Genomic DNA, 72,089 nt, shown 5'->3' on the forward strand with positions numbered 1-72,089 from the left:
TCCTCAGTAGGATTCTAAGTGAAAAAAGAAAAGCACTCTCGATATTACAAAATTTCTCCCAAATTCTGTTATTGAGAGATGTAACAACCAGAATTATGATATTATATTATTTACTTCTATATATGAAAATTCAATCGAAGCCGTCATTAAGAAATAATAGCGCTTCATTCATATTTATAAACTGCAAAAACATTTTCGGCAGTATAAAAGTTTCCACAAAGTCTTTATATAACAGATGTTGCAAACAGAATGATGATATAACATTACATCCCTCTGTTTGTAAGTATGCAGTTGAGATCTCTGGAATTATCAAATTACATATTTAGTAAAATAAGATAACGTTTTGAAACAGAACTGAATGAAAAAGATCAAATATTAATGGCGAAGTCATATTCGTTTTAAAAAAGCAATGATGCAATTTTTTCAATAGTGAAGTAATCCGAAGGAAATGAAGCAAATAACTTAATTTCATAAAAAATATTTCAAATGCTCTAAGAAATTAAAAACGCTTTGTATATCGGAGAATATAAATTTAACGAAATATTCTCTTACAAAAAAGTATCTTGGGCAATAGTATATAGAAACTCGGTTTATATGCGGTTATGTGTAGGATATTTCTACAGAAAGAAGTTCATAAGCTTGTATTTGTATAAAAATTTCTTTAGCAATAATGTATAGCAACTCGATTTATATATAGCATATATGGGACATTACTACAGAAGAAAGAAACTGGTATTTTTCTGTTGTTCTACAAATTAAGTAGAATTTGTCAATAATAGAAACAAGTTATCAGACAAATTCTTACAAACTTCTATTGATTTCGTAGATTTCAATGATTTCATATAATTTTGTATGTATATATAAGGGAATTTTTGTAATTAATGCTTATAATTACAAAAATCTTTGTGTATGGGGGTGTGGGTGAGTTTTATATATGAATGAATTTTCATTTATGAACTAAAATTTATTTTCAAATATTGCATTTCTTGTATGTACCTTCAAACTTCCTCTTCTAGAAATTTTAATGTGGATTCAAAGAAATAAAGAATTATCTTTTATCAACTAAATTATTGTAATAATTGATGGCATTCGATATGCTTTATGAGAGTCGTGCTTTTTTAATGATACTGGCTAATGATATTTATGAACAGTTCACCGTTTTATGTTTAACAGAATTTCTAGGCTATTGAATTTTTCTCAAAAGCTTTACAAAACATGTCAATCATGTTTTGGCACATCAAGCTCTTGATCCAGTAGTATTGATCTAACTTATAGATGCAATACTTTTCCCAGATAATCATGATAAAATGTATTTGGGATACTTTTAGAATGCATACAAATGACATTTTTTCACACCGATACTCCTATGTATCTACATTAAATGCTTCAATATTAATATATAATAATATTGAAGCATTTGTAGTTCCCTTTTATGATTTTATATTTAAATAATTAAGTGTATGATAATATCAAAAACTTAAGTTCAAAATAATCATTGCAGAAGAATTTTCCACTGAAATACAATGTACGGGAATTTTAAGTAGCTGAAATCTTAAGTATTTTGAAACTTAGTCGCGAGCAAATCTCGACTCATGAAAATCTTTTAAAGATTTGAAAGCAAAATTATATTACTGAAAATTACGAAGGATGATAGAAAAGTGTGCGTGTAAGAAAGGTTTTACAGAGTATCAAAATGCAAATATTGCCTTTTTTTAACAAATGTAGTTTACTGAATTCTAAAATCTCAATTGAAAGTAATGTTATAATTTAATTCTGTAAACTCCATCTTTAATTTTAAAGTAACGTGATCAAAATAATATTTCAAATAATTTAAAATTTGCGATTCCATTAAACTGCAAAATCTGCTTAAAAAATCTGTAAAAACAAATCAAAAACACTGATCCAAAAAATGACGTTAGTTAAAGTTATTCTCAGTATCAAATAAATAGCATCATTGACGACAATTCGCAATAAATATGAATTAATCTATGTAAACTCAAATTCTGCGAAGAGAATTAAGCTTACATGACTGCGATTATGGAGAAATTTATTTACCATTAATTATAAATTGTTAAATCACTTAATTCTATTTTTTCTGTTAATCAAATTCGTTACATTTTATTTCACACATCATATAAACGAATAATATGATATAAAATGAACACTTTTGCTGCTCGATTTGATATCATAAACTAGAGATATTAAATTCCCTGATTCCAAAAATGAAAGAAAAGAAAATGAAACTCTGAATAATAAGTAAAGATAGAACATTTAATTCAAAGTACATTTAATAGAAGAAGAACATTTAATTCGAATTTTTGATTCATTTAAAAAAAATTGAAGCACTTCTGAAAAAAAAACTGATATGAAAATTGTTGATCCCATCGCAAATTTAAGCGAAATTACAAATGAAATATTATCGTACCATTTCAACTAAAAAAAAACTGAATAAATTATTGCAAAATTACTAAAACAGTACCATCTAATTTCTAGCATCGCATTCGGCAAACATTTATTCTGTAATTACTAAACCACGGATGGGAGCAAGAAGAAAAAAATTAGGATTCAAAGATTACGTTGACGCTTTCTTAAAATATTCTTCCCGTGAACTTCTAGGATTTAAAAAAAAACGATTTACTTGATGTAGTAGTTTTATTTCAATTATTATTAGCAGCTGAAAATTGAACAATACCCATGTTTTGAAATCTTATTATTATTTTATCAATTTTTTTATATAAACAGCTTTTCTCAGTTTGCAACTACATCTATCGTTTTTTATTGTTCTGCATATTATTTATATGCAAATTTCGTCGAAAAGGATGATTAATTTTCAAAGACAAATATTTCTTTTTCAAAGTTTCTATTTTAATAAAATTCTAAAGATGAAAAGCTTTGAAGTCTATCTAAATTTCCCAGAAACGATCGTCACAGAAACTTTTCATGTTTCAGTTTCTTATTTTTGTGAAATTAACCAACTAATTTTTCTTCTCCTGAAATTAACAATATTAAATATATCTTTTTTTACTTTTCTAAGTCATTTTTTTTTCTATTGAATAATGATTTTATCATTAAGTTATCTTTCGAATTCCCTATCTGTAAATAAAGGCTACTTTAATATTAATAAACTCAAAATTTTTATATCAAAGTATCAATTAATAAGTAAATTCCCTAGCATTCACCCTTCGAAAATTGTAATACGGAGAAAGAGTTGTATATAATAACGCGGTCAGCGAACATCAGTCATTTATTTCCTATTTCAGAACACTAGCGCCATCTATCCGAATTTTCGTAGTTTAAAAATGCAGAATGTAGCAATTTTTATTAGTTTCCGTGAAGGAAAGAAACAGAGAAAAATTTATGAAGATAAAAATTCAATTATTTTTTTAATTAAAGGAAGAAACCATTTTTAAACAAAATTCTCAAATTAAAAAACATTATGAGGAATTTCGAAAGAAAAAAGTTTGCATTTTTTCTATAATAGAATGAAGTAAACTCGAATAAATGCAGAAACGTCAGAATGTGGAAATTTGAGAGCTGAGCTTTAACTCAAGTAAGCGTGATGTCTATATAAACAAGAAGTATTTTTTTCAGCTAAATTTGATGATCTATTCTTGAAACTGCAGAAAAGGAAAAAATAAAAATTGATATCATCATGAATATTAGTAGCAAAAGTGATAAATATGTTATTTAAAGCATAAATATATCTCTTTTTGATTCAAATTCGTAATCGGTTTCATACTTAAATGCATAATCAAAATAATTATACTATCAAATTAAAGCCTATTATATCTTCATCTACATTAAACAGAAAACAAGTATTTTCTGATAATTTATGCTTATTTTCTTCCCATTTTTCTAAGAATTTATTTCATTGAATATGCCCTACACTTTTTCCCAAATAATTATCTTAGAAATAAATTCAAAGAACGCTTTGTAATAAATTTGCAACGCTATATTCGTTTCAAAGAATCTATCATATGGATAAATCATAAATCTGAATTCTTGAGCAAATAGAGGAAGAGAAATATTAAGGAATCGAACGAAATTTCGCCCTGAGGAAGAAAAATAATGTTGGACACATATCGAATGATTCTGAACTACTTCTGCCATCTAGCGGACAATTTAACATTATTTTGTAGCTTTAAAAAATTCTGACATTTCATTATAGTACTCGCTCTCAGCTGAAAGTTTTCTACTAACAATCAGAAGGTCAATATTGTCTATAAAAAATTTTACTGCATGAAAGATGTATTTTTTAAACTGATTCATGTTAAGTTTACTTTAAGATTATTTTAATCCCCTTCTAGAATTTTCCGATTTATTTTAGATTGAAATAGTAATAGAGCATTGAAATCTAATGGGCTGATGAAGCTTAATAGATTAGTTATTATTTGAGTTCAAGAAAAGAAAATTGACATGAAAGAGGTAGAGGCTAAGTAAATGACACGAAGAAATGCAAAGATTACTATTACGCTTATGACAATGATAAGAAAATGTAAATTCTTACATGAGAGATGTCTCCATCCAGATTGAAAGTAAATTTGAAGCCTTAAAACTTTAGGAAAATGCATAGAATAAATGAATAAACCCAAAAAGAACAGAAAATAACGGGGACGTGTTTGTAACAATATTTGAATAATGAAAATAAAAAAATAAAAAATAAAAACTTTAAAAAATATGATAATTACACTTTTGCTGTTATATCTTATCCACGACAAAAAAAATTATTTATATTGGCAAAATCAAAACATTTTTTTTTCTCTTAATGGAGAAAGAAAATTTTGAATTCTGGATTAATAAACCAATTACAACAGTTCAATGCAAAAAGAGACCCAAAATATTTTTTATAAATTTTACAGTTTTTAATTGTTTCAGTTTCATTTCCTCCATCTAATACATATAAAAAATAAAACTTCAGAATACAGTAAAAGAAAAAAATTGTAATGCACTATAAATTTTAGGATTATTGATTATTTCTAGTTTGGATCAGTATCAGTTAGCAATACATATACATAAAAAAAACTGATATCTGAATTTTTATATCCTAAACTGTTGAATTGTTAGAACTCTAATAAAAGAAAAATAAACATTTCCTTATTGTGCTCTTGTTTAGCAGAGGTATTCAAAATTTATTATTGCTTCGATCAGACTTGTCGATAGGGCTGAAAAAATTATTCAACTATCAGAATTTTTCTTATTCTTCTATAGATGAAAATCCGTATTGATATCTGAATTTATCTGATGGTTTATACATTAGAAGATGTTTTGTCACTGAATCTGCTTTAAACAAGCAATGAAAACCTATTTAACGTTTGAAAGGAAAAAATTATATTCAGAATTATGAAATGAGCTCATAGAAATCGAACTACATCAGCTTAATTTTTAAAACATATTCCAAATCTCCACTTGAGTACACCAGACTGTGTTAGGTCTAATTTATAATTCTAAAACATACGTAATGTGTTAATTATTTTTTCACTACACATTAATCTTTAAAGATCAACTTTTTTTTTTTTTTTTTTTTGCCATTTAAAGTTTTTAAGACGACCAAAAGACATTTTTCCACCCAAAATAGTTACTAAGGCAAACGTAAATGAAATATTAAAGATAAGAAGCAAAAAAGAATAACAAACGAAATGTCTTGTAAAGACAACTTTGTAGCAAATTCCGCATTAAAAATGTTTGACTTAAATGATAAATCAATTGCTCATTCAGACTTGTAAACAACTGTAAATTTTCGATAATTTCTGAGAATTTCTGTCGTCATTAGAATGTGTTAGATGTAATGGAAATTTACTAACCTTCAACTTAATTTTTTTTCAGATTTTTTTTTAATGGAAGCTAAAATAGCGCATGCCCAGAAGGGAACTATTTCATAAGAACTGGTGAAACATCTCAACTATTAGCAAAAGTTTTTTGCATATTAAACTGAGTTAAATACAAGAGAAAGGTAAGACTGTATTATTATTGTCCAGAAAAGTGAACTAGAATTTGCTTCATAAAAAAACATCCAAAATCTTACAAAAAAAAAGAGACAAAATATTTAATATAATTTGAAATATTTTTTTTCCAATAAACACTTTTGTTTAATATTGTTTGTTTCGTTTTTGTGAAAAATTGAATTTTATAATCCTGAACTGCAAATTTTTGAAACTCTGACTACCTGCATATTCACGAAGACAATATACTATTTTAATATTTTCAGAACTTAATTATCAGTTAATCGAATAATTTATTGAATTTTGATTTCGTAAAGATGGCATCACTTGGTAGTACATATGAGTAAATTTAATTTCAAGGTTCCATGATTATTTATAATAATAAATTATAAATTAAAGATTAAAAGACAGAAAATAGTTAAAGTAACAAAATTTGACTTTATACCTGACCAATTATAGTGCCTTCTAAAATACTGTTACATTAAATTCTGTTCCTTGCAATCATCAAATCTCTTCATTTTTCTCATAACTACATTCTTTCTAGGCTATTGTAAACTGAGACAATTCCAAATGTTTCTGCTTTACAGAAATGTGCCGTTTTAGACAATTTTAACAACCACAGATCTTTGAATAAAAGGAAAAAAGCATTATTTCAATAATCAAATTATTTTAACTGCATATATTTATCAAATAACTTTTGACGTTTCAAAACTTACATTCTGTTGTTCATAAGATTAATCAGCGATATGTTTGAATAAAAATATAACTCTAAAAGTGAATGAAGCTTTATTATTTTCGGAAAAAGGTCTAGAACATATCATTATTATTAAAAATAACTGCAACTTTATTTATATCCTAGTTATTGTCTACTACATGTTTTTATGCAATTATTTACATATATATTAATTTTATTTTTATCACTTTTGTCAATTTTTTAAATAAACTTTAATGTTATTTATTCTAAAAATTTCAATATTAATAAAAATGATTTTTAAATAGTAATGAAACTATTACGGAAATCTTAAGCTGGAGAATCTCCTCCAAACTATCTCAACAACACTGAATATTACAGATAAAAAATGCAATTGCAACCCAAAAATACTGTTGTTATAAAGATTTCTAGCTAATAAAATTAATCAATTAAACGTTTTGAGTGATTAAATTCTGGGGTTAATCAAAGATAGTATCTATCGCAAAGCTGCATTAAAGCCTTCTTTTTTAAAAAAAATTTGGATTAAAATAAAATCTTGGATAAAATAATTTATTCATTAAAGGCAAGCTCGAGTAAACACATGCTGAATAAGCGCTTTATAATAAAAATATCATTCAATGCGGCTAAAAATATGTAACTAAAAATGAATGACTTCATTTGAATTATAGAAATTCAGTACACTACCAAAAGACACACAAATAAAAAATGTCATCTGCATTAAGCACATGTTTATGAGGAGGGGTTTTTTCCCTCATCAGGTGACATAAAAATAAATACTTCGGAGAGTAAAAAAATAACAGAAGACATTTAAGTAAAAATGATTTGCTCATTTGAAACTTTAGCTTTCACGCATTCTCTTTGCAATTGAAAAATATTGTAAATTGTGTATACAGTCTGAAGGTTTCTTAAAGACAAAGAATTGAAATATTAGAAAGCAATAAAATATTTGCGAACTTTCAAATGTAACGGCAATCCACCATCATCTAATATCTTTATCAACTCTTAAACAGAATTTAATAAATTCAATTCAGAATCCAATTAGACTAAAAATTGTTAAATCCATCATAAATTTATACAATAATTATTAATATTATACCTAATTAAGACACATTTAAGTGATATATATATTTGGATGAAAAAATACCATAAAAATGCAAAGTATTAATGATGATACAAAAGTCATATCACTTATAGCACCCTAAATACAATATTTCATAATACGCATCAATAAGATTGAAAGATTCACTATGTCTGACTTCTAAATATGAGCGTTTAAAAATAATTCAAGATAATTTAAATTTTAATGATTCACTAAATTTTTTTACAACTGAAAAAATTAGCAATCTCACTGACTCTTTCTTAGTGAAATAAGCAAACATTAACATATTTCTTATTTTTTCTGATTTAATGAAATTTTACAAACTAAACCATGAGAAGTGAAGCAAAAAGAATTTCACTCCATCTCAGTTATTTTTACTGTCATTGCTTCAAAACTTTTATAAAATTAAATCCTCCAATTGCGAATTATTTTTCAACAAAAGCTTAAATTTATTAGCATCAAAATAAAAAAATAAAAAAAAATAAAAAAAAAATAAAAAAAAATTTAAGCGATTCACTTAATTTGCAAAAAACTGCTTAGGCAATGGTACTCAATAATTATACTAAATTCAATATATAAGCATAAAAATTGTCTAAAAGAACTAAAAAATTTATAGTTAACACATACTTCTGAAACACAAAAGAATTTTTAAATAATACGCCATTTAAATCTTTTTTTAAGCTCACAATTTGCATACAAATCTTTCTACGGATTTTCTGCATTTTCCTTCAAAATATATTTATATCTTGCCGTTCGATTCCCTCTATTTCACTTAGACTTATATTAATTATAGGATTTTTTTTACATCGACATTTATAAAACAATATTAAAATGAATGAATCAATGTTAGATAATTATAGTTAATCATGATGATAGAAAGAAAATAATAAATTTTAAAATTTGTAGACATTTTAAAAACTTTTCTTAATATTTCTATGCTATAACACATCATGTAATTAAAAAAAGAATGAAGCTCTGGAACGTCATTCTCTACAATACCAATTTAAAAACGTTTCAAATCAATACTGTTATCGCATGGCAGAAAAATAAGCTTGATTTTCAATACTAATTTAACTTTTTGTTAAAGGAAATAGATGCATAGCGGATTATTTTTCATGCAACTTGGATTGTTACAATCATATATTCAATTTTAAAGATTTTTTTTTTTTTATATATAAAAGTGACAGGGTGTTTTTCGATATATTGAAGGAATTTTAAATAGTAAATCAAAAGGAAAGCAAGAAAATTGCTCCAATATTTGAAACAGATGTCACTACGAGACGGTCTCCTGTCGATACTGCTACGTTCAGTGGTGGCGGGGTGGTCGGCTGTATGCAACAACAACAATTACGAGACGGTCTACATTCCCACTTTCTTAAAACAAAGAAAGGCAGTAGTTCTAACATTTAACATAGATGTCACTACTTTACAGACTGCCATAAATTTGCTAAGACTAAACAAAGTTTGAATGTCGTGGCGCCATCTATTGAATTTAAATGAAAGCTTTAATTTTAAAATGCTGTTCCGAATTTGAGGAAATTTTGGTTTGTAAGTTTCCTTTCTTTGTAGATATTCATCTAAAGGCGATGAAAATTTTGAACCTTTAATATGCATTAAAATAGTTCGTGCCCAATTTTGAACACATAGCGTTTTGCACAATGTTGAAATTTATCAAAATGTTCAAATAATTGTGGTAAGTTAAAATGTTCCATAAGAGATTATTATCAAAGGCGAATTTAAACTTGCAGCCCCAGGCCGTGCACATCAAGTTGTCCCTTGTTTAAAAACTAGTCAATTTAGTTTCTCATTTCAACACATTTTTAACTGAATCAACATGTTAATGATTTTTTTTTTCTGTATTTGTGAAAATCCTTATACTTTTTTAAAAATATTTATATGACGGTAAAAAAAAATGAATGAAGTAATAAAATTCTTGAAAATTAACCATAATTATTTATTTAAATTTTTTCCATACTTACAAATTAAATCATTAAAGTATTATAATATATTATAGGGAAATGATAAAGTTCAAACAAATATAAAAATAAATATGATTATTTTAATTTATATATAAGCGTATCAACTGGAATTTGCAAAATGAATAATTGATATTCCAATATATTATAATAAATAAACATTAACTTATTTTATAATGATTTTAATACTATTAATTATCTAACGTTACTATGAATATAGATTTTTTTTCCTACAAATTCATTTATTTGACATCTAGACTAATAAGAATTTCAATTGACCTGATTGCATCTACCCTCAGCCCAGCATCTCTGATCAAATGCTTATCTTAAATTCATTAATAATTCTTAATCAATTAAAATTTTAAAAAATCTCTCTGGAGCATACATCATTCTTTCCTCCAAAGTACAGGGTTAGCAAGAAATAAGCTACCCACTTCAGAGGGCTCCAAAATGCGTTCTATTGATCCAAATGCAATAAAATTTGAACTACAGATTATTAAGATGATGCGCTTTACATTTATTAAGTTAAAAAAATTAGTACAACAAAATTCACTGTTATAATTCACCATTTAATATGGTTTATAATTGTTAAACAAAATAAAATGAAAATTGCTCAATATATCCGCCTTCCTTTTCAACAATATGCTCTAATCGGAGAATTACATTTTCTATAGATGAACGGAATCAGTTTACCGGAATATTAAGAATATGGCGCAGAATGTTGTCCTTCAAATTTGGTAGATATGATGGCCTTTGACGGTAGATATTATCAGTCAAATAACCCCACAACCAAAAGTCGCAAGGGGTGATGTCCAGCGAGCGAGGAGGTCATGTTATTGGGAAATGACGGCTGATAACTCGTGCTTCTATGAAATGCTGTTTTAACAATCACTTTACACGACGATCATTATGAGGTGGTGCACCATCCTGCATGAAAATGATGACTTGAAGGCATCCACGCTGTAGAAGAGTTGGGATTACAAAATACTTCAGCATATCATGGTATCGTTGTCCTGTAATGGAACAGGTTTGGATTCCATTTGAAGTTATCTCTTCAAAGAAATACGGCCCAAATTCGACAGTTGTGGGTGTTAACTTGCCCATTGAAGCAAAAGTGCGCATTATCACTAGACAGAATGTTCCATGGCTAAGTTATGTCAACCTCCATTCGAGCAAGGAACTGAAGTGCAAAAGTTTTACGGACCTCTAAGTCCCCGTCCTGCAACAGGTGCACAGGCCATTGATTTTGACTTGATTTTGTATGGATAAAAATGCAAAATCTGCCGTACGATTTTTCATAAAGTTAAATACGGCATATCCAGAACACGGGAAACAACTGGCAAACTCACATTATTATGTGGCGACTGACTGCTGGCTTTAACGAGCGCGGTCGCGGCATTTTCGACGATGAAAGATGGGATTTTTTCTTTCATTTTTCCCCCCTTCTTTTACTTGAAAGAATGCCAAATTGCCCAGGGTTTTTTTTTTTTTTTTTTTTTTTTTCCAAATTTCTGCATCATCTTGCGTAGGGACCAGGAGACATTGGATCTCTTCGTATCTGCTTCATGCGACGAAATTCCTTTAGAGCTGCAACGGAGTTTAGTTGGTTGGTTGTTCGGCAGAACAATTTCACCAGTAGCGCTTTTTCTTGGAACGAAGGCCTGACAAACAGAGAAGAAACTAATGTTTGTGCAGAATACGCCTTCTTTTTATCAAAAAAAAAATGGCAATAGATATGCACCGTAACGCAAATTATGTGTCACATTTTCAATATACGCAAATAAATGCCATTTGTGTTACAGCGCCATCTATTGCTGAATTTTTGTACTAATTTTTTAATTAATAAATGTAAAGAGCATCATCTGAATAATTTGTAGTTCAATTTTTATCTTATTTGGATAAATAGAACGCATTTTAGAGCCCTCTGAATTGGGTAACTTATTTCTTGCTAATCCTGTATATTTGTGTCTAATTTAGTAGTTGCAGATCAAATGGTCTGTCCTTAAGAAAACCAACAAACAGACACATATTTTCCTTAATTTTTAATAAAGATATATTTTTATTTGTAATTATTAATCTATGTCTGTATCATTATCTTCTCCTATGTATGTATATATGCATCTTTGTTTAAACAAAACAAAAACAAAAAAAAGGAAAAAAAAAATAATTGACTTTGAAGCGGAAAATTCTGAAAGTAAAATTGTTTCCTAACGAAAGAAATATTCGATATAAATTTTTTATACTCCTGATTCAAATTTGAATTAATATTTTAAGCAGAACTCAGCCATGAGCCCTATATTGAATTTTGAATTACTCATTACTAATCTGACACTGAAATACAAGAATAAAACCATTTGAACCAACTGATCAGTCTTAAATATTTAAAATTTGATATATGCTTTGTATATAATATTAATCAACATCCTTTCTAAAGGTTAAAGATTGTAATTCATACTTACCATATATTACCTACTCGAAGGATAATTTCAATAATATGAAATTTTATGTATCATCCAGGATGCGTAACAAAAACCCATCTGTACAGAAATACAAACTGACTTCGTATTCAAAATCTTATTATGTGTTAATTGAGAAACTATTAAATTTAAAGTAAATTTTTACTATGTATGTAAGAAGTGTATAGACTCATAACGTATAAAATGATCCTCAAATAGCTATTCCTTGACTAATTTTATAGCCGAATTATTTTCTTCCTCTGCCATTTTGAGTCCATCTAAGTTCTAAAAATTAAAGCATCACTAAATAAATGGGTTTCAGGGTTATTTTTTTTAATCCTTTAGTGGTGCTGATAGTACCAGTGTAATAACTTCCATTCAGCCAATGAACTCGATATTTAGCACATTCATTGATTGCCATTCTACTTATTTGAGTGAGAAATCAGTCAAATGAAATCCACAGTTTGTCAGTAACTGCATAAATGAGACCTTTACAGAATATTTTCTATATCATTTAAATATAGAGATAAAGAGATGAAATCATTAATGAATTTCAAAGTCAAAGTTGGAAAAGAATAAAGGTAAGATCAGATTGAGTAATTTAGAACAATGAGCGGTGACTGTGGTGCGTATTAGTGAGGCCTTAGCGAACTAGAAAGTATGTGCTTTGGTTATATAAATTCATGAAGGGGAAAAAAACATTCTTGTTTATTTGCAACATTATTTTATTGCATTTTTTTACTTTAGTTGCAACTGTGTTCAGAACTAATACTTTCGCACGTTTTATTTTTCGTTTTCTATACCAATTATATTCAATATAAGTTGCTAAGTTACATATAATATCACTTAGATCTGTAGGATATAATAGTTAAGAGGAAACCTCACTTTTTGTCTTTCGATTATCTCCAGAGAAACAGTTTTGTGTTTTCAACTTTCCTTGAAAATTTTCATTCAGGGATAACAAAAAACAGGTTTTTAATATAAAATTTTTTTTAGGAATTTGAAATAATTTATTATACATTAGGAAGTAAGATCAATTCTAAGAAAGCTGTATCATTCCTTCATGTCAATAATATTTATTCTTTTATGTCTTATTTTTACATACGAAAGTTGGCTTTTACTTATTATTTCAATCCATTTAATGTCTAATATGAAACAACTGATCTGTTAGTGAGGAAGACGAAAACACGATAATAAAGAAGGAATCTGAAAAAGAAGGCTTCGACTCTATTCAATAAGAAACGGAGGTTGCTGAGAAGGAAATAACGTATTTCGAAATTATTTACGACTGATTTATCAGCAGATAAGTCAATTTTGATGGATAAAGTTGAAAATGCTGGATGAAAACAAATTCATTACTCGTATGTCAGTAAAATTGATAGAATTATGATGGTGAACTGGATGCGATAGGTTTGAAGAGCACCAATCTACTAAATTATAATTTTCTTCGGCAGTCAGAAATCCAGTTTGCTCGGAACCTCGCCTTCTGGAAATCCAGTTAGCATTTTTCGAAAGTCAGTTAAAAGTTATTCTCCCAGATTTTATCGTTAATGAAGGAAAGAAGTATTTAATGCAAATATCAAGGAGAAATAAGTTCAATAGTGAACTGAATGCTCTAATTCAAGCGGAAGTTCTACTTTCTGTTATTAAATTGGACAACTAGTTTTTTATTAATTTTAATGTGTGTTTCAAAGTCTTAAATGTTCATTATCTTGAGCTGTAATATGGCAATCGTTTCTTATTATATATAAGTTAAATTCCCAATATTTCCCAACAAAATTGGAGATAGTATGATTATAAATTACTCCAAACTGAAAATATTAAATAATTATGATAGTAAATGAATCTTGATGTACAATATATTTTTGCTGAAAAAGGGTAAAAATAGTGCTTTAGGGTGATCGAAAATTGAGAGTAAAGTGCATTCTGAAGCAATATAAAGCAGTTTCTCATCATTTCAAATATATTCTCTTCAAATCAAACCTTACACAGCTCAGAAGACAAAACACATAATCCCAATTACTTCATAGGCTGTGGGATTTTAGGGAATTTTAAGGTAATGAGATTGGTTAATTGAAAAAATTATTTCGTAAAAAGAAAAAGGTATTGGTTAATTAGCTTTACAGAACATGATTACGCACTTACTAAATTTAAACCTAACTCCATACCATTTTGAATCAGGGGAAAAAAATTACCAACTTCTGAAAAAAAATGGTTTTAGTTATTTCAAATCATCCTATCTAAATTATTCAGCAGGATTTTCAATAATTTATCTATACAGTAGAAAGATCTAACGGTTAATTTTTTCTACTATCAATGATCCTCTATTAAAGCATACAAATTAAATAAAGATTAATATGATTTAACATTAATGTGCCATTAAATTTTAGCAATGTTCAACACCGATTTTGAAAATATATTAGCAGTAAATAATGCTACTGGTTTGGATTAAAAGATAAACCACCTGAATCAATAACTCAACGGTAAATACTAATAAGGAGTTAATATAATTTTATAAACTTGGGACAAAGTAAAAAATTTGATCCGAGTGCGAACTCAAAAAAGCATTCAATTTCTCATAGATGTTTTAAGATCTAATAATAAAAAAACCACTTTTCAAGAACGTAGAGCAAAATAAGAAGAAATTATCAAAAAAAAAAAAAAAAAAAAAAAAAAGAAAGAAAGAAAGAAATGGCTCAACAATTGAAAGGTAAAGTGAAACTCTATTTTAAGAATTAATTATATATGAAAAGAATATCTGAAACACATACTAGCATAAGCGTTGAAATTTAAAGGAATAAATTCAATTGCATAAAATAACTTGAAAAAAGAAACAATCATCTTAGAAATATTTTTAATTCTTTTAGTTTGAAGACCATTGACAATGCTCATGGACTTACAGAATCTATTCATAATTAGCAATATATTTTCCAAACAGGATTTTCTAATTTTTAACTATATATAAAATATATTCTCATAAAATAAATATAATTTATTATTTAAACATGAAAATTACATCTAAAAAATTCAACATTAATTATAGATGAATAAATGCATTTATCAACCATTAGCTAAACAACTACAGTTAGTAATGCATGATCAACAAGATATATACATTAGACCAAACATGGGTTTTTATTATGTTTTCATAATATTTAATTCACAGCGTCAAGTTTTTGCTGGAATTCGCTTAAAATAACTTTTTTTTCTTTTTTTTACAACAAAAGAGATCAACATTAGAGTTTACTTATTCGCATGCTAAATATACAAAGAAAAACATAGTAATCATCAAAAAAAAAAAAAAAATCGACCAAAATATGTTAATAAATCTCCACATTTTGTTTTAGTCAGAATTTATAAAAGGCTAAATGAGAACAGCCATAAAATAGAAATTAGAGCTTTTATGAGAAGTGAGCTTTAGTAGATCACATTTTATTCTTCCATGAGCTTATGAATATTTACAATATATTTGTGAAAAATTTATATGTCAGTTGTTATTTTATCAGGAATGAAGGATAAGAGAAGTGCAGAAGAATAAATTTAGACGAAACGTATTCGATTCAAGCACTGCAGCAAGTTATATTGTCTCCCGGAAATTTCAACACAAATTTCGATATAATTTTCTAAATTGCTTTCAAGAAATTTTCAACGATATCTAATCATAAACAGACTATAAAAAGCAGCTATTAGTTCTATAACGAATAACTATAATCCAGTCTAATTGTCAATGCAAACGTCAAAATGTAGAAAAAAAAATACATAACAGCACATTTATTGGTTTAAGTTTGGATCAGTCATCCAAAACAAGCTATTATTTTTGCTTCTGGATATCGATCTGGATAAAAGGGAAGGGAATGCAACACTGATTTTTCGCGTTTAAATATAAGATTATTAATTTGAAAGGAGAAATTAAAATATTAAAGTTATAACTATTAAAAAGGCCTATGCAATAATTTACCAAACGTTAACTTTTATAAGATGAGGAGTAAAATTTTTAAAAATGAAAATTTTGAAAAAAAATTATATTTTAATTTAAGGGAAATTTTTGTAATTCCATTTATATGTGCATTGCACAGAGGATCAAAAAATTCGATCTCAATATGATGATAAGTCTACATTTTGTGCTTTTTCAGTTCGAAAAGATAATGCGAATGCGATCTCAAAAATGCGAATTAAATTTGGAATTATTTTTTCCAAATTTAAGTCTTTTTAAAATTTATTCCTCACCTAATTAAGTTATTTTAGCGTTCGTTGTTCATTATATAGACATTTTAATACCTATAATTTTCATATTTTAATTTATCTTCTAAATTTAATAGCCTTTTATTTAAAATGAGAAAAACAGATATTAAAATTTTTCTCACAACGTTTCCCCCTTATCCTTAAGCAAATATAATGGTCTGTTTTGAAAGGCCAATCCAACAACTTAAGGCAGAAAATTGCTGTTATGTATTTTTTTTTTCATGTTAAAATACAATTTTATAGAACTATTATTAATCAGAACAGATCAGATAATCTGGCAGTATGCCACATTAGAGAAGACTTACACGCTGCCAGATGACCAATATCACTTAGCGTTCTTGCCTTATCACTATAGAAGTTAAAATGAACATCAATGACTCCTAATGAATAGTGGATTTCCTAGAAACATTTGATTTTTTGGATAAGTTCTAACATAAAGTTTGTATAAAATCATTACATTATTTACATGATGCAATAATACCAATTGTCACTTTAGCTTCATGCAGAAAATTGCATTTTTTTAAACCATCGATTAATTCGCAGACAGTTGCTACACCTATTTTTGTACTGCAATATTCAAAGCTAAATGATGAGAGATCTATGCTTTGATTTCAAAGTTTTAAATTATATTTCATTATCTGTAACTAAAAATATTTTGGACGAATTTACCAACCAAATCTGAAGACACTTGCAAATCCCGATATGATTTAATTTCATGCTTGGATTTTCTTATCAATATATACAATAATTTTAAATTAAGTAAGAAAATAAAACTTTTTATTCCCAGGATGACAGATAATTGGGTGCTGCAGTCTCAATCACAGAATTTTACATACAAAGGTTAATTAAGTTTTTAAATCGTTGTTGTTAAAATTGATTATTATTCATAGAAATGTTAAACTGAAGAAAAAAATCAAAATATTGAACCACCTTCTATAAACAACAGAAAAGAATCTATACATAAAAAATGTATCATTTAGTAAATTTTCAGAAAAAAATTATGAAAAGATTTACTGTTATCAAACAAAAACAGCGCAAGCAATTAACTTTGACAAAGCTTGAGTGTTGTAAAGTATATTTCATTGAAGTGTATTAACCGTAAGTATGATTAAAGAAATCCATATGCAATTACAGGTTAAATTTCATTTTAATATTAGTTATTAAAACAGGAAATAAAACTAAGTAATTAGAAAATTATAATATATTTTGAGACGATATTAGTTTGTCATTTTATTTATACCTTCAAAAAAAGTTCTAACTTTATTATCAGAAAAAAAATAATAACTACGGTCCAGAGTACATGTGTATTGTGCGATTTATTCCCAAAATTCCATCAACCCTTAAGCCTTTTTCAAAGCCAGCTTCATGTGGCACTCCCACATACATAATAAAAAAAAGAAAAGAAAAAAATGGTAAAATTAAAATATGTAGATAAATATAAGAAGAAAATACCAAAGAACGTATGTTGATGATACAAAACTAACATATATACAAACATACGCTAATATCATAATTCTAATTTAAAGAAATTGTACGTTTATTTAAAATTGTTTTTGAAATAAAATTTTTTATACATATAATACAACATATACAAAGGTCCGTAACATGAATCCAAAAGAAATCAGTCACAAATGAACTTCATAAAAAAATTCTATAAGGCAGACATATTTTATAATAGATAATCTTTTACACGGTCTTAAAATCAACACACTTTGATTTTTTCCTCATTTCTTTGACGAGTTGTACAATATGATCTTCTAGAAAATCAATTTTATCATTCTTCCGAGCTAGAGTTTTTTGAAGCTTGATTATCCTTTCAATGAGCATTTCTTTATCGATTCCAGGAATGTCGGAAGAACTGGCCTGTAAAAAATATCAATGCAATATTTATAAAAGGTACCATATCAAACAAACATAACTCAGAGTAATTCAGATAATAAAAGATTAATGCCAATGAAATAGCCTAAGTTTAAAAATTCAGATTCATCTGAAGGCCAAATGAGTACATAGTTTAAAAGTACAATAACAATTCTTTAAAAAAAAAATTGTTTAACTGCAACTACTGCTAAATAATTATTTCCATTATACTTTTCCATATATCTGTACTCAACAAATAATAATAAAATATCTCCGTTTTTGTTTGTTTAGACATTTTTTGACTGGTACATTTTGACACATTTTGTTGTACTACATTGCTATCGGGACCCAATTCCCACCTTGTTAAGGTTTTTTTTAAAAGTAAATTTACACTTTTACTTCAACTTTATATTTTTATTTTAAACTGCTTTTTCTTTTCATAAATAGCAATAATGGCATTGCAAGTTACTAGCAAGGTTGATAAACTATGTATTATAACTAAGTATAAATAAATAAGGCAGTTGAGAAAATATTCTTTTCTTTGAAGAATAGTAAATAAACCTCAACGAAAAAGGAACCATTTCCATCAATTATTAAAATAAAAATGACTACTTACGGAACATCTGTAATGATGATCTACAATGAAATAAAAAGCAGTGCAAATACATTGAATTGCACTTTTTACATGGTATTCAAAGTTGAATTCACAAATTTCAATGACTAAAATTTTCTTTAATTTTAAATATTTGTATTAATGATTTTCAGTATATTTCAAAGAAATGGAAATGAAAAAAAAATCATTGCTAATGTACTATAAGAATTAGGTTGAAAGGCTTCTTGATGTTTAATTAACCCATAAATATTAAATTCTGCGAATTGCTGCAAACTATTAGGCAAATTCTAAATAAACAATTGTTACATGAAGAAAATCTAGTTTAATTATCCAAAATAAAACAATTTTCTAACAAAAAAAAAACACAAAGAATATTATTTCACAACTAAATCTAAACAGAAAATTATTCGAAGAATGTTTGAAATAAAATAACTCTTAAAAAATTTTAAAAACTAGGAAGAATCTAATATGGTAGGTTCTAATTATAAACAAATTCTTAATTGATAATTGCTAATGTTTTGAGAAATTTATTGGCACAAAGGCCATAAGCATGAATTGGTTCAACATTGAAAAATTTATTTTTGAAACAATATATCATGGTTAACATATAATGCACTTCATAGTGCTTAGTGAGTTTCTGAACTAGGACTACTGAAATTTTAAGTTATACAAAGAATTATGTGGTTTGATATTTTCCCTCTCATTAAAAGAAACTTCATGTACTCAAAGCTTTGGAAATCTGTTACCAATTATTACACCCAAAAAGTTTGTAAACAATATATAAACTAGCATTTAAATATAGTATCTCAGTCATTGAAAAGATCAATGAAAATGGAAATGACATAAAATCACTAAAAACTGCAATTTTAAAATAAATTGCAACGTTTTTAAAAATGTTGATATGTACATAAATTTATAAATAACACCATCTTTAATTCAATATTAATTATAAAAAGTAATGATATAGTAATGCTAAGTATATCATACATGAATATATGATGTATCAGACACAGAACTTTGAGCATACCTTTACACTGATCATTTAATAGAAAAGAGAGGGGTAGGGGAAAAGAATTTTCAAAAAACAAAATGTTTAATGCACACAGCAGTAAATATTTATTAATAACAAAAATGAATGTGTGTGTACATGTCTGTGCGGTGATACTCAACAGGTCGGAATTTTGATCTAATTACCAAACTTGGAATATATAAATTCTGGAAAGTGGAAAACTGCTCCACCAAACAATTTTTGAAATAATAATAAAAAATTTAATTAATTAAAAATTGGCATTAAATTTTAAATAATTTCTTTGCGAAAACTTTCAAAAACATAACACGATAATAATTTTTATACCATCTTAAAGTAAAAATAATAATACATAAAATACCCTTCAATGTCATCGATTTTTAAATAAATATTTTAAATATATTTTTAAATACATTTCAGTTCAATGCTGAGATGAAATTCAAATCGTTTTCATTACTGCTATTAATATTTTATCCAGGCCTTTTCCAGTGCTGATAATCAAAATATAAATTCAGCTTTCTTCCTTTAAGTACAGTAGACTTTAATTAAAAAAAGACAGGCTTTTAATTACAATTTTTGAAATTTTGTTGTACTGACAATTAAAATATAACTTCAGAAATGGTGAAAAATTTTTAAAGTGCACTAATTTTTAAACACTACTGTTTTTACTTGTGATATTGGGCATTTATAGACAGGAAATTAGATAAACGTTTACAGCAATGAACAGAACAGTATAAGATTTCTAAAATAGTGAGTTTTATGTTTATCAAAGTTAAAATTAAAGTTCAATATTAAAAATTATTTTACGGGTAAACCTTTTAAAACAGTGATACACAAAATGTTTAATTAACATTTTTAGCAATTATTAATCCCAGTAAAATAACCAGGTTGCCAAAGAAGACTAGTGTATAAAAAAGTGGAATGATAGTTACCTCAGGCGCAGGATTGGATGTTCCTTTCTTATTAGAATGATTTGCAGTAGAAGATGATGGTGAAATGGTATTTGTTCTACCATCATTTGAGTTTACAACATCAAGAGATGCTGTAGAGCTACTACGAGATCCAAGACTAGCAGATTCAGTTCTAATGCCATTAGTTGATTCATAGTTATCCAATCGTCTTTTGCATTCATGTAACTCCCGAGAAAGTTCCTAATTAAATTTTAAAAACATTATTAAAATTTATTGATTTTTAAGCATGGAATATTAATTTTCCCACTCATAAAAATTAGCAACATTTACATCACTTCAAAATTTGTAATCATTCCCTTTTTATATAATTCATATAAAAATAACATTTCTATGTAATTATATATCCTTCCCCATTATTAAATTATATTCTAGTAAATAGCCCAGAAAAAGTGAAAACCAATATAAATTATTCAGTAAGAACTTTTAACTGTTTATTAGATAAAACTCATTTCAAAATTGATTTGAAATTAATGTCAGATTTTTTTATATATAATTGTTATTACACTATTTTTTAAGGTATAATATGACAATGAAAATATTTTTAAATTAATAACAATCGATAGAATGAATATTTAATTTACTTCAGAAAGAGTTATATAAAAAGCAAAGCATGTGAGTTCAGCAGAAATGAATTTAGCAAGTTGCATCTGTTCGGCATATGTCTTGCAACTAAAAGATTTAATAATTTAAGCTTGAGAAAGTAGCCAAATGAACGTTGAAATAAAGTTAACACTTAATATTTTCCATACAATCTATGTCATTTACAAATATGAGAAAAGCTGGTACACTATAAGATTAATGGAGAACTATATTTCCTACTTCACAACAGTACATACATGCATACATTCAAAACATTGACAATGACATGGGTTTTACAGATTACTGCTGAAATATTAAATAACTGCATCCACACTTTAAAGTTATTTTTAATTTTATATGCCAATAAAAATATATTCAAAGATATATTTTTATCAAAATCTATTTTATTATCAACAAATATCCTTCAACTATTTCCGAAAATAATATCACATATCAGATAGACAAAGAAAAAAATATATCTACTTTTATGCTAGCAATGTGGCGTCGTTTCAACACTCTATTTTCATTTTCTGCTTCATCTAGCTTTATATTCAACTTCTCAACTGAAAACAGAATTTTTTTTTATAGATTTAGGATTCATTATTGCATTAGACAATTTTTAATTTTTCATGAAATTAATTTTTTAAATTTTAATTAATACCAAAAATTAATCAGTTTTTCAAACTTATAAAAACTATACTGTTTAAGTCAAAATAACAGTTATCTAAAAATAATTTTTAAGTCACATTACACTCAAAATCTCTATCAAAAGTTATCATTAATTAATGCAGTAAAGGATGATGACCATATCAAATAATCAGAAGGACAAGAAAATAATGATGAGCAGTGAGTTTAAAGTATTTAATTATTACACTACAACCTACTACAGCAATATTCATGACACTACTCTTTTTGCACATAATTAAAAAGTTTAATAAATTTTGAGAAAGTGAACAGTTAATTTACTATCATGTTATTAGCTGTCATATCTATATCGAATAGTTTGTTTTGCAGCCAAGTACTTCTGCTTCTATAAGATTAGTACAAATATTTTTGCAGGAGGCAGTTAGTTTATAAAAACTTACACCCTTGAAATCATAAAAAAAATAATAATAATAAATAAATACCCAAATTGATGAGAATAACATGGACATTAGCCTACAATAGTTGCTTTCTTGTATAAATACAACAGAATAAAGCTATTACATTTTATTTAATAATCACACTACTACATTTATAATACAGATATTAATTAAGTTTTGAGAACTGAGAGATGATATATAACCCAAGGATTCATTCGAATGGCCCATGTATTTTTTCTATATATTTAAGCATAATTAGTAAGAAATAAATTAAGAATTTGTATTTAGAAAATTCAAACACTATTTCTTTGTTAGATTACAATCCCATTATAAAGTTACGCAAGGTATATGCAAGATAAGCGTCTTAATTTTGAAATGTTGAATATGATGAGAACATCTCAACCTGCAGTCCATTTTTCACTTGGCAATGCCAGATCAATACGAAAATAATTAGCATTCGCCAACACATCACAACTATCCTTATGCACAAAGTGCATAAAGATAGAGCATGTTTGGTGTAATTGTATCAGCAATCATTCCAAAGCGAGATTGCCTCTGAGCACCAACAACTAAATTCCACATAATAAAACAAATTGTATAACAATAATCTACTTCGTTTCATGAAAGTATCAAGATTTGAGTAATTATATATTATATTTTCTTTTTCTTACAAATGATGGAAATTACCATTTTTTGTCTTTTCTGCTAGTTTTCTTGCCAACAATTGCACTTCCTCTTCATGTTCTTTTTTTAGTGTCTCCATTTCAGATATCTTAAATATCAATACAACAAAAGAAATCTTACAATAAAATCTTAATAACATTACATCAAATTATTTTAAAAACAAACTTAGATACCTATTTTAAAATTATGTATATATTTTTTAAAAAGGGAAGTAATCAAAATGGGTTTATTCAAGATTTCTAAGAAGTTATTATAGGTAAAAAAAAGCAACTAACTTTTCAGAAATGAGAAAAAGACACTCTACTAATTTCTCAAAAATATTCGCACAGATTTCAGAATAAATATACACTAATCAGAAAAAGTAACAACATCATTTCCCACAATATTTATGTCAGAACTCTAGTTCCTGCTTATTCAAAAAGAAAGAAAAAAATACATTTAAATATTAACTAAATATTGACGATTTTATCATTTCTGAAAACTGATACCTTAGCATGTAGAGGGGAAATAAAAAACAAGCAGAAAGAAGTATAGAAATCAAATAAATTAAATCCGATAATAGTATTATAATTTCTTCCTTTCCCAAATCAATTAAATGGCCTAAAGATAATCAATTAATAAATTTATATAATGCTCTTTGTTGAATAAATTAATGATGTAAATTAAATAAATCCAATATGACGCTTTAAGTTGCCCAATATAACCATTTTCATTAGAGAGAATAAATCACTTTCATTCCCAAAGCTAAGTTATGAGTCTTTAAAAGAATAAATAAAATTACAATGATCTTTATGTAAAAAAGTAAATGCAAACGACATTTCCTACATAAATTTCGAATCTCCAAGTACAAAATAATTCAATTTCAAGGTAGTTCACTATGTAAATTAAGGATTTTAAAGAAAAATTAAGCTCTATTAAGAAAAATTAATCTACGCTTACAGCACATATTTCTCTTACACTTATACAACATATATCATTTGTCTAAAAAAATTTAGCAATATTCATAAAACTTACCAAATGTGCATGCTTTTGCTGTAGATCATTTAACATTTTTTTAGTTTCAGCCATTTCATCTTCTAATGCCTGTGCCTACAATATAAGGTATAAAACACTAATCAAATCAGCTTCACAGCAAGTTGGAAAATTTTAAATAAAAAAAAACTTAGAACAGTGACACATTATTTTTTTTAATAATAATTATTTAATATATATATTACTATTTTTAAGTTCAAATGCTTTTTACTGCAACTGAATTCCTAGTTCATACCAAGCAATGGGAAAACTACTTCTTTTAATCAAAAAATAATTATATTGTAACTGTTTATTTCTAAACCGAAAAATTCTATCAAATACTTAAAATTTAATTGAGATTGTTATGGGGAAACTTGATATGGTTATTTTTAATCAACAATTAGCTCTTCTGACAAAACAGTAAACAAATGAAAGAAAAATATACAGAACACACAAGAATAAAGTTACATTTCCAACATTCGTATAATCTCACACTTAACTGAATAAATTACAACTGGTATTTTTTTTTTTTTAATTTAACTAATATAGCTTTAAAGTAAACGTACCTTTACTTCTAATAAGGAGTGAGCAGACTGTAATTTTACATTTGTATCAGTAACACCTTCAGTAAACTTTAACAACTCTCCTTCCTTTATATGACAAGCATTCATATCAGCTTGCAGTTCAGCGTTAGTCAAACGTAGTCGTTCGATTTCTCGTAAACTGGCAGCAGATTTTTCTTTCTCCCTATCAATATATACGCAAATCAAAAGAGGTATTAGGATAACAGAATAAAACGAATCTTACTTAAAAAAACATGTTGCAGTTTAACTAAATATAAATATTTCATTAACTAAACAATTATATAAATTGTTAACACTAAACTAAAGCCCAAAGAATGGTAAATTGCTCATATAATGGTACAATCAAACTATGATTTGGATGGTCTATTCAGTTTAAACAATATTCATTAGAGTATAATTCACCAACATAGTAGATGTAAGTGTTCACAACACTTTGAAAGCCTCATATTACAAAAGAACGCACACAATAATGCTAAATACAGAAAATAAAAGTTCTGTATAAACTATTTGCTTTTATATATCATTTACACTTTGCCAACAACATATTTTTAATAGATGAATAAATACTATTAGTGAGAAAAATTTGCATAATTTATAACAGAATTTGAAATTCATATCTCAAGATTGAAAAAATAGTAGGAAAAAATTGTGCATTACATATAATTTCCAAATGAATTAAAATGCATTTTCTTTTATTTTTATTTATTCGTTTTGAAAATCTGCATTTCCAATAATACCTTGAAATGAATTAATAATCATTGCCCCCTCAAATAAATTTTCCAAAAGAATTGAAACAATAACGGCTGAAGGAAATTTTATTTCTTTAATTGAATAATAACAAATCCCCAATATCTAAAGTTATTTCCACTGATAAACACTAAAATGTTCTCAGTGGAAATAACTTCACTTCACTTAACTAATTTCTTTATTCATTCTACACAAAGAAATCGGTAATTGAAATATTAATAAAATACTTTAAAAGCGAAGTTAAAATGGAGAATAACAATGGCACTTAGTAAATTAATGCAGTTCCATACAGTAAATTTAATTAATGTGTGGAATTTAATTTAATCTATGTATTATCGGAAATAGTAAGCATTTTAAAAATGCATTAACATCCAAGAATTAAGTTTCCGAATGCATACGAGCTCTAGAAATTTCAGAGTTCCAAATAATAGTCAAAAATTATAGAAAAATAAAAGATACTGATTACCTCTCTAGTTGTAAACGCAAGGTTTCCATCTCAGCTAGGCGAGCAGTAAGATCGCTTATTTCCTGTTTTGACATATTTTGGCTATCTTTTAATTTGCTCAGATTTTGCTCATATTCTAATCTTTCCTTTTCTAAGCTGTGAATCTGTAAAAAGATTAGAAACAATAAATTAATCACAATTTGTACAATATATCAAATATGTATTAATATGCAACTAAATATAATTCTGCATTTACTAACTATACAATAATTAAAAAAACCCATAAAACTTATAAATTTAATATTATTTTTGGATTTATTTGCATTTCAGAGATTAACTACAATAAATATAGATTTCTGAAATATATTATTATTAAAGTAATTCATGAGCAATAATAATGGAAAATTACAAATAAACCATAAAATGAGCCTTTATTACAAAGGAAAATTTTAATTATACTACTTCCATACCTTCAAAGTAAGTGTATTGTTTTCTTCCATAGTCATCCTTTGTTTTCTCTTTAAAGCTTCTAACTCGTGTCTGAGAAGTTGATATACCTTTAATAAAATGGAATAGATATTTTGAACAGTTTTGAAAAATACAACAAATTTGATTATACAAATTAATTTTAGTAATATACATAAAGTTCTATAATATATCTTTAACCAACTGTGGACTTATTATAGCCTGTGTATTATCACTAGGCGGTTCAAGGTCACATTTTCTACCTCGTTATTGGTTGTCTGGTACCAGTAACGTGGTAGAAAATGAACCGCCTATAGAAAATACACAGACTATAATTGAATATAAGCTAATTTAACACTAAGTCAAATCCCCAACCTAACAGAAATAATATTCCAGATGGGTAAATTCATGAATGAATGAAGTATGTAAGTAGTATTTTTACTAGCTAAATATGTCAATGCTTAAAATTTGTTTTAACTGACTGGGTTGCTGGCTTAGTTTAGTTACAATAACGTCTCGCTTTAAAGCAACAACAAGGTTACATTGGGACGACTTTTGGCAGTCAGAGGCAATTTAGATAAAAAAAAAATATTTTGAACTGTGGTCAGACGTTCAGGATGGCATCAAAGTTTGCAAAGATGAAGTCAAGATAACTTACAAATAAAGTGCATACTGTTTCAAAAAATATACAAAGAGTATAACTATAATTTTGTATGTGCAAACAACACTGACTTTTACATGCTATTGAAACAAGAAATTTTCATTATGACATCTGGGTCCTAAATAATTATTTCATTTCCAATCTGTAAATTCTAAAACACACTAATCTGAATTGAAAAAAAAACAGCCTGGCATAAAAGATTTTCATAATAAGATTAATGTCTAATATCACTAATTAGTCATTCAAATCTTAACTAAAAAGTTAGGAAAAATCAAATTCAATAAAAACTATTATGATAAAATTTTGCATATCTAAAATCACAAATGTGCATTTTATCCATATTATTTTTTTAATTTAGTAAGGAATTTTAATAGAAACAAAATTGTGAAGTCTTTAAACACTACATTAATATGTATTAAAATTAATGTAGTATTTAAAGAATAACAACATCTCATTTCAATAAGAATCACATTCTCAATGAGTTACTCTTTCATAATTCAGAAGTCAATTTATTGTTAATAATGCATAAGATTTTAAAACTTACCTGATCTTGGTCACATTTTTCTTGCTTTTGTACTTCAAGTTCTGAAAGTTTTTGCTTTAACTGGCTATCTAGTTTCACAGATTTTATTTCCTCTGCTTCTTGGTAACATTTAATCATTTCCTGGCAATCTTTACGAACTTGCTCAGCTTCCTCTTTCATTTCATTCAGCCGGTGCAATGTATGATCTAGCTTTATTTGAGTTTCCTATAAAGTGTCACATATAAACATATAAGTTAAAAAAAAAAAAAGGAGCAATGGAATTCTTTAAGCACAAATACACAAGTAGTTACAGCAATAAGTATTATATTACATAAACAAAGCATATCAAAACTCACTGTAAACACTTTAAAGAAAGTTAAATAATATTTACTGAACTATATTTATATATCATGATTGGAAACATCATTTGCAAAAAAGTAGATGCAAAAAGAAAACAGGAAAGGCTGCAGCATAATTTACGAGGCGAAACTTAACAAAACAACAACTAGTAGATGGAGGATAAGGTTTTAAAGATATGCCTGAAGTTTCACATATGTGGGTCATTTTCAAAATTCGGTGCCATTTGTTGTCCATGTGAAACACATTTTTTTTACAAGATGTTATAAAGTTTAAATGATTTTTCTTTTTACCATGCTTTTTAGCAGGCAATTTCCAGTGGATAAACAATAAAATTAAAATAATTCGTCTGATTTTTTATTTTTTTTTTCTAATAAAGAAGTTGAGAGGAAACAAAAATTCAGCTGTCCAAATCATAAAACTCAAAATGTTTTTTGCTGAATTACTTTCCAAAAATTAAAATTTTTATTCTGACATATTTTTTTATTGTGAAATATACTTTTAATTATGTTATAAAGAAGGTTTTAATAACCTTTTAAGAAGAATAGATGATTTTTACCAATTAAATACAGCTGTCCAGACATTAAGTCATGTCTGTTACCATACAATATTTTCAACATTTTAAGCAACAAGGTTGAAATTTTGAAATCACAACACTTGTATACCAGTGAAACATGTTCTAAGAAAGAAATGCAAGCAGCCATCTTGAATGTTTGATGTTTGATTGAAGAAGCTGAAGCCTTTTTGTGATAAGTATTTTTATGGCATGTCATGTCCGTTACCTTAATATTTTGTATAAAATATATTTATTTATTAATTTATTCAACTGATTAATTTAGATTTTTAATTTTAATTAAAATTTATTTTCATGTTTTTATGGAATTATTTAGTTTCCTTAATTTTGTACTTTGAAATGTCATGTCTGTTACTCTATATAGTAACAGACATGACAATCTTGGTAACAGACTTGACATGTTTCAAGATTTGAAATATGGTTCAATTTTCGGGTTTGTTTTGTTTAAATTTTAGTTGATATTCTAGGAAGAATTTTTTAAGGGGGGGGGAAGGGAATAAATGTAAGTTCTTACTTTTTAAAAGTGCATATTTGTTACAGTTTTCATTTTTTCTTTTATCTTCTTTGTTTTTTTATTATCACATTGTATTTACTGAATTGATTAATGTTTGCAATGTTATCAAATCATTTGCTTTATTAAACTTTATTTCTGAAAATTACGTGTGCAAACATGCTACAGAAGTGCAGGCATTTCATTTCGGAGGATCGAGAAAGCAGGAAACTCTGCATACTGGCGTTTTATATCTAAGAAACCAGCATGAACCAATTTCGTTCTGCACAATTTCCGAATGTTACCACCATGGTCCTGCAGCAATTTGGGCTCACCTTCAGCCAATATTCAACGAGCTTAAGAGAATTTCCCCCGAAGTTGAAATTATCCACTTTTTTTCTGATGGCCCTACCACGCAATATCAGCAGAAGAAAAATTTCTTCCTTTTGAATGAGTATATAGCAAATAATGGTTATAAGTATGGATCATGGTCTTTTTTTGAGGCTGGTCACGGCAAGGGTGCTGCTGATGGAATAGGGGGAGCCATTAAGAGAGCTGCTGACAAAATAGTTGCACAGGGGGCAGACATACCCGATGCAAAAACTCTGTTTAATGTTTTAATAAATAAAACAAACATTCAGCTTCATTATATCTGTGAAACAGATGTAGAAATGTTTAAAAAAATAATTCCATCTGATATTCCGGTTTTAAAAGGAACGATGAGCATACATCACATTTTTTCTTTTGGGAACGACTCAATGTTTTTTAGGGGTTTAAGCTGTTTCTGCAGACAGAAAAATGTCTGTGACTGTTTTACAGTTAAGGTATTTGCATTAAAAGAAAATGAACAAGAAAGCACAGCCATGACAATAAATAACGCAGAAAATAATTGTAAATCTTTTTCTTCTCCTTTATCCAACAATTTTCAACAAGATATTCAAGAAGGAAGCTTCGTACTTGTAAAATTGGAGGGTAAACGATCGATAAAATATTTCGTTTCAGAAATAATTGACATCCAGGACAACAATTTTACAGTTAAATATTTTTAAAAAGTCAGGAATCATGCAAAGTTCTTTTGAGAGGATGATAAAGAATATAATATTGAAGCAGAGGATATTGTAATGAAACTTCCAAATCCAAATTTAACTGGATGCTCTTTTCGCCAATTACAATATTTGATGTTTGATGTGGATCTCTCCAAATATAATGTTGTATAAATAGCATTGTAACTCAACAAAATACTAAAAAATAAAATGTGTACACATGTTCCAATTCTGTATCTGTGAATTTCAAATAATATATACATATTTGTTGTTTTTTTTTGTTTTTTGTTTTTTTATTTTATAGTAAAAAGTTATGTACTAAAAGAGAAACATATTTTAGCTTAATTCTACCTTTCAAGCTTTACATCAAAATTTGGCTCCTGAATTTATGTCATGTCTGTTACTTTGTGTCATGTCTGTTACCATTTCAAAATTTTCCTTAAAAAGTTTAAATTGACATAATATTGCTACAATTAGAGTTACATATTAATTGACTCTGCCTAGTATATATAAAAATGACAGACATTTTGCATTAATTGTTTTTTATAGTATTTTATATTAAAAAAATCCTTGTAAGAATTCTATATTAGTAACAGACATGACAAACGAAAGTATAAAAATACCATAAGAAATATTTTTTTATTCAAAAGTCTTTATTATATGGGTAAAATGACTCTATACTTATATTAAATATAGCTTTACATTATTGTACACTGAACTTAAATACAAAAATTACAAGAAAAATGTCCGGTAACAGATATGACAATTTTCATCATATCTGACCAAAAAAACATCAATTAAAAATATATAAAAGAAAAAAATGTATCAAAAATATTCAAGTAATATACAGAAATAATGTCTGTTTAATAATATTAAAAAAAATTTACTATTTAAAAAATTTTTTATTTTTGTCTATTCAATTTCCAAATGGCACCGAATTTTGAAAATGACCCATGTAACAATGAGAAATTACAGATATCCTGAAAACTTTCAGCAATCCATGTAATATCACTGAGAGACACAAAAGTGAATATCTTCCTCAAAGGAGTTTTGATACACCCTGCTTATATTATATTAATTGATATTCTGCCTAATATAGTACTTTCAAATGTTTGAAAGAAATTTAGAAAGAACATTGAAAAATAATAAATTTAATATCATGGCATGTGTCAAACCTTACAACAACAAAAAGCATTGCGATAAAAAAAATCAATTTTCTAAAAATACAAAATACTAGCTTTAATGTAAACAAGACTTATACAGGGTGTTTATAAAGTCCCGGACCCATTTTGATGTTTAATAACTCGTAAAATAATAAAGATATAAACAAACTTATGGCATTTATTGATGGAATAACTCATATATTTTCCTTTTCAGGTTTGAATATTTTTACTTTTGTAAATATCGTCTGCACGTGTGGCTAATTTCAGATAATTTCATTTTCCAGTCTAAATATCTGTACTTTTCTAAATATTGTCTGATTATTAATTGCATTTTTCTCTCTTTTGTTTTTGGCAACTATTGCAATGTTATGTTTACTTTTGATGTGTTTGTTCTATGTAGTACTTTTGTATGTGATGTTTTATTTTTTATTCTAGCGAATATTAAGGAGAATGCATACACCACAAGAGCAAGCACAGATTTTATGGTGGTTCATAGAAATGAAATCGATAGTGCAAGCACAGAGAAATTTCAGAAGAATTTACCAAAAAGATCCTCCATCCAAAAACAGCATCTTGAGGTGGAAAAAGAATTTTCTAGAAATTGGAAGTATCGAAGATAAGAAACGTTCCAGACGTCCTTGCACAAGTGATTTTGATGTTGAGCGTGTCAGAGAGACATTTTTACACAATCCTAGAATATCTGTGAGATCAGCGGCAACAGAATTGGATATCCCAATTTCGACGGTGTACAAGGTTATTAAGAAAAAATTAAGACTGCATGCATACAAAGTTCAAATTGTTCAAGTTTTGGAACCGAACGATAGACATAGGAGGATGGCTTTTGCAACAGATATGCTAAGGAGGATAGAAGATGCTGCTGATTTTCTGAAGAGCATAATGTTCTCCGATGTAGCATCCTTTCATGTTTCTGGCATTGTTAATCGCCATAATGTGCGCAAATGGCTCTGTGGATGCCGACATGCTTGTCGCTACCTGGCGTGAAATTGACTATCGACTTGATATTCTCCGTGCGACGAAGGGGGCACACGTGGAAGTTCATTGACAAGGGTCATGAAACTTTTTGAGTCTATTTAACCATTTATGTTATTAATTTAAATCTATCTTTATTATTTTATGAGTTATTAAACATCAAAATGGGTCCGGGACTTTATAAACACCCTGTATATCTTAATACATATACATCTGAAGTAAATACAGAATGACCACTGTATGCATAATACTTAGTAAAAAAATTAACAAAAACACATATATACCTGATGGGAGCCTGTTTCTGTCTTTAATTTATTTTGTAACCATTTGATTCGAATTTCTCTAGAATTAAAGTCAGCATTTAGTTTATCGAAGTTTTTCTGCAATTTTGCTATATCTACCATCTGGAACAGAAAGCAACTTTCAGAGGAAAAAAAAAAATTACAATCAGATGAAATTAATCAAATTAATCTGCTATAATGGCATTCACTACATCATAAAAAGCAAATCAAGAATTGCTACTGAAACATTTCTTTAATATGATAATATTAACTTAAAATGATTATATTTTAAACACACAAGTCCTTGAATAAGATTATTTAATTTAAAAAACAGATCATTCTTTAAAATGCAATTGTAACGTTAAACAAAATTCCTCATTAAAAAAGACGAAAATATATAATATTTAAAGTTCATACAATCTTTCAGTTTAAGGATTTACAATGATAAAGTATTAATTCAATACATACCTTACTTTCATAACTAGAAGAAAGGCGACTGTTTTCAGAGCTCAGCCCTTTAATTTTAGATAGAAGATTATCACGGTCCTTATTTAAATCTTTAATTTTTTTCTCTAATTCCTGTTGGATTTTCTTCTCCTTTATAACTTCTTTTTCGCTGTTTGCATAGCGAATTACGATTGCTTCCTTTTCTTTGCGAAGAATATTGCATTCTTTTGAAAGCTAAAATATGTTCAGGCAAATCAAAGTAATTAGAAAAAAAACAAAAAACAAAAAAAACATATTTCATCTTATAAGTTATTTTGCAATACTGAGGATCTGAAATTGTAGTAAAGATAATGAAATGTTACAAAGCATATAGATTCAGATTTTCTGAGATGATGGAAAAATGCTGGCTTTTCATTAAATGAGAAATAAGTAAATATATAATACTACATTCATTTTCAAGACCCATTTGTAAAAGCTTTGAAATAATATTTTTATTTAAAATACTTTCTTAAATACTTTTTATTACTAAATAATATTTGAATTGTGAAAATGAAATAATCTAAAAAGATGAATATAAAATATTACCTTTTCAATATTGTTTAAGAATTCAGCTCGCATCTTAAGTTCTGCTTCCTTGAATGAAAGTTCTTGATGGCTTAACCTCAGTTTCAGTTCCGATATTTCATTCTCTAAGCCAGCATTTACTGATTCTAATTCTTTCACATATTCAGTTATCCTAATAAAACTAGAGAATGTTCATACATTATATTAATAGTTAATTAGAAATTCATTTTTCTAGCATATTATAAAACATTTAGCTCACACAATCAAGAAAAAGAAATGATATAAATAATAATTAAAAATAATATTTACACAAAATACACTCTTGGTGAAATTATAATTTATAAAAGTTTTAAAATACTAAAGAAAATTTTTTATCAATAGCTTATGATAATTACTCAGTCTAAATCCAACTTGCAAATACTACATAGAGAAATTTAAGAAAACGAGAAAGTATCTTATGTTTGATTTTCTCAACATATAAGAGACATAACATATGATGTTAAAACTATCAAAATACATGCAACTGTTTTTGTAAGCATAATATTAAAAACTTTATCTATTACGACAAATTTTTCAAAACCAGCATGATAATAAAAAATATATACAAGACATGCATTTAAAAAAAAAATTCTGTAGAATGTATACAAAAAGAGGAGAAAACAACCCATGACATAGACTTTCAAAAATTGGAAAATGCAAAATAATTCATCAATTGGTCTCAAAAAAAGAAATGACCTTCAGGTAACTATATTTTTAAATATATATTCATGCTTTATGTTTGAAAAAAACAACTAGTTCTAATATATCTTAATATGTACTAAACCAAATTAATGTATTATACATAATTCTTTAAGAGCAAACTTTTACATTTTTTGAAAAACAAAAAATTAAAATTAACAAATCATTTATTTAATAAAGAATCAAAATTTCCCCATTTTGTCCTAACCTCATAAAAGTAATAACAAAATTAAGAAATTTTAAGTAATAAAAAAGAGGAAGATTTTGAGAATTTGAAAATAACAGTAAATCAAAAATTCATTAAATAAGAGCAATTTTACCTCATTAAAAATAAAAAAATGATGAAATTTAATAATAAATAATATGTACTTTCTGCCTGTGCTAGCATGCCAGACACAAATTAGAATAATCTTCATTCCAGTACATACTGCTCATACTACAAGATCAAATTTTCAATTCAAAATCTCCGATTTAATATATGAAGTTGTGATATAGAAGAATACAGACGTATTACTTCAATTATTCTTATAATGTTTTATTTAAGATAAACTAGAACATTCTACACATATATGGAAGTAAAATTCCTTCTTGCAACAAAGAAGCCAGTTCAGTTATGCTAATCATATTTTTACAAACACAGTTTAAAAGCCATACTTAAGCTACTAAATATTAGAAATGTTTTTTCCTCCTTTTCCTATTTTTCATGAACAAGTTCAAAGCAAATAATTTATATTTAATTATATGCATATTTTGTTAATATCTATAGTTAAAATATTTTAATTTTCACAATTCAAATACAATAAATTGAATTTTTCTTCTTTAAAAGCTAGATTACAATAATTAGTCACTTGGATGGCTAAATGCTTATTTCTATAATAAATCAATTCAAAATAAATATTTTAAATAAATTTATACTTATTTATCAATAATTAATTCAGTTCATGCCCACTCTTGGGGTAAAAAAAAAAAAATGTGCAAAACTAGAATAGCAGAAGTTTATTGCAATCATAAAGAGGTGATAAGCAGGAAAATGATTTAAAAGTTCAATTTAGTAGAAGATTTGTTACTGATTTCTTACGACTAATTTATTATCACTTTAGACAATTTTTCACAATGACTTTCAAGATGTACACAATTGCAAAATATTTCATTCTAATAAAAATTGGAATAATAATCTATCAACTAAACCAATAAATATTTCAAAAATTTACTCCTACCCATTGCTTTTGTAATATCAAAAGCATTAGTAACATGGATAGATTTTAAGCCAAACAAATACTCTTCTGTTCATTTATTTCAGTGGGAGAAAAAAAAAAAGCTTTTAAAAAACATTTAGTACAAGAGTGAGTCTAGAAAAATTAATTTAATATACATAAAAAAATATGCAAACTGTTAAGATTAAAGAAATTGCCAAATAGTAATACATAGATAACATTATCAAAACTGAGTCCTAATACTATGAACATTTACATGGGATGAAATTATTATACTTATAATGAACTCAAATTGTAAGAAAATAATTAGAAAAAAGGTCTAGACCCTAAGTTATTCATTTCTACTTGGATGGGTCAAATAAAAGTAAAATGATTTTAAATTCTGGAATTTACTTCTTCCATTGAGAAATCATCTTACATGCATAATGCTATGATTTTTACTTCTGAAACAGGACAACAACTTTTATTCATTTTAACTTCATCAAGAAACATTAATTCAACTAAATCAACATGAAATGCCTCTAATACAAAGTTTTGAAAATCTTATTATAAATACATTATAAGACTAATCAAGCCTGCAAAAACATAGTGACTTTAATTATTTCCTATATAGAGAATAACACAGAATTTCCCATACAGAAATGCAAACTTATATATAATTGGCTTTGTCTGATTATGAAAGTCTTATAAAAATAAATTTTAAGCTGGCTTTCCTTTAACGGAACCAGAAAAGATTAAAAGCACCATTTTGTAACTTTAGCCCTTGCAATAAAAAGATCAAAAATAAATTTTATGAAAAATGGATGGCCGCTAAAGAAAAGAAAAATCATAGAACTGAATTAATAGCAAACTAAAAAAATAAATAAAGGAAGAAACAAGAAATCAAACATATGAAATAATTTGAATACATTTTTGAAATTCTAATAAACAGCAAAACAATTCTTACACCATAGGTTTGTAATTCAAAAAACCCAGTTATACACTTTTACAAATTTTAATGGCTTTTAGATTATTTTTGACAATATGGAATCTTTAATACAGTATTTTAATGCATACTTAAAATCATTAGAAAATAAAGAAGCATATATATTTTTTAAATTTCATTTAATGCTAGTTATCATCGTGCAAGTTAAATCTAATCTTTTTCATAAAAGCAAGTAACTAAATGCAATCATACTATAAATCAATGGATATAGTTTTCCTCTAAGACAGTAATATTAAATTAATTACAAAATCATCAGTGAAATAAGCAGATGACTTTAACACTAATAATGCAGGCTATATATGAATAAACAAAATAACTATGACAAATACTCCAAAAGAAAGTCATAAATTAAATAATACATATAACTAGAAATTTTAGCTGCTCATGTCATCAAAAGTTTACCTAAAATTTATTTTTAAAAATCAGATGTTTTTGAACCATTTCAATAACCAATCAAATGTTTTGAACCATTTTCATAAAACAAATAATTTTTTTAGAAAATCATAGAACATTCAGTATTAAATCAAGATACACACTGTTTTAATCCATTTCATTTGGCAAGACATAATTTTAATAAATAAGCAGTTATTTTTTTAATATAAGTTTATCTCTTACTTTCGCCTTTCTTCATCCCAATTCTTTTGATGGTCAGGTGTTACAGGTTCACTACTAGAATTTCCTTCAGGCGTTATAGAATTATCTTCACTACTAGAATTTTCTTCAGATATTTCACATATCGCTGTATTTTCATTTAAAATGTTTTTTTCAGTATTTTGCAAATCATTTTCAATAGAAGAATTCTGAGTATTTTCGATTAACACACTATCCAGTTCTCGAGTATTAGATGCAAAATCCTGTTCATTTGAAGGATTTTCTGTTTCTGTAGAACTAACATTGATGGAAGCAGAATTTGATTCAGAAGATGAATTCGTAATATAAGAATGATCTTCTGACAATGAAGGTTGAGTACAATGTTTTGGGGATTGCTTTAGTTCTTCAACATTATTTTCAATATCTACTTTCTGCTCAGTAAAACTTGAAGGAGCAGAATAATTCAAATCATTATTTTGCTCATTATTCTCATCATTAGTTGGCAGAGGATCAAGTGGAGTTTTTTTATTGCTATCAGTTACTGTAAAGTCAATAATACTTTGAGCCATAACTTATAAAATACTGAAAAAATACTAGGAGTGTATCATAATTTCAAAAATGATTTGGGTGAAATATCACAATTTTTGTTAATACTTCGTTTCACAACATTCATAATACTTTTCTATCTTTTCCTCCATGGAACTATTACATGTGATTCCTAAAAATAAATAAATAAATATGTAGTTGCAAAAAGAAAAGGATACAATAATTCAACATTTCATTGAATAAAAATAATTTTTATAGCTTAATGATATTGTAGTGTATAATCAAACATTATAATGAAAAAAATATGTTCAACATTTCACATATTTCCCATTCAAACATTAATCAATTGGAAAAGCTAATTATTTCTGGGCAGAACAATCGAATAAATTATGTCGGATCATATGCAAACGAAACAATTTCACTTATTTTGTCGGTTTTCAAGAAAGTCTTAAATATTCAATAATTACATATTTTACAATATTTCTCAAATCTAAAATACAATCAATTACTTTCTTCAAAAGGAATGGATTTTTTTTTATTAAGTAGAAAGTTAAAAAGTAAAGCAATCAGGTTTAGACTAGTACCCAATAAAGTAAACGTCTACCTTATGTTACAGAATACATAGTTTAGTATGAAGTTTTACAGGAAATAAATATAGCCAAAATCAGGAGAAAGGCAGACCATTTTGAAAGCAAATCAATTAAAATCTGTGAGGAAAATATATTTGTTAAATAGTATTTTAAGGGGGAAAAAACTGGGTCTTACAATATTTTTTGAAATAAGAAAATTGAAGATCATTTTTCTTCAATTTTTAAAAGTAAATAAAATTGCAAAAAATAATTATAATTAATACAGTGTGCGAATTTACAATTCAACAAATAATCTGACATACCATACCTAGTTATCGAATGAGAAATATGTTTATTGTTTTTGATCTGTGATACTACACCTATCCTCATTTTCTTGTTTTTACGAATGCCAAGTAGACATTCCCTCCTGTTCCGATATCACAAGCAAATAGTAAATAGAAGATTGAAATCCTTCGAAAATTCCCTTCATGTAGGGAATTCCCTACAGCTGAAAATTATTTGATGAATAAAAACGAAACCGAAACAAAAGGAAAAAAGAAGAATTAATTGCATGAAAATAACGAAATGAAAAAAGTTTAAGTAATTATTTTTCATATTATCGTAATAAGTAACCATACTCCAAATATTAACAGCATAAAACCTCTTTTTGTCATATGAAAATGGCCGCCTGAATATCAAAATGAATACACATTCTGCCTAAAAGACAATTGATGAGAAATCCTGCTGGATTAGAAAAACTATATATGCATAATTTAAATTTCGAATTTTACACTATAATATATTTTAGACTTCTGATGACAACCATATAGTGTTAATTAGCATATACTTACAATAGTTTGTGACACGATACTCTTTTATTGTATCGGTTCGCGCGCTCAAGAAAACGAACTTCAGCTTTATAGTTGCACATAATCTTGCATAATGCAATATCTAGCCTGATTTATTTTTAAAAATATATCCACAGTGAACATATATATGATTCGAATGATGTTTCGCATATTTTAATAGCATGAAGAAAGATTTTTTTTATTATTATTATTTGCGTGCAAGTGTTTGTGTATGTGTGCTCACGCGCCCGCTCGCGTACTTTTAAAATGCAATATATGAATTCTCAAGGAAAGAAACTTGGAAAAAATAAACTGTCTGTGTAAACGTAAAACAAATAAGGGCTTATAATTGAAAACCATTGCTTTTATCCTGGAGTGTCGGGGAGAACTAAGATATTTCATGGCCATTATTTTATCTTTCACAAAGATTTTATTCGTCCATTAACGATCTAAATTTTCAACGTTTTCAAACATAAAGGATTTCCAATTTATGCATCTTAAATGACAAGAGCATTTTTTTTGGTATACACTACAATGTGACTGGTATGTCTGTTGTGATTTCCCGACCCTAATAACATCAGAAGGTTGTAAATTGTTTTGAACAGCATTGAAGATTATTTTGAAAACTGAGGAATACCAAATGCTGTATGTCATTTTTACAATATTAAGCATAGTTGTTTCAAAGAATTCTTAATATAAAATCTTAATTTTAAATTATTATTCGTGATTAATCAGCCATTTTATTTTTGATCTTAATTTTTAAAAAAATCAATGAAATAATTCTTGATAGGGACACCGAATATTTCATAATATGATATAGCATTGTTTCAACAATATTGCAAATTCTACTTTTAACAACGTTGAATACTAACGCGAAAACAACATTGTATATTCTACATTTAGTAACGCTGGTCAATACTGAGATTAAAATTTTTTAATTCTCCATTTCACAGTATGATACATTTTATCATCTATATGTCCTCTTTTATGTAAAATAAACTGACGTTAATTAAAAAAAAAAAAAAAAAAACTACCTTGGAATATTCTCCAAAAAAAATTTAGTTTTCAAAAATTCTTCATCTCAACTTTTTTTATCTTTAAAACATTCTAAGACTCTTCTATTTAAGCAAACTATAAAGATCTGCAATCGGTAACTCGAGTTTTACAAAAAAAAAAAAAAAATCATATTTCACTCTTTTCTTAATTTAAATTATAAGTTTGATGATAAATTAAACCAAACGCAAAGAGCGGCAAATGGTTTCTATAAATTTTAACTTTATCAATATCATATATTTTTAAAAACAGTTGCTTTTGGGTCTATTTTCTGTGATTTATTCCGATTGAAAGTTACAATTAAGAGCGAAAATAATTCCCTGTTTATCTCAAACGATCAAGTTTTCCTTCGTTGATGTCCCTTTGTGCGAATGCAATTTTAGTATTTTAAAAAATGACATTTTCTGAATCTAATTGCATTTCTTTCCTGGAATTTAAGGAATTTCCTGGAACTTCCATAGATTGCGAAAAATAACAAGTATATGGATACTTTTTCGATGGACTATACAAACGTAAGCAGGTTATTTGGCCACCTCAGGTAAAATATATAAAGAAGAAATATAAAGTATATCAGCTTTTTAAAGGCTTGATTTACACTATTGTCATCGAAACATTGATCAACGTTGTTAAACATTTACAACTTAGTTTTTTAAATGTTGCTCGCCATTGTTAAAAATGTTCTATATTTTCACACAATGTTGAAAAAATCATATAGTATTGGGCGTCTTAATGAAAAACAGCTCCAGTGAATTTCGTAAAATAAATCTTAAATAAAATATATGATTAAGTTAATAATTATGTTAAAATTTCTTACGAATAGAAGAATTGTTTCCAAAACTTCCATTTCTTTTCAATATTGCTAAATATTACATAATATTATTGATGAGACATCCTGTATTCTTCAGTATGTGCAATTCTATTCAATATTGCACATAATATTTTATAATATTGTGGCACCCCTGTTATTTCATTGCATGATCATATAAGGAGATATTTTCATATTTTCGCTAATTGGGCAACAACCTTTTGCATTTTATCCTGCTGAATTTTCTTCAAAACTATTTTACTTGGAGATTCCTTTTTCAGTAGCTAAAAATAGTGCTTTATGCATCTAAAATAACCTACAAAAAATTAATCAAGTTTAAGAATTTTCAAGATGGTGGTGAACATTAAAGTTAAACAAACTGATTCATTTTTGAATAAATACGATGACGAGGTTGTTTTAGTACTCATGAAAATGACAGCAGTTTTTTGCAGAATTGGAGAAATACAAAACTAGCAATTACTATTTTAAAGATATTCAATGGTTGTAACTTATTAATGAAAGAAAATTTTTATACACAATGTCTAAAAAATCCACCAGTGTGTTTTTAGCTATAACATTAATAAAAAAATGTGACAAAAGCAATTAATTTCTAAGATAAAGCAATAGAGAGATTGAAAAACCTGATAAAATTGTTATTGGAAGACTACTTTGAAGCAGAAATAAAGACATAAAATAAAATTAATATAAATTTTTGATGGGCATTTGTGTCTTTTTTCTTTGACTGGAATAGAATCCTATTAAAGTATCGATGATTTTTCTGAAATTATACGACTAAGAAATTATTAAGTGCAGAAAATTAAATTCATGCTAATAATATTTAATTAATCAATTTTGTTCATTAATCATTCAAAAATGATTGGAATGTGTTTGAAAAAATTTAATACAGTGAATCAGACACACTTCATCTGGGCTTTCATTTTATCATGTTAATGTGACTTCAAGAAAATAAGAATGACCAAGAAAAGTATTATTTTTATTTTAGAAACATATTTTTTTCTGTAATGTGAATGTCACAAAAAACAAACAAACATGAGAATTGCAAATAATTTATAAAGCAGTTTCTGCAAATTTCTCTAGTTCTAAATAATGTAAAGAAATAAAAATTTAGATTTCTCTGCCGCTTATATTTGACAACATTTACCGCTAGTGTTTATTTTTTATGATTAAATCGTTCATATTTCATTTTATTCATTGATATCTACTTGCAGTTATGGACAACTTCGATTAATTTTGGAAGAAAGAGGCGAACCCAATGTTTGATGAATAATACTTTCGAACAAAGGCAATTAGAAAACGAGCCAAATAATTTTGATTTGTGGTCAGACGATGAAAACCACACATGAAGCAGCACTAAACACATCGACTTCCCACAATACTGCAATATGAGGGCATTTGACCCATATTATATTTAGCCGTGAAACCAACACACATACAGAAGACCAACATACATACAGAGCTAAAAAAATGATAAGGCTAAGCGAAAATCATCAATAATTTTAGAATTACATGTTTTAAATTTATGTGGATTTAAACACAGAGCAAAAAATAATATTTTATCTATATTTATAAATATAATACGATGATTTAAATTTTTATTCGGAAATTTATTTTTGTCATTTATACATATAGAAAACATTTAGGCAACATGCGATTATATTTACAAAACTGTTAATATTCAAAAATTTCTCGTTCTTATCAATTAAATTAATTATTCTTGAAGTCATAGAGATAGAAAGTTTTTGAAAAGTGTTCTTTGCAATGTTTTCCCAACTGTTTTCAATGGCTAATTTAAGCTCATCTTTGGTGATATAAGTTTTACTGTTTCCGTAAATTTCACAGTAAACTAAGCCCCAAAATGCCCAATAAATTTTCTGTTGTGTTCAGACTAGGGCTTCTTGATTGCCATTCAAGAGCTTGAATATTATTAACTTGAAACTAGGATTTTGTAGAACTTAAATTAAGCGTGAATTCATTTCCGGCTGGAATATGCATTTCCCAATTGTTATAAGAAGCACCTCCAGCAATAAATGATCTTTAAAGATGTATTGATACTTTTCAGAATTAGCAACTGGTGTCATTCCATTAGCAGAAAAACCGCTCCAAATATCATAGATTCCCCCGCTATATTGTCCCTTTTAGAAACTGGATTGTTCATGCCTAATATCATGTCAATAATATCTAAATCTGTCAGGTCTGTCGATGTTAAATTTCTTTACATCTGAAAAAAAGAAAAAAATGTGCAACTTATCACCAAAAGCAACGACTTTTCTTAGGAACTCTAGGTGCTCCATTTCATGTCTCTTAATTTGAGGTGGTTGGAGTTTCATTTTACTAAATTTTATGTACGGATGATTTGGTAGAGTAATACTCACGGCTCAGTTGATGCATGGAAGGTTCAAATCAGTAGCAATTTGTGAAGAGCAAAGCTTTTTACGATTTGTTTAACCTACAATGACTCTCAACGACCTATAAAACTTCATCTTTGCATAATTACTACATTTTTTTTTAAATAGTTATACATTACAGTCTTAGATCTGTTTTATTTTTTTAGCTAGTGCTCGAAAATTTAAACCACATTCTTTAAAACCAATTATCTTATCTTGTTCAATCAACGAAAATTGTTTGCATCTTCCCATTTTCAAAAAAAAAAAAAAAAAAAAAAAAAAAAAAAAAAATTTCTGTCTACCACATATGTATGATTTGTTGAAGCAGGCTCACAGCTTGAAGAATAAAATCTTCCGAAAATGAATAAAATAATAAACCCTTTTAAAAGTAAGATTGACTTTACCATTTTTTCCTGCTTTTCACCTGAGTTAAAAAATTGAATTTTACAATAAAAAAATATTTTGTTGCAATTATTTTAATAGAAATAGTTAAAACTTTTATTTTCTGAACCGTGTTTAAATTTGTATAAAATTCAGATCCGTAGTTGGAAAAACAATGAAGATTTTTCTGGCCTTATCATTTTTAAATCACTGTGCGTGACGATGTTCTTTAGAATCGGCTTTCACAGCAGTTTCCTCAGTACTTATAAAGGAAATCCAATGAGAAGCTTTCGCAAAAATGTGAATAACTTCGGCAAACTAATACATTTTTAAGTATTAAGATAAAATAAATAATTTACGTTGGATTTTATTTAGGTATGCTTGCCTAATTTCTTAAGTGCAGTTATTTCTGCTATCTATTAATTAAATGACATCTTTTGTTTGGGAAAGATGTAATTATATTGATTGATCTAAGAATCCATGGAGCACATAATTATAGAATCCGAGTGATTTCTGCATTAAATTATAACATGTGTGAATAACTTCAGTTTATTAATTGGAAAATATGGATATTCAATGTACAAATAATGTTCGGGCACCACAGTTAAGTGGTAAAAATTGCTTTTACAAGTAATATAACACGTCGTGGTGTTATTCTTAAAAATTTTCAGGATTTGGATATCACTTTTTCTAACATGGAACTACGAAAATCAGCAAGCATTACACTGTCATCCTCTTAATAAATGCTATTATTTGGGACTGGGGGGGGGGGAGCAAACTCGTGAGTATTTATTACAGATATATAATAAGTACCTTACAGATAATCCTTATGACAAATATGTAATAAGTACTCCATCATGCCACCATGTATTGTTTAAAAGAAAGTTCTACCAGTTTCAGGTCAAATCATAGAATCGTCATGCAGTGATTTCTTTATTAACAGCTGTTGAATCTTGCTTCAGATTATTAAAAAAATTTCCATTTTGAACATATCGATTGATTATATGTTTTGATAATCTGTACATTAAACAAATGCAATTCTTTCTTATTGTAGACCGGAATTAGGATCAAAACGTATTAAAAATTATATCGGAAAAATATAAGAAAAAGAAATGAAAAGATTAAATTAGAAAATCAAACCCAGGTATTCGTTTCCCATAGATAACTTAATTTGAGGATGTAAAACTAACTCTTCCATATTGTGAAATTGCTGTTGTTTCATGTAAAATTCGTTCACATTGGATAATTACTCTGAGTTTTATTTAAAGGAAAAATATACACATGCTTATTGAAATTTAAAATTATAACCAAACAAATAAATGTATAATGCATGTACTGATTTTCTAAAAGTGATGGTAACTCCTTGTTACAGATTTCTAGTTTCTATAAAATTTAAATCCAGTCGCAATAAAAATAATTTTAAATCATTTTTGGTTTTTCGTAAACAGTATCTAAATTTCCCCCACATTTTATCTGATCCTTGAACTTCTTTAAAACTTGGATTTACTATTCATATACTCTTTAGTTTCGAAAGCAAAAGTTGTGATATTTGCCGGTTGCTAGTTTATGAATTATTTTTTTCTATAAACAAAAGACTCGAAATTCTAACTCATTAATATTTTCTATCTCGTGAAAAAAGCAGGATTTATTTAATCATTTTAATAGTTAAATTTGATTATATATTATCAAATAATAAGTTAACGAATTAAAAATTCGTTTGTTTGTAATTAATTGAAAGATCAGATTCTATTGACAGTGAAACAAAGAATCGTATTTCTTTTGTAGATGTATATCAACATTCCGGAATTGGAACAATAAGACAGCTGTAGCGTCTTGCCCAATAACATATGTTTCTACTTATTTTTGCATTTTCTTTGACAGGCAGTTTTGATAGCGACTGCCTGTAGTTATTTTTGAGGAATTCGTCTAGTTTCTTTCAATGAAAAAAAAAATAACATCAAATTAATCATTAAAATGAAAAACAACAAAATTTTTAAGTAATTCAAACTTGGATTAAGAAGCAGGAAATATTTTTCTTTAAAATGTATTTAAATAAAATTACCAGAATCGAAATAGAAACAACTAGAAAAACTTGTGAAATGAATGACAATGCAGAGCAAAACTGAAACAAGCTACGGGCACATAGTGATCAGCAAATTTATGTGAAAATATACATGTATACCATCTGCTTTGTTATCAGACTTGCAGTACAGAAGATACAAATGTCACAAGTCATCAGAAAAAAAATATTATAAAATCTATGCGACACACAATTAATTGTTTTGTGTTATGATTTGGTCTGATAAGGAAAAAAATTGATAGAAAAAATTAACTTGCATAAATTATTTTTATACTTTAGGAATATCTAATAATCGTCAATTTACGCTACATATAAGAAGAATTTTATAGGAGTAAACAATTCAAGAAATTTTACTTTCTAGGTATACGAAGTACAGGGATAGTTTCGTAATCGTCGAAGAATTCGAACTCAAGATTTTGTCAAATCTCTACGTTTCAGACTTCCCTGAATTCGTGAAACACATTTTTGGTTGTATGTCTGTCTGTCTATGAACATAAAAACTCAAAAACGCTTTGAGCAAGAAGGATGAAAATTGCTAAATGGACTTAAAATCATATTTGTAGATCTCTGACAAATTTTGAATGAAATCCATTCAGAGAAAATTTGTCTGTCTGGATGTTCGAGTACAAGTGATCTCCATAACTACAAAGGATGACGAGCTAGATAGATAAAATTTGGATTCACAATTCAGCATCTGAAGTGTAAATATTTATCAAATTTTGAACCACATCGTTCAAAGGATTGACTGTTTGTCGGTCTGTATATTTTTATGCATGTAAACGCGATATCTAATGACTTAAATTAGTGAAATTCGGTATGTGATTTTATGACTACAATTGTTGTTCTGTGCCGTATGTTGGTTTCAATCGATCGGGAAAAAAATGCGTCCAAATTACATATTCGTTCTATAGACTCAGTTAAAAGACTATGTTCACATCACAGATCGATATATCGTAATTATTGTTCACCAAAGCTATACGAGACATTCATGGTCTTACCTGAGATCCACTATTCCATGTGGGAGGAGGGAGATAAGAACTTTACTGGTGAGTATGCTAGAAAGTTTTGGGATGGCCACTCCCAAATATTGAATAAATTGTATATTTTCATGCACTAAAAACGCAAAGTTAATGTTTATCATTTTAATATCAATAAAATAACAAAAAGGCAATAATTTTATATTTATAACGGCACAGGTATGAAGTCTCGTGGTTTAGAGGGCGGTGGATATCAAACTCAAGGCCTTATTCTACCAAAAGCTCTCTAGATGCACGGTGTACGCAAAATAAGTTTATGTCAAATGTTGGTGTAAAAACATCTTTGGTATGGAGTAGAAGCTTATATTGGGGTAGCAGAGAATCATCTACTTCCTCAACATTTTAGAATGTTTCAAATCTTGGTCTGTCTTCATTAGTTCTCGTAAAGCGTTAAAACGAGACCTTAAAGTAATAAACCAAATCTTTCACTTACCGAAATATTTGTTAGTTTGCATTTGATTCATGTTAAGAGGTGCCTTAATTTTTTTTTTTTGTGTGGGTTGGAGAGTTGTATTAATTCTCTTCATTAATATTGAAATTTCAAATTTCTTTTAAAATGAGTCACATTAGAACATCGAATTTTAAATCCGCCTCGTAAAGAAGGTATCCGGAGATTCAACACTAGCAACTTTATATGTCTATAATTGAGTGCCTGTTATTTTGCTTTTATAAGTACAAAGCAGCGCTTATGTTGTTATTTCATGGACCTTAAAATCTAAAATAATCGGTCAAATTTCAATAATCAACTTTACCAACCAGTAGCACAGCGACCGGGGGGGGGGGAGGAACAAGGAGGAATATTGATGCCCCGAGTGCCTGTTTTAGGGGTACTATGGAAACCAAGCATTAGCGCCATACGTCATTTTTTAAAGTTTAGTTTACTTATATTAACGTGTCGCTTTAAAACAACACTTGGGCAATTTTGGGACGAACCTCGTAATTTTGAGCCACGAGCAGATGACGAGTACGACACCTGAGCTGGCACTCCCCTTTCCAAATTTCCGCACCACATCAACGGGATGGCATTTGGCACCGACGGATTTAATGTACGCCAGAGCCACTTACACGACGGTTCTTCGGTGGAATCGGGTCTCGAATCTGGAACCCTCCGGTGCCGAAGATGAGACCTTACCATCAGGCTCCCACTGTTTTTAAATGAAACATAATGGGAGACGAATCAATGTTATACCACGAGTACCACTTACTCTCTCTACGCAGCTGATTCCTAAAATGAATATCACCAACAAACATTAAAACTTAAAAAAAAAAAAATACAGATTTAGATTACTTGTTATTTTATTTTATTTATTCAATTATTTTTTACTTTAGAAAAAAGCAAACACACTTTTATTTACTATCTTTCGAATTTATCGAGCCAAGTTCAAATTACTTACTGCCTCTTCTTAACTTACATTGGCTGGTGTTAACCAACCATTTTCCGACCTTGTTTATGGAGCATAACTGTAAGTCAAGATCATTATTGTTAATGAGATTTCTCAGAAACTGAAATTATCTTTATGATTCAACTATTTAAGACTATGTCAAATGAAATGTGAATGCCCAATTAATTTTTTTGGAAAGTAAATATAAATAATTCTAAGTAAGTTCGAAGAAAAATTTGAGTTTAAAAATTAGAAACGCAGAATTTCTTGTGAGACGTAATTTTGTTTAAAAAGCCACTTACATAATATTTTGACATTATCTTTTGACATACCAGTTTGACGACTAGAAGGTTATTAGTACTGTTCTCGAAATATTTCCCAGACGTCAGAAGACGAGCATGACACATGAGTATGTACCCATTTTCCAAACTTCCCATTCATACGCCTCTGAGAACAACTGATCCTTGATGACAAAGTTAACATTATTCAGATCTGCAAACACAGTCAATCTTCAATGGCACCGAGCAAGCTCCCGAAATCTTCAGATCTCTGCTATCAGGTTACCGCGCCCCAAATATCATTCTTAGAATATCTGTAAGATTTGGAAATAGTTTATAATTAGAATAATTGATGGATCTTTGATGGAAATAAAATTCTGAAGTTAACGCAAATGAAATCAAGACTGAAAGAAGTCAGTCTACGATTCCGATCCAATAGTGTAGCAAGGGTAAGTGGCGTCCGGGGCATTTGATCGTATCTCCATCATATTTGACTTTAAAAAAAAACTGAACGAACAAATATTTTCTCTATGGCGCCACCTAAAAGTGGCGTACGGGACATTTATAAACACCCCTCCAGCCTACGCTTCTGTTTCAAGAATGCCATTGAAAATAAATAAATAAAAAAAAATTCTACAAGTCTCTACCATCTGAAGAACAATATGCTTAACGTAAATAATTGAAAATAGAATTGATGTCCATATTAAAATTAAATCAGTTAGACAAAAATATCTAAAAGAGCAAATTACTGTTTCAGCAAAGCATACAAAACAAACAACATACATTTTAAGAGAAAGATGTTCAGAAAATGATTGCTAAGATTCAAGAAGTAAATTGCATGAATAGTTTTTAGGTCTTATTTTCATTTCGTTCAGTTAAATCTCTCTTTGTCAAAAAAATGTATTGATTTTGATGTTTGAATTATAATACTATAATTTTATTTTATGTTTTTGAAATAGCTTCTTTCTGGGAAATTATTACAAGTCCGTCATTGATATAGTTTTCTGTAGATAGAGTAAGACATATTTTCAGAATGCGACATCAAAAATACCCACAACTGAAAAGCATATAATGACAAAATAATTATATCATTCACCAGCTTCACTCTACATTTACACCAACTCGATTCTCTTTTCTACATTGACTTTGCACATATCGAGTTTCGATAATACCTGTTGGCGCCATCTACTGATTTCTTAGAGTACTATCCAAAAGCAAAATATTTTAAGGAATGTTTATATAGTAACGCAACTTGTAGCTTAGTGAGAATTTTTTTCCCCTCCCAATGACCTGTTATGCAACGTAACTGCTGAGGCAGTTTTGTTATGATTTGATATTTCCTATAAGAGACATATTTTGGTTGGTAAATTACTTCCATGATTATAGCACTTCCCCTCCCCTTTCTTTGACACACAAATATATCAAGAACGTCTTACTTTGATTTATTTACTTTAAAAATTTGTCAAAATTCTTAAAATAATTTAGAGCATTAGAGTTTGTTTTATTTCCCTTGAATTTGTTGTGAAGTTGCCGAAAAAATACCTCATCCTTTTCACAGAAAAATCCGTGCCCAAACAATTCTACGTTAAAGAATTTTAAATATGATTTTCAACATTTTTTTTTTTTCTTTTTTTCATTTTGTCTTTAACTACGGCGAAAACGTTTACTTTTCAAATAAAGATAAAGTTTTATCAGCTGTTGTGATTTAGGTCATATTTTTCTGCCAACATTGGGAAGATGTCATGCGAACTATTGTCCGAGATATTGTTTTTTAAACACACTTATTTAACTGAATTTGTTTCATGCTTGTAAAGATGGAATTTTGTAATAGATTTTTCACTTACTTCCTGATGCTCTAGGGATTTGAAATTTGTATAGTTGTCTATTCTGAATGACAATACATTATTATTTTTTTTTTTTAACTTTCAAGACTTCATTATCTGTGATGAAGTCCTGGAAATGACATTTTATTATATTTTTATAATGCATTTTATTACATTTGATTTCAAATGATAGGCTAAATCTTATAGTATACAGGATAAAAATATGCTGTTTATAATAATGACTCATAAATTACAGAATTAAAAAAAGGAAAATAATTAAAATCAAAATGTATATATTTTTTTATCACACTAATAAAGACGTGGTTTAAAAAAACTGTTTGTATTAAAAAAATTTTTTATTCAAATCGATAATCGAAGAGTTTTTCGTTTTAAATATTGCGTTTGAAGTTATTTATTTGTAAAAAGGTATTTTATATGAAATTTTCTTTTATCGTTTGTTGTTTTTTAACACTGATCAGGAAACAAGTTCGCATACTTTTTAGAAATTTTGAAAAGTAAGTATTAATATCAATGTGGATCAGACAATTTTTTTAAGGGAAGAGTATCCTAATGCAAGCAAATGTACCTTCAGAGAGGACAGTTCTTTATTTTAACTTAACTTGGAGTGGATTTTTTTTTTTTTTTTTTTTTTTTTGTTTTGGACTCGACTTGCATAGGAAAGCAGCAATATTGGATACGTTTTAAGAACTCTTTAAATTATAGCAACACATACGGAAAAATGTAGATTATGTAAATCGACTACTTTCTACAATGGTTCAGTATGTAACTGTGAATTACATTTATCATCTCAATAAGTAAATATTATTTGAAAATAAAAGTTTTATTTGTATATCTGTTAAGAAAATATTTGTATAAAGTATTGTATATCTGAACGAGAAAAAAAATGGCATGTTCTATGAATGATGCTTTCAAGAGAAGAGTCAGTTTTGGTTTTTGTGACTATAAAACATTTATCTAGGAAATTTGTAAAAACCTTATTGTTTCATTTGATTTTAGAATATTTAAAAGGATACTGCGTTCAGGGAATCAGGGATGGACTCGTGATAGTTAAACTACTAAAAACCTTATTAGTTTTATAGTTATCTAACAGTAAATCCAGCAACTAAGATGTTTTATTCTTAATATTAACGAGAATAGAACCTTCACTAACGATCCGTAAAGCAGTTTTACAAAGATAAATGAATATTCTGGTATTTAACATTCTTGGCAATATGGGAACAAAGGTCGATGTTTTAATTCTTTCAGTAAGGTTACAGTAATATTTTAGTTTACCAACAAGAGTGGGCAATAAAAGATTACAATTATTAACATTTATTTAATTCTCTACAACATTGTGCTATACTCGTATCGCGGCGTCACTAAGAGACGGGGGCAATTGTCCTCCGTCGTTGACTCCTTACCCCTCCCCCCCCCCCGTTCCCATCGAGAAATGAGGAACTTCCGTCGGCAAAAATCTTCATCATTTTGAAAGGGAAACGAAGAGGGCTAGATATGTCAAAGATTCTGAAAATTTAAATTCTGCCTTAGTATTATTATAAACCGATGGAATGAGAGAATTTTGTCTAAATTTGAAAATCTAGTTAAGGATAGATCAGATATCAGATTTCAGTCTCTTGTTGGGCATTCAATCTACAGTTTGCCCTACATTTGGCAGAATAACCGACATGTTAATAATTATTTTCATCTGTTTCGACCATTATTTTATATTGTTTTAAAGTTTAAATAATAAGGTGAAGATTTTTTTGTAATAAATATATCAGCGTGATGTATTTCTTTTGAGATTATGTAATTTATTCTTCATTTTCTATTATTTTTCGTTGTTCGATCGTACAATTTTTATTCTCCGATATCGTACAAATAGCTTATTATTGCAAATAATTATATATTATGATTAAATTTGCCATTAAATGCTTACTTACTTTTGTTTAAATAGTAAATTAATTATTGTGTATTATCTTGAAGGTAAATTGGAGAAAAAAATTCTTGCCTCTTCGTCGCAGATGTTTAGCCCTTAGCCCCACCCTGTTGGAAAATTTCTGTGTACATTAGCACTAATCACTTTATATGACCTGAAATAATTGTCAAAAAAATAATGAGAACTATGAAGCACAATTTCTGGTGCATGTATTTCTAAAAATGAGACACATGTATGAGTAACAATTCTTTAAAGTATAAGAATATTTATCTTGTTTTCCGTGAGAAAATAATAAAACAAATGTAGAAATTTTACTATATAATAATTTGATATTAATAACAATGAAAATTTTATAAAATTTAAGGCATTAAAAAATGCTTAAATTCCACTTGAATCATTTTTTAAAAGAATCCCAAAAGAAGGAACTGAAAGAAATTTTGTCCTACCGATATAATTGCTCTCAATAACTCTGTGATGATGAATATGAATGCTTCACCCATTCCGCTTTTTTTCCTTCCTTTTGGCGATAATTAGCCCTATCTAAATGAATGAGCTGGGCTTCTTTATTGAATTATTTATCAGGTTACATTGCTAGCGATTATTGGTTATTTCGAACATACTGTTTTAAGATGACACCGAACAAGTTCTCTTGTCAAAAGTTTAAATAATCGCTTGAATCTGACGTCTTTTCACACCAACTTTTCCCCGTTTCTAGATTTTAAAAAAATTTATTATATTTTAGATCAACTTTCATCTTATGGCAGGCTCTATACTCTATTTCAAATATATTTTTCGGGAACTAAAGATTAAATTGTTAAACGATTGTGAATGATTCTAAACTTGTATTTCCTTTCCCATAATTTAAAATACCAAAGCCAGATATGAAGAAGTGAAATCAGCAAAGCAATTTCCTTTTATGTATCCGAAATGAAAATTTTTCATTTTTTGACTGATAAATTTCATTTTCCCACTGTTTTTGTATATACTGAATGTTTCAGATTTCTTGTTAATCAATTTAAAAAAGAATTTAATGTTGAAAGCAATAGGAAAGTTTATAAGATCATGGGTAGCATATTTACCATAATTGGTATTTAAATATGCATGGTAAGCTCATTTATCACCTATTATAATTGCTCTCTCTATCTTAATAATTTTAGAAAAAACTTTTACAAATAAACACTTTAGTTTGCAGCATTTTATTAAAAGTTTCCATTAATATCTTATTAATGGGTATTACTTTTGAACTTAAAAGCTGCCATTTCGCTTAGTTTCGAGGAACACTTATTACAATCCGATTTAAACAATCAATTTAATTATTTCTGTTTTAATGTTTTGAGATAGCTCTGTGCGAATACTCAATGCTCTTAAAAAATTGGTATAAATTTTAGCTGAAAGAAAAGCCTGGGTGCTTCAGTTTTTTTTTTTAAATCTCAAAGAATAGCTAAATGTCATGATTTATTAATTCATTATTAAAGATTTAAACTAATAAACCAATGAAATTAATCTTTTCAGGAGTAAATTCATTTCCTTTCTTAAATCAACCTCAATCCTAAAATATTTAATTATACATTACTAGAAAAAATGTTCCTTTAAAGGATTAATTTATATATTAGATGTAATAAATATAGTTTAAAATATTTCTTAAATTAACGAAAATTTGTCTATCCAATCTTTTTCTCTTGATTGATTGTCCATGAAGCCTCAGAAAGATAATCGCCTAATTTTTGTAATCTGAAACAATTTGTTGAATTATTTGCTTACTGCGGTCTGGGTCAAAGACTAGGGTTCTACAGAAGATTCGCAGAATGTAAGCCCCGCGCACTGCATATTCTATCGGGTGTTAACTTCTCATATTCTGGTACGGTGTTGAAATTTAAACACTGGAATGCTGATCATCAGATCACGTTTCAAAATCATAAGATCTGTTCCAGGTAGCTTTTGCATTAATTGGAAATAAAAATCTGGCTCTTAAATCTGAATATTTTGACTAATTATCCGTTCAGCACCAATATTGTTTAAATATTATATCTGAAAGTGTAATAATTTCTATAACATGATTTTATTTTCTAAATTACCTGACAAAAGTGACCTGACAGAAAATCTCTGCATCGTAGGCGGAAGATAGGGATTTTATCGAAGATCTGCTCTGTATGTTGGCTGACTCTGCTGTTGTGTATGCTGTAAATCTAGTAGAAGGACAAACATCTTCAAGTTAATATTACATGGGATTTTGGAGAATAGAGCGTCGGTTCGCCTGATCACGACGTTCTTCCCTGATAGGCCACGTGTAGTTTCATATAGAGGTATTAATATGATAAATTAAAGCACATGAAGCTAAATATCTCGAAGACTTAAACATCAGATCGGCATGTCGGATCAGACAAGTAACCATTCTTTTGTAGATTATAGTTCGATAAACGGTGTGAGATGAAATGAGAACGTAGAATAAATCTAATGGTCTTCACGAAACTTCTGTCTAGAAAAAATATATTGTACCTATTTATTCTTCCTAATGAATCTGCACTGTGATTGGAGCAATTTAGGTTCAGGAGCTCATTTTATTACTCTACGTAGTGAGTTGAGAAAATTCACCCTTTCGAAACCGAGAGTAATGTAGATCGTGAGTCTCAAGAAAACAAGTGATGGGAAGGTCATGTTTCGGCCTCGTGTTTTGTGCACGCTGGATTGTTTTCATCCGTAAAGGAGTGGAGGTTGGATCCGGTCTTTCAAGATTCTTGAATAAGAGGATGTAAAGGGCCAATGTTTTTGCAAAAACCTTTTAGTTCATAGTAAAATTTATTAAATATTGAGTAGTTTCTATGCATAAAATTTAAATAGAAGAAAAGGCATTATTCATTTTTTTTAAATCATATTTTTTATTTGAACATTTTTTTTGCAAGAAATCAAAGCATTAATTTACAGAATAAATATCTTACGGTATTCAGGTTTTATAGAATGTCATTCAAATAATGAATCCCAGTATTAAAATTGAACTAACCTCTACTCACCCCACCTCCCCGCATACACTATATATGTATATCCTAAAATTGCTTTGTCAAGAATTTCAAGAAGGAAGTGAAATCATTTTCAAAAAGTAGCTTTTTGAATGTTTTTTTTTTCTTCAAAAAGTAGCTTTTTGAGAAATACGTAGTTATTAATTCTGATTCAGTCAAAACAGATGTTTTTTTAACCTTTATATAATAAACAGAACAGGTGTTTTTTTAAATCGAAAAGCATATTTAAAATTTGTTCCGAAATAAAGTTAATAAAACTGAAACTTGTTTCCTGTATAAAATTTTTCAAAAAAAAAAAAATGTATTCAAATACATTTGTTTCGAATACAAATATAAATGAAGTGAATAAGCTAAGAATTTAATGACATTTATTTTAATGGTATTATAAAATTTTTAGCATAGATAAGAAGCATTTTTTGAAAGAGTGAAAAAAATACCTATCGCAGTAATGAGCTGAAACAAACTTCTTGCATATATTTCTAAAGCAAATCATAAGATAGTATCCCAGGTAAAGTTGCCTAACTGCTTTTTTTATATGTAATAGAAATATTAATTGATTTATAGGCAACAAAAATTATGTTTTTGTTTGGTGCCTGGAATTTTTAAAGTTGATTTCAATTATATTTGGCATGTTGATTTGAAAAATGAAATCAGTTTTCCTTCATCAACTCTACTTTATGAGATTTAGTGTATCTAAAATATAAAAAATTTAAAATCTTAAACAACAAGTTATTCATCGAACAGAAAAATCACATGAAATAAAAGGAAGAATTATAGTGGTTTTTTTTTTTTTTTGATACAGAAAGTCTTGTGATGAATGAAAACAATATCATCATAGTTATGGTTAAGGAGAAGATTAATTTATGAACATCGACAAGAAGTTTGTATCGGAAAAAAAAGTTAATTAGTTCCTTCGTCAGAAAAAGGGCCACATGAAATATCTTTTTTCTTTTCTCTACGGCATAGCGGAGCTAAACAATATACTATTGAATATAAAAATAGTGGTCTACCATAGAGAACTTGGGTGCTGGAGAAAGAACTTTTATTATTCGTGAACTTTTAGTAGGATGAGATAAAATCATTTTTCCACAGCTGCATATAAAGCTACGGTTAATGAAACTGTTCCAGGAAATCTCTTGAACAGAATAGCCTTTGCTTTGCATTCATCGAAGAAAAAATTTCATTGAAAATGCCTAAATATGCAGAAAAAAATTAAAAACTAAATTTTTTTATGGTTGCCAAATCAGTTAGGTCATAAACGGTCTTCATTTCATGGATTCCAAGAATGAGACAGAGCGAAAAATGCAGATCTCCTTTGTCCTTGTTGTCAAGAACTTTCCGAGTAACCACAAAGCTGGAAATTATTTTTAGTTAAAAGCAAGCTTAACAGCTTCAGAAACTTTGGTTATAATATTAGCACATTCACTATTGTCATGGCCATTTAGATAGCTTTCTTGATAATCACGGCGATATTAGAGAACGATTATGAACCAAAGGAGACAAACGATTTTACAGGACATAATGATCAATACAGGGCAGATGGGATGTTCATATGATGGCAAATTACTTTTGAAATCTAAAAAATGGTTGTGTAAACAGATTTCTCTCAAGCATTCTAAATAAAAAAAGAATTTAGGAACGGAAAAAATAATTATTTTTGTATTTATTTGATTCTTCTCATGTATAATTTTAAATTAATTTATTGTAGCTTTACTGGAGGGTTTTCTTCTTACTTAGTTAAATTTTTTACAAAACTTATTAAGGGAAAGGTTTTCTAATCCAACAATCATAATTTAACACCAGATATTAGGATCGTTTCCTTGAAAATATCATCATTACTAATGGACAGCAAGGTGAACAATGTCATCAGGACATAAACCAAATAAAGATCAACATCAGGGCAGGTGGGATACTCACATCATGGCAAATTAATTTTGACCATTATCAATCAAAAGACAAACTATCAATCAATACAAAGTGACTGCATAAGCAAAGTTCATTTGAGGATATCAAACAAAAGAAGCTTTTTTAGAGGAACAAAACAACTCCTTCTTTCGTTTATATTCGATTTTTCTCATTACTAATTTTTTATAAAGTTATTATAGATTTACAGGAGTGTTGCAATGCTTTTTTTCAAATAGTTAAATTGTTTTGCAAAATGGATTAAGATTTTTTTTTTAATTTAACACCTAAGCTTAATTGAATGTGTCAATATTATCGTGATATCTAAAAAAACTAGAGTTGATGGCAAAAATAAAACCATGCTTATTTTCAGTATATAAAATTCACAAAAATTCACTAAAAAATCACTGGCATAAAATATTTGTTGACTTGCGTTATAGAATTTAATCACATATTATATCTTTTATCTTTCGTACTTTTATCTACAAGATAGGTATTCATTATATGTACAGTTTAATGCCCTTTTATTACAACTACCCAGTAGATTTTTTTATCTATCGAAGAAGTATTCATTGCTTATCCATAAGATATGCTTCAGAGGATTTGGAAGTTTTATTTGTGAGAAAATAATTAATTTCTTATCATTGGTTATAAAAGTAGAAAAATAAAAAAAATGTTTAGCCATCTATCGCCTTAAATGGATTCAAATTAATATAAAAAAGTTACATTTCGAAATCACGAAAAATTTAGAAATAAAAAAAAATGTGGAAATCTAAGTTGGTTGCATCGCATAGAAGTTCGTTTTGGGGATGCACACAGGACATTTTGGAGAGGACCTTTGAACTTTGAATCGGGATTCTTCTTCATAATAAAAATGCTTAAAATCCTGCAATTTAATCCTGTTTTCTTTAGGTAATATATGAGAGGAAATGAAAGTTTCTATTTTGTAAATTTATATGGTTCATTTAAAAAGAATTATTTATGCAGAAATATAAAAAATAGGGGCTGTCCACTAAAGCTTCTTACATGATTGTAGATATAGTCATAAAAGTGGCTTCCAGGTATAGTAAAACTGATACCCACTATGCCATCAAACAACTTGTAAAGGTACATGGGGAAAGAAATTCTATTTCGAAAACTTTACGAGACAGGAAAAAAAAAAAAATGTAACCTGTTACTGCAAAGCTGTTGAACACGATCGGTGTAGTACAAAAAGATACCTTGTAGAACTAAGAACAGAATGCTTAAAACTTTCGTTTGCATGTTCGCAATTTATAACATTATTACCTGACGAAACGTATTAAAAAGAAAGAAGAAAAAAATTCGATATCACAAGATACTTTTTTTAGAGTTCCAGTCTAGTTAAAATACACATTTGGACTCTTGTCTGAATTTCATATCACGCACTTTTTTGAGCACCAGGTGACCCGCTTGTACTATCAAACTAAAACATAGTCAAAAGTCCTGTAATATTGATGAGAGATCACATATAACTGTTACTTGAGGCATCTCCCCCAAGAAAAAATCTTCCCAAAACAGGCAAACTGAGCGTGGTGGTCACTCTTCAAAACCATCATAACTGATTATTTGTTATTGGAATGTTTCAACTAGGTGCTACTTTAAGTATGATGTTTTTTATGGAGGAGTCACAAAATTATGTTAGAATTATATTCGTCCAAAAAATAACTATTTATCCTTTCATTCATGTTTCATGACATCACAGCTTCGAAGATTATGTACAAACAAAAGTACGCTTCCAGTGCTCTATTCTTAGCTTGAATTCCCATAAAATATTTGTTGAATTAAATCGATGTTCCTCTTCACTTCTGTAATTGATTTTTTCCCTTTTTTGTATTACTTTCGAAGCAGGAATACTCATTCCACTTTTGACTCATGGTGCCACTATAAGCAATCTCTTCGCGTAAGCGCATGACCACCTTACCACTTTTAGGCACCATTTTTATTACTATAGCTGCATAAATTAAGAAGGCGATAAACAACTCTAGTTAGCACAATATATATTTGTTAAATGCTCATACTGCTCGAAATAATTAATTAATGATACTGAGAAAAAAAGTAAAAGTAAATTTTGATTATCTCATTATTATATTCTATTTCTGCTAAAATCAGAATAGATTTTAAGTAAATGTCTATCATTTATAGATATACACATTTTGAACAATAAATTCTTAAGAGCTAGTTAAACTATTGGGAATGTAACTGTTGTGTGACAATTTACTTACTTTTTAGTGTAAAATGGAAAATTATGAATTAAATTAAGCTCACCCTAATTTAAAAGCTCATGATTAGTACTTATTTCAAATCTCTGAGAACTCAAATATCTCTACTTTAAATGTTCATACTGTTTCGCTGCTTTTTCTAATGCGTTTTATTAAAAAAATAATAATGATAATAACTTTTTGAAGTAAAGAATGAGCGAAAAGTTACTGAAAATGTTTTTATGAGAAAAGTTAATTTTAAGCTGTGTTGTTTTAAAAACATTAAAGACAAATAGATTCACAGTAGTACCATTTTAAGTAACTTTTAATAAAACATTTTAATATTTGAATGAATTATAAAAATGATTTAAATTTACATTCTATATATACGACACATCTTTAGTAATCATCTCATTAGAATTTAAACTACATTACATTTTCTTTTAATAAAAAGATAACTTTTCTGTTTGAAAAGTTGCACAGTGCATGCAAATAAACAAGGTATGAGTTTCCTGCCCCGAAACGGCAAGCAAATAGTTTTTACCTTTCTTCACCTAAAAAGGCCATATTTCAAGAGAGGTGTCAAACATTGTAAGCATTTGCACTTCCGCTACATCCGGTTTTTGGAAATGACCAGAAAAAAACATCTGGGGACTCCTACGGAAAAAAGCTCTTAACTTTGTAATGAAGCCGATTTGTATTCTGTTGGCCGACGCAGATGAAATTTATGTATAGAAGAAAATAATACCATTCCGCTTTGTTTTTATGTGCTCTTGAAAACAATTCATGAAACCAGATGTTGTGTTGAAATAAAACTATTTCCTATATGTCTTATATTTAAACTAAATGACAAATTTTTATTTAATTAAAAATTTAATATATATTTAATTTATTCAATAATATCTGCCGGCGTACTGGCCTAGGGGTAGCGCGTCTTCCCCGCAATCTGAACGTCACGGATTCGAGTCCTGGTTCGGGCATGCTTGCTCTTCACCCTGTGCTCTGTCTGTGTGGTGTGTGAATGATCCCTCCTGTAAAAAGGGGTTCTGAAAGCGAGTGTGTGACTGTCGTCTTCATTCGAGCTAGAAGTCAGACTTCTGCCCTCGAGTGCTCAGGGGTCCTTACCCTCTGAAGCTACTGCACCCATCTTTTCATAGTAACGCGGTCACGCCATTATCATCATCGTTCAATAATATTTAGTGTAGTCGTTGTCAATGCATTGATTAAGAAACTTCATTAAAATCACTTAACTGAAGATTTAGAATCTGCCACAGATATAAAAATCATCTTAGATTGTCATATATATATATATATATATATATATATATATTTTAATTTCTTGTCTCTATTAGATCAAAATTCTACACATGGATAATATCATGGTATCATGAAAATGAGCAGATAGTAAAGAAAAATTTATTCAGGATTGTTAGGATAATTGATTTGCATTTGATAACAGTTTTGTATCATAATATTATTCACAATACAGTTACAACGTCACCAAATTAAAATATCAAATTACATGCGGATGAAATTTACAGAGGATATTTGAAGCAATATTTTTATAATTATAATTGAAATTGAAGTAAGAAATCACATAAAAATAGCAATGAATAAATAATATTTTTAAAAATTTGGAAAAAGATTTTTTTCACAAACTTTTGCCATTTTTTAAAAATTTCTTCTAAAAACAATTGACTAAAATTGTATATTTTTTGTATATATAATTTATATAAGCGGTGACTTGCAGCTGAGCTATAACTTTGACAATATTTAAAATCATTTTCAAATCTATATGTACAAAACGCTTATATGGAGGAAAAAATATGCTGAACTTGTTAATCGTCATTTGGCAATAATAGCTCGTACGTTCGGATTGCTTACAAGCTGGCTTCTGCGGCAATTTGTTACTTTTTTAGAGTTGTACGAAAAAATTAGATTAAATAGAGCAGTTTTGATCATAAATCAAAATAATGGAAAATAAGAAGTTGGGGCAAATGAAAGTGTTGAAAATTTGTTCATAAGGAATGAAGAAAATAAAGCTGTCAAGTGTTTTTGTGTACAGATCAAAGTTTTCGAACTACGAGCATGATAAATTAATTTTTCTACGTTAAAGTGTATAATCACCCAGAATATTCTATCATTATTTCCAAGTATAATTTAAAATTATATGGTTTCTTTTTGTGATAAGATTTATTCATCAAAATTTATTGATATGACTTAATTAATTTTAATAACACTTGTCGACTTCGGCGATTATTTCATTGTTATTAACATTGTGTCGACCATTGTTGATGAAACGTATCGTATCAAAACAAAGAAAACGAAGTAAATTCAAATTCGATTTTTAAATATTTTATAATTATATATTTTTACTTTCTAACATTTACATATACCTCTCTGTTAATAGAAAATTTTAATTTTAGAAATTGATGATTTAGTTTTTAGTTATTGATAAAAAGTTAATGTTAACAGTTCATGCACTTTGAAATAATTTAAATTTATTTTTGATAATGAATGGGTTAATAACGTTTTATTACTAGCAAAATACATAACGATATGGCGGGAGAACGATTCCGTAGTGACCCTAAAAAATTATAACATATTTGTAACATATTATAACATAAAAATTATAACATATTTGTAACATATTATAACATAAAAATTATAACACATTATAACATATTTGTAGCAGAATTTGTAATTCCCTAGTTACATGAATTTCAGTATACCAAGACAATAGTAAAAAATTCTCATATGTATAATTTCATAAAAAAATATTTTGAAATTAATTTTAGTTATCGTTTTTGAAAAATGAAAATGAATTTAAAAAATAAGATTTTGAAAAAAATGTAGATTTTGTTTTAAGATTGCAATGAAACGATAAGCAAAAGAAAAATGTTTCAACAACACTCCCCTATACTACAATTTATTCGTTCTATTTTCTAAACTGTCTCATCTCTTAATTTTCTAGTTTTTAATTACCCAAATTTTGTAAAAGCGGAACATCCTGAATCTCATAAACTCATCCAATTGTAAAATAGGCTCGCATCTTGTTTCGACAATAGTTTTTAGGAAGCTATTTTAGTTTTATGAAAATTTGTTACAACCATTTACATCTGAATTATTTTGTTTGAAATGAAATATAAAATAAAAATTGCTATTCTAGAGAAACCTTATATAAAAACGATGCAAAAAATTTTCTGATCGTATTGCTGTTTCCCCTACATTTGTTTCATTGAAATGATTTGTTACGAAAAACAAAGAGCAAAGAAGAAACGAAGTCGAATAATGATACCCAGGCTGAGATTTATTAAATCATTTACAGAAGAACGGCAAATGAATTGGGCAATAAAATGCAGCAATATTTTGAACGCAGAAAGAGTGTCATTTATTCCATTACATAACGAAAGCACTTGACAAGAAATAAAATTTCTTTGTTTTCTTTCTGTTTTCGTATTTCTTTCTTCTGAAATCAATTCAGAAGCTGGAATTTCGTTCAATTTATCACAAGAAAGATGGCATTTAAATACCGATAAAGCTGGCAAATAAACGCATTTACTGAATGTGCTAAAACGCACCTGTATTATTCTTTCACAAAATAAGTTGAATTCTTGACCGCCAATTTAAGTAGTTTTATTTAGCTTGAGTGATAATTCTAATAATTTATTAAGTGCCAATAAAACGATATTATTACTTTTTAAGTGCATCATAACAATTAGTAACCATTTTCTCAGCAAATGCTTAGCAATTTTTTTTCTATGTTCGTATTTATTTCTTCAAGGGCCGTTAAGCAGACAAAGTAAACACTTGCCTAGAGACCCCATAATTTTAAGGAAATCCCAATTTTCGAAATTTTTTTGTGGTATTCAGAAAGTTCTTTAATTTTGTGCTTTGATTTAATTACTAAGATCTTGCAATCAAACTCACCCAAATTAAAAGCAATGATTATTTAAATTAATTTTGATACATTATTCTAGTAACAAGCTTACATTGAAATTCCTAATTCAATTACCATTCCTAATGGTAATTCCTATTTAATCGCCAATTGCAAGTTTTATGTTATGTTGTGTTATAATTCTAAAAAACTGTGCTGCTTTGCGATTTAAAAAAAATATCCGATATCCTTATTAAATAATATTTACATTGTGGTAAGAAAAGTCTTGTCATTATAAGCTATTTGTTTACTATTTTGTAAAAAAAAAATTAATTTCAATTTTGTGTATTTTTTATACGCGATTTGCTGAAACCAGCTATGCGAAAATGATTCACAATTAAGTGTTGTGCTATTACAGTGTGTCAAAATTTGCCATTCAAAACCGCTTACATAAAGATTATATTAAAAACAATAAAAATTTGGCTTCGAAAGTTTGGAGGGGAAAAGATACCTCGAGATATGCGTTGCCCTGGAAGGTTTAACCCGTCCCTATTTTTATTTAAACTTAATTTAGATACTGGAATTTCAAGATCAGATTATCAAAAGAAGATTGAATTGAAATTACAATAAAATTGGCAATAAAAGAAAATTAAAGAATGTGTTACAGTGTACCTGCTTTTTTCTTTCATAAAAAAGTTGAATATTTGACCATCGATTTATGAAGATTTCTTCAGCACAAATGATAATTTAAATATTTTATTGCCAATAAAGAAGTATTATTACTTCTAGATTATATAACAGTTAGTAAATCTTCTTCTCACACCTTTAATATATATTCTATTTAATATTAATTCAAAGCTATCCATTTTCATGAATATGAATGTGCATGTAATACAATAGCGAATAAAAAAAATCAAAATGATAAATTAGTTAAATACGGTCGTTTACAGTTAACAACTGTAAATAAATGCTGTTACGGTTTAGATATGAATTTTAAGCATTATTTTAGCGGTTGAGAGAAGCTAAAAGTTATGAAGAGTTTAATTTTTAGTGGTGTTAATTTGTTACATTTATTGACGCTAAATAGAAAGAAAACTGTTCTTGCCTTTTTATGAGATGGCCAATTCTCTTTTTCATATCTTAAAATTAAACTAGATACTCCGAAATTATGTGCCTGATGAAAAAAATATGAAAATCAGAGAAAAAGTTGGTTAGAAGAATGAGATTTTGGTATGCGGTTTTTAATTCAAAATTGCTTATTTCTGTCAAATTCTTGTCAACATTTATCAAAGGATAGTCTCTATGCCTGTTTGTCCGACTGCATGTGAGCATATTAATTAAAAAAATAAGAAAGGTCCAAGTAGATGAAATTTGACATAGAGCTACAATTGCAGTCACAAAATTACATACCAAATCTGATATATTTAAGTCATAGTGTTTTTAAGTTGTCGCATTTACAAGCTTCTGAAAGAACAGACACACAGACGGTCAACCCCTTGCTGGGTTTAGCTCAAAATTTGATAGGTGTCTACAATGTAGATATTAAATCTATGTACCGAATTTTATCTATCTAGCTCTCTTCCTTTTGTAGTTATCGTGTTCTATTTGAATAATCGGACAGACAGACTTACTCAGTATGAGTTTTGCTCAAAATTTGATAAAAATCTACAAATTTGGAATAAAGGTCATATACCAAATTTCATCCGTCGAGCCAAAAGCGTTTTTGAATTATCTTCGACACAGACAGATATAATGCCAAAAATGCGTTTTTTGAACTCAGTCAGATATAAAGCATAAAGATTCGTCAAAATCCGGAGTTCGAATCTTTTCGACAATTACAATATTTTCTGCATACTTCGTATACGAAAAAGTGAAAAGAGAAGGGAAAAGCAAATTCAAATTTAAAAGGGGAGGTGTATAACCGAAATTTTAAGTCGCATAAAAGAAGTATTTCACCATTATAATGGCTATGAATGAATTTGATCAACACATAAATGAGAAGTTTAAAACTATGCTTTACTGCTTAAATATTTCTGATTTTTAATTCTGGATAAGTTTCAAAGAAATATACGAATTATTTTCCTTTTTAAAAATTTAAACCATCAAACTCTTGCTAACAGACAAACAAGTCTCCACATGATCCTTAAGGAAGCTACAAGGCACTTACATTTCTCTTCATTACCAACATGATGAGAAAGTAATAAGATCTTTTTTTTTATTTAACAGACAATGTAAAACATACGATGGATTGGTTTTTTTATGTGATTTGTCTTTCTCGTACAAGGAAGTAAAAGCATGTTCGGAGAAAGAAACCAATGTAGATTGACCTAATTCAATGCGAATCTGTAGCATCTGTAATTTGAGCCTACAGATGATCTTTTGAAAAGGTATAATTGAAGGCGAGAGTCAATAGTAAGAAAATCGATTTAAAATTTAAGATGGATAAAGTAATATTACAAGTGTAGAAAGGGAGCATGAAAACAAGTGTAAAATTAACTTCCTATCACGAAAGTCATATTGAAGTAAGGATCTCTTTGTCATTAACGATGAAAGAGCAAGAAACAAAAAATAAAGCAATCAAAGCTTGCAAAGCTACACCAAATGAGTTTTAAATTGAATTTCCGTGAAAATAGTGAGAATTCAAATAAGTAAAGAATAAAAAATAAAATTCAAGTAAATTAAAAATTAGAATAAATGCTCTTATTTAATGAAATAAATAATAAAAAAGCACTCTTCTTAAACTGTTCCAGATATGATAAAACACTTTGATTTCTATAATAGATGATATTGGTTTGATTAATTTTATTCTTTTTTATTTTATTCGTTTGATTTGATTTACTTGATTTGTGATTTATTATAATTCATTTACTTTACTGAATTATACTAGATTAAGTGCTCCGTTGTTATTTAAACTATGTTTTAAACACATGCTATGGCTTGCATTTCTTTTCATTTATTTTGATAACTGCATAAAGGAAATGACAAAATCGCAGTCAGACTTCTAATGTAAGGGGAATTTGTTGAAATTTCAATATTATTATCTGAAGAACAATAATGTCTTTACAAATGCAAGTCTAATAGCTTACAGCTAAGAAAATATTCGCTATTAGTCCAATAAAGAAGCCTTCACCTTCTCATGGATGAAAAATTACTCACTGGGAAAAGATAAAGGTAATAAAAGAACAATTTTTTTCACACCTTTACTGAAGCAAATGTCTCCCTCTACCCTCTGCAGTGCTCTAACTCCTTCCATTCAGTAAACTAACGGCTGTGATCAAAGAATGTTGTCAGTTTCAAAATGAGCAGACGTCACATGTTGAAAGAAAAATACATACTTTTGAAAGAGTATCATCAACTTCCCAAACTGAGTCAGCAGGAGGCTACGGGTAGGTTGAAAATTTCCCAACTTTTTCTGAGTTAATTGCTGAAATGTAGAAGTGATGCTGAATCTATAGTCTGGATGAATGACAATTTCACGGATAAACGAAAGCGATATGTGAAGGGTGAGGAAGTGGAATACGCATTGAAGGAGTGATTTATCAAAATGAGAGAAAAGGACGGACATGTGATTGGACCATTACTTCGTCAGAAGACCAAAGACTTCAAAATCCTCCCAAGAGCGTGTTAAATTTTTTGAAGAAAATTATTCATATGAATGGCTTATCCAATAAATATTTGATAAAAAAAATATGATAGTCTCCATAATGTTTTTAAAGAAAGCTTTAATTTTTTTTTTTTTAAATTACAAAATTCTTTTTAGTTCGATACTTTTTGTCGATTTTTTTTAAAACCACAACGAATGAATAATACGAATGATGTCTCTTGGGTTTTTTTTTCTGGCGTCTTCATACGTCTACGAAATTGAAATATTTTTAAGGATTTCGGTTGTATTGATAATTCGGATGTCAAACAGCGTCTATTGAATTCATATATTTCTTACATCAACAAATTTTAAAGTATGGATAATGAATAGGGATTTACAGACTGTATAATTTATATTTCCAATCAGACTGTGAAACATGTTTATAGTTTTTATTATATTTCCCTAAATAAATCAAGAAAAATTAATTGCAATATTTTATTAGCCAATACATTATTTGAATCCCAGTTTTTACTTTCTCGTGTGCAAAGCATAAAAAGAGAAAATATCGTAAGCATCAAACAATTTAAACAAATCTCTATGTTTTAGAATTCCCTCAATCTGAAGAATATAATTTTAGTATTATCTGGCACCATTACCATTCCTTGTTCATGCAATTGTTTAGTGGATGAAGGGGAATGGGGCGGCATTCTGTTTGATTGCCTACATGTATATGGGCCTGATAATTAAATAACTGGGATAAGTTCGACTGATATAATTTTAAATGTGGTATTGCATCAGTAGTTTCGATCTCTATCAAAGTTTGCATAAACTTCATCGTTGGCAGGAGCGTCTGTCAATATTGGAGTAAGAAAACATAATCAGCGAAAAAAAAAAAACTACAAGTTAAATTAATGAAACTTAATTGCATCAAAATTGTAGACTTATATCAAATATTGGATCATATCTATAACACAATATTTGAAAAGTAGAACAAGTGAAATTCGGTTGATGTCCGAATTAAATCTGTAGATTTATAAATAATTTTGGTTTAAATCGTTCTTTGGGAAAAGGTACTTTTTCAAATTGTACACTCTATATACATTACTACATAACGAAGTTAAAAACACAAAATATATCATATTGTGTAATGTCAAAAGGAGAACAATCTCGCTTTCTTGTTTGACTTAAAGCAGAGTAGAGGGTAGCTTTGCCATTCGATGCAAATCAAAGATCAGTCGATGAAGTATGACAACAACATGTTTGAAGTTGTCACGACTTTCTATGGATGCGAACTATAAAGAGCATTAAAACTTTAAGACATAGTTTAATATTGTTACATGTTTATTTTTACATATTATATGTAACAAAATGTAATGTTCTGAAATTCTAAAATAAATTTGAGTAATTTTATTTCATCTTATTTTTCGATCTAAATTATGTCCTTAAAATTAAAGCTCAACAAGCTACCTCCATTGTAAAGCATAGTAGTTCCCTAAGCTGAGTCAGAACTTTCATGGAATTATCTGGGATGTGTAAGCCTCTACGTGTCTTCTCGAAGCATTTAAGTACATTTATTTACCTTTCTACATGGGTCGTCAAAATGCAAATGAAAGAAACAACAGGTTTCACAGGGATGAAGAATGAACTTTACGGAATTCATTTCAAATTATCAATAAAGTTCATGTTCATGCTTAATACAAAGTTCAAAATGGAATTTTTTAGCAAGGATTCAAACAGGGTTAAAATGATTTATTAAATATTTCTCCCTACCGCATTTTAATTAGAGCAGCTGCTGTTTGTCACGACCCCATTCTTTCCACTCTTCAGAAATTAGCATGTAGGTAATAATGTAACAATTTTTAATTATTAAATTTAATTAAAATACATTTACAGTTTTCTGTAAAAGATGATAGAGTTTAAAGAAATAAATGGAACAACTTTTCATGACTTAAATCTCATTTTTTTTTTTACCATCACATTTATAAATAATTTTGATTCATTATTTTATTAACATAGTAATTTCAGAATAACTAATTAAAACAAACCAGAATAAGGTAAAACGCTATTTTAAAACTAACAGTATGTTTATTACTAATTATACACTATGTTTAAAATGTTTGAAGTTAGATCTCAATAATATACCGAAGTTGGCTTTTATTTTTAATGAAGGAAACGGGTCTCTCTCTCTCTCTCTTTCCAAATATTTCTAATGATTTCACGAAGTAAGCAATTTCATTGAAGATGTGAAGCAAATTTTAAAAGTTTAATTTCACGAACAATATGTCAGTTTACATACCAGTTTCCTCGAATAGAGGAAACAAATCAAATAGAGATCTACATTCTGATTTTAATGACTTTGAGACAGAGTGTATAACACATAACAGGACGTGCCAGTTTAGAGAAGTTTCTACAATATGGTGTGTAATTACACTTCATTAGAAATACAGAACATCTAATAATATGTGCTGCTATTTATTAGTGATTTCTGAAGTCAATAGGAAGAGAAAGCTATTATAATGAACATGGAAAGTGTCCGAGGAAAAGGATAGACAGTTTCAACATGTCTCTTTAGAGCATCTTAAACCCATTGAATGGTATTAAAGTTTACAGATCGAACTTATCAGACCATGTACTGAATTGTTTCCCTCTGAAGACAACCTTCTGTGAAACAAGTACTGTATATCCTAGCGAATTTATTACCTTATTATGTAAGCCGAAACTCTTGTTGCACCAGTATAAGAGCCCACATAATCATCAATAATAGATTAAGACAGTGATGGTCCCACTTAGAAATACATGGATACCTGCGGCTCTCTCCGAAAAAAAAAATCCTTCATATATAGTTGCTGTCTTCTCTGTATGATATTTGATTAAAAATAATGGGATCCAGAATGTCTTCAAATTACTTCTATAAGTCTATTGATTTGCATGTCTAGTGGACATGGTTACATGTCCACCTTAAATGCAACCTGTTGTAACAAAAAGCAAGTGATATACAAATGATTAGTCACCACACGTTCAGGCCATCTTTATAAAACTTTCTGTACATGACAAGTGTTGAAATCCTCCTTTCTGCATTTAAAGTAATGCATGCCTAAAGCTAAGTTGAAGTTGAGGCGTTAATTCTTTGAACGATAACTGTAAATATTGGTCATCGATGCTCAATTACCTCTTCGATGTCCTTCAGTGAAAATTTTGAGCACCAAAATCTTGGGACGATACAGTTACCAAAGTCTATGAAATATTTAAGGATTCACCTTTAACTATCAGGTTACCTTTGCCTGATTTTGACTTGTATCTTTTCTTCCAATTGCTCTCCGGGGCACTACTCCCCAAATGGCACTTCGAAGTTACTGTAATGAATCTGGTGACTCAGAATTCTCTTATCTCACCATCATAGCGAAACCAGCAGTCTTATTCTCACGCGTAATTTTCTTTTGTATTTCTGACTGAAGCAATCTTATTTTGCATACTAGTTTTGAACAGGAATTTAGTTATTTAATTATATTATTAGTCGTTTAATTATTTTTATTAGAACTCTGGTTTTATTATTTTTTGATTTATAGTCTTTATTTCTAATGATGTTGATTTGTGGCTTAATAAAAGACGTTAAATACCTAAACCATATCATGGAATCAAATACCGTAATGGTTATTCATGGTTAAAAATCATAGGCAATTTAAAAATTAACATTTTAAAATTAATTTCGAGATGCACCAACTTTGTTCAATCAATTTTTTACCTAAACCAATATTTTATTGATAATTAAGAGTTCTAAAATAATTAAAATGTTATGTCGTTATCAGGTACATGAGGAATTAATTAAAAAAATCAATTACAAATGAATGAATAATCGATTACATTTCATCCTTACAAACATAGAACATACGGAGTTAAATAAAATCCCTTAAAAAAGACGAAAAGACGTCTCTGACATCTGCCAACAAAGTCCACTTTTATTATTATTATTATTCAGAATTTCTTACTTTACTTTACCATTCATGTCGTAACCAAATTTACATTTCAGTATATTGGTGACAACTATTAGCATTTATTTTTCTTCTATACCTTTCCCAATTCGTAACTAATGTGCGTTACAGCAATGATACACTTATTATACAATGCAGATAGAATTAAATTTGCACAGAATGACCGTTTGTGATTCTTTATCGTTCAGTTTAGCAATATTTTTTTGCTTGATTAAATTCCCTTTGTTCTGGTATTTATACTGTCCTGATGTCGTATTCTTATGACATCTAGATTTTATCTTTTCGCTGTTCTCTAAACTGACATTTTCTATGATCTGATATTCATATTTCTTATTGAATTTTTTAACTTGTGAAAAACAGTCTATTTCGAGCAGTTCATTTCAATTGCATTTTTTTTTTTTTTTTTGGCAAATTGTATCAGTTTTTTAAAAAAAATTAGTTTTAACAGAACAGTTCTTATGTTAATAAATAGCGAAATTAAGCGCAGCAATTGACGATATATACTACTTAACAAATTAGCGAAAAATTTACAAATATATGTTTTGAATAATAGCATTCATACATACAATCAGTACCCGAGATATGATTGTTCTTTTATTACTTTTTTACGTATTGTGTTTTAAATAATGTTCATCCTCACTGAGTTTGCTTCTTCTTCAGAGTTAATTAACAATATGTTATCTACTTTATAAAAGATTCCTAAGGAATGATAATGATGGCAAAACAAATGTTTTAAGCAAAATATTACATTTTAGGTCGTTGAGACATTATGCTATAGTGCAAGATTTAAAAAGTGTTTAGATTTGTTTTTGTAATGCGCTACGCTTCACACTCATTAGCTCTAAGAAGTTCTTAAAAATCATTAGAAAGAAGTCTTTTAATTTATTTTTAGAGAAAATATATTTTTATAATACTCTCATTTATTTTTATTCATCGAATTCAATGTATATGTTTTTCTCTTATTCCATACATATTAAATAAATAATTATAAAATTTACTCAAATATTATTTTGAAGTGAATATTATTTTTTTAATGACATAAATATCAGATATTTTAATGCACATAAAATATTCGTAATACCAATGCAACAAAAAATTAAACTGAATGCTGATTTCCACGCTACTAATTATTAGTTAATGATAATTCAATAATATATTAATAAATTTTTAATATCCTTCTCGTCATTTTACTGCTTGAATGTTGCACATCTTTAAAAGAATATTTGTAGCATGTATTTCTATTCCTTATCAA

General features: G+C 27.9%; 1 protein-coding gene across 2 annotated transcripts; it reads right to left on the reverse strand.

The window, feature by feature from the left end:
• Positions 1-16,627: 16,627 nt before the first annotated feature.
• LOC129960351 (coiled-coil domain-containing protein 186-like) lies at positions 16,628-38,687 on the reverse strand. Of its 2 annotated transcripts, none has more exons than XM_056073734.1 (14): positions 38,554-38,687; positions 37,135-37,828; positions 33,604-33,763; positions 33,040-33,252; positions 32,575-32,694; positions 27,695-27,898; positions 26,495-26,581; positions 26,046-26,188; positions 24,815-24,995; positions 24,252-24,326; positions 23,241-23,325; positions 21,955-22,034; positions 20,854-21,072; positions 16,628-18,287 (listed from the first exon to the last, which is right to left on the reverse strand). In XM_056073734.1, the coding sequence occupies exons 2-14, from the start codon at positions 37,677-37,679 to the stop codon at positions 18,111-18,113; spliced, it is 2,289 nt and encodes a 762-aa protein (XP_055929709.1). In that variant the 5' UTR covers positions 37,680-37,828; positions 38,554-38,687; the 3' UTR covers positions 16,628-18,110. The 2 variants fall into 2 exon arrangements, with proteins under 2 accessions (XP_055929709.1, XP_055929710.1); XM_056073735.1 differs by having other exon boundaries at positions 38,549-38,668.
• Positions 38,688-72,089: the final 33,402 nt, after the last annotated feature.

Source organism: Argiope bruennichi, chromosome X2, assembly GCF_947563725.1.
Source record: "Argiope bruennichi chromosome X2, qqArgBrue1.1, whole genome shotgun sequence".
Classification (NCBI taxonomy): Eukaryota; Metazoa; Arthropoda; class Arachnida; order Araneae; family Araneidae; genus Argiope; species Argiope bruennichi.

Coding starts and splice junctions, on each gene's coding strand:
- LOC129960351 (XM_056073734.1), bottom strand. CDS start 37,679: ATGGCTCAAAGTATTATTGACTTTACAGTAACTGATAGCAATAAAAAA. Junction 32,695..33,039: donor CTTCTAGTTATGAAAGTAAG/GTATGTATTGAA, acceptor TTTCTGTTCCAG/ATGGTAGATATAGCAAAATT. Junction 24,996..26,045: donor TTGCGTTTACAACTAGAGAG/GTAATCAGTATC, acceptor ATATATTGATAG/GGAGAAAGAAAAATCTGCTG.